The sequence below is a fragment of the Temnothorax americanus genome, unplaced genomic scaffold, assembly GCF_048541705.1.
Source record: "Temnothorax americanus isolate GAGA-0224 unplaced genomic scaffold, ASM4854170v1 Scaffold3, whole genome shotgun sequence".
In the NCBI taxonomy this organism is placed as follows: Eukaryota; Metazoa; Arthropoda; class Insecta; order Hymenoptera; family Formicidae; genus Temnothorax; species Temnothorax americanus.
Genome location: NW_027509442.1, coordinates 4,539,135 through 4,610,377, shown reverse-complemented (window position 1 = coordinate 4,610,377; position 71,243 = coordinate 4,539,135). Strand labels below are relative to the sequence as shown.

Below are 71,243 nucleotides of genomic sequence, written 5' to 3'. Positions count from 1 at the left end.
TAAATACCGATAATTATACCTCGAATAAAATAAAAACTTGCACACTTAGGAACTATGAGGAAGCAATGTGCAAGTTTCTACTTGCACAATTAAAAACTACGAGGAAACAATGTGCAAGTTTCTACTTGTTTCATCAAAGTTTGGCTTAGATAAAGTTAAAAAGTTTTTAGTTCTTTAACCAAAAAAATTGAAAAATTTATCTATGGATAAAAAAGAGAGTATAACGGTACCCGTGACAGCAATTTTGCTTCAATTTTGCTTGCAAGTTTATTTGACAGATATGATGCAGCTTGTGCACCAACCTAGTACGTGTGATCGTTAAAGTGCGAAGTCGAAAGTTGCAGAGTAGAATCAAAAGTTGGACATCAAGCCGAAGGTATCAGCTTGAATAAATAAAAAAAAAAGAACGTATAATATATTCCGTTCAGTTTTTGATGCGCAGAGGACGATTCGAAAATCATATCGGAATCGGACTTTTACACGAAAATCCGCCGTGTCCGACGTGCGAGAAAAACGGAGAGACGACTCGCGGCGCGACCCGGTGGAACGTCACGTCCATACGTGACGAGAACGATAGCCGCTCTCGAAACTGCTGCCGCGGCAGCGGTTCTCCGTGCTGGGATTCTCTCGCGGGATTAAAAAGTTCGATATCTGCGATCCCGCGGGGTTACCAATCCCTTTCCCGAATCGCCGGTGTTCCGCCGCTCCTGCATATGAACGTGAAATCGTGACGTTTCCGTGACGGTCCGCAATAGATAAACGGAACGGAAATCTTCTATTTTAATTAATTGCAGATTGAAAGCGAAGGCCATCAGAGGGTGAGAGTACCTAGGCTCGAGTGGTGCTCAGGATCGAATCGCGCGTGAACACTTGTGCGGTCAGGACGAGCGATCGTTTGGAATGTGTGCCTCGAATGATCCGTAGGATAACGAAGACGCGCAGCGTTATGGACGCTACTTAATTAATCGTCCGATTTTCCATCGATATCTTGATTGTCAAGAAGAGGCACCCCTCGGCGGAACCGAATAAATTCCCGCCTCCCCGGGAGGGGTGAATTTGTGCTATTTACGCTGGAGGAGCTCGAAGCGCTCGACCGCATCAGTTGAATGGGACGATAGGATAAAATGAGGTCGATTCTACTTCGAGCATAATGGAGGATTTAAAGTGGAGCATCAAGAAGTACATAAAGAAACTGGAATCCCGGAGGCGCGCACTCGCGCGCGGAACGACGGCGACGGGGCGGAAGCGAAGTGGCCGTTGCGTTGTGTGTGCTTAATTTGCATTTTAGCGTTTCGATTTATTTCGCGCTTTTGCCCGCCTCATTTTTCAACCACGGAGAACTACGACGCGCCGCGTTTCCGTTTTACGTGGACGACCAGCGATTCTACCGGTATATCCAATCCAATAAGGGTGCTCGTTGGTCAAAGCGGCTGGATGTTCGACGTAAACACGCGAAAGTTAAATTCCCCGTAAATATCGCAGAACCGAGAGACGCTCGGAATCGCAAAGGGTTCGCGAGCGCGTGGTGATAAAGCCTCGTTAAGGGAGAAAAAAAAAGGCGCCGAGGGCGAGAGAGAGGGAGAGGAGGTGGCGCGAGAGAATAGCACGAGAAAGGCGAGGGGAGGGACCGCACGTGTATTCGTGGCTGATCGAGAAATGGGGTGTGAGAGGTATATAAAGACACCTGGACGCCTGACAGCACCTAAGGGATAACTTAGATAAGGTCGACCAAGCGCTAATCAAACGCGCAGCCGAGCAACGCCTCGCTTTCATCGGAGGCGTGAGTAATTTGCTTAGCAATTTACTGAGTGGAACGAATAAGAGTTGCGACGAAGTATCCTCGCATGAATTAGCAAACGACGGCTACGAGAATAGGCCCGCAAGTTCAGCCGAGCGAGCCTTCGAGCGTCGTCTTCGCGCGCGCGGTTACTATTTTCCCCGTAAAAGCCCTCGCTTCTCTCTTTTCCCTTTTTCTCTTCGTCCTGCTCTGCCTCTCTCTCCTCCGGACCATCTCATTCTCTAAAAGGGGAAAGAGACGGCGGATTGGCTTATTAATTTATTGACATTTTACGGCTATCTGGTCGCGCCGTTTGCGTTTCCCATGAACAAGTCGGAGAACGTTACTTTTAATAGGTTGTACGCCACATTGCCAGCTCGCCTTGATTAGTTTCGTTCGGAATACTGATCATTTTTATGGATATTATTATTGGACCGTACGGCGCGCATCGCATGGGATGGATGGAAATATATACGTATAGGAAAAATTGCGTTTCCTTTCGCGCGAAGAAAGGATCGCGGGAGGAAATGTGATCTAGGCGTTTTCCGCGTTTGAAGTTTCACATAGTGCTCTCAGGTAGCGGCCGTTGTTATCGTAATCGCGATCACGAGGTCGTTCCGCGTCAAATCGATATGGCAATTGGGTCGAAGTAAACGATTCCGAAACGTCCCCCGACGCATTTCTGACAGCTGGCATAAAATCATAATTCCGCTTAAATAAATCTCACGTACCTTCCATTTAAAATTAATATATGTACCAATCACTCTCATGTATTATCGCGAGAACGTTCTTTTGCACAGCATCTTTAAAATTACAAATCAAATTAGATCTTGAAAATTTTGCGACTTAATATTTTCTTTAGTTGCGGTTGTCTTTCTTTTCCCGATCACTTAAATCACTTTGTTTTCAAGTACTTTTTGCTGACGAAGCGCGATAACAATTATCATATTACTGCTGCTAATATGTAGGTTAAGCGGGCTCTTGTAGCGGTTCCTAAGTGCACTGTCTTTATTAATGCAATCCGATGAGATAACTGCAACTCCTCCTAACCGATTAATCACGAATCTCACTACGCTGTATCTACACAGATACGGCGGGTTAATTGTTTATGTTAATGCTATCTCAATAAGCTACTTCGATCACCGAGTTAATAATTAATTCAGTTAGCGGTTAACAGATTCGTGTACGGCGAGTATCTGTGTGTGTGTGTGTGTGTGTGTGTGTGTGTGTGTGTGTGTGTGTGTGTGTGTGTGTGTGTGTGTGTGTGTGTGTGTGTGTGTGTGTGTGTGTGTGTGTGTGTGTGTGTGTGTGTGTGTGTGTGTGTGTGTGTGTGTGTGTGTGTGTGTGTGTGTGTGTGTGTGTGTGTGTGTGTGTGTGTGTGTGTGTGTAAATCGTCATAAATCACGATCCAATTAACTGTAAGTAAGTTAATTGACCTGATTCAATTATTCTTAATCTTACAATAAACTCAATTGTTATATAATACATTGCACATAACCATGATATATATTGTGCTTTAATTAATTAGCATATTTAGTAAATGGAACAAAATATATTTCTTTTCTATATACCAGAATGCTTTCTTCTATATTAAAATTTAATTAAACGCTATTTCTTTCAAACTATTTGAAATTGTAGTATTAAATATTTCATAAAAAAATTTTGTCAAAATAAACTATTTTCTTACATTCTTTTCTTTATCTCGTACTTTCCACTTGTATATATTATTAAAATTTCAATTATCTCCTTCTCGTAAAGAAAACGTCGTTCCTCGTTTAATTCTTCGGCCGCCGATTTATCGGAGATCTCGCTTCTCGGAAGGTGCACCCGCGACCCACAAACTGACATATGAACAAGTTCAGACGCAGCACGAGGAAAGTAAATACCTCTGTTCGCTTCTATTACCGCGCCTTTTCGATTCGCAGCGTGACCCCTTCGATTTCCCGAGGCGCTCCATTTGATTCGAAATCGGCTCGTGTCCGATAACTCCCGTCTCTTCCCGCGGATATAACGCACCGATAAATCGATTAAAAGGAAACCGATTTATCCGCACTTATAATCGCAATTGCGAATATTCACGAGACAATTGACGGGAGGGAGAACCGAATGCGCTCGTCAGCGGTATTCATCTAAACGTAAGCAGAATGAGATGGCATAATAGCTCTCGCAGTTTGCTACACCGCAAATACGCTGAGCAACAGAGAAGCGAATCGAGCATTATTTTGGTCTCTTTGCATTCCCTATTTTCTTCTGTGGAGACGGATACGTAAACAGCTTACTATTTCTTTATTGTCTTTACAGTTTGTAAATATCGCGAATACATGAAGCGATAAGGTAATCCGAATTACAAAAGTGAATGAAAGCTAAAAAAAAGTTAATTGTAAAATTATCGGTCTCCAGTTTACAAAATCAATATAATTAGATATGATTGCAGCAAATTGGGTTTTTATTGTATTTCTTTCTTTTTTTGAGAAGATAAATGATCCGATGATGTTAACCAAAATGCACACATATCGCCCTTTTTTTATTTCGGAAATACAAACACAAAAGTCTGTTTTTTTATTGGGAAATATTTCTTCTCTCGTACCTTTTATTTAATTTCAGCAATACAAAAATGAAACATTTTTAGCAAATAAAAATATTTTGAAATAATATCATTTCGTGTTCTCTCTGATATCGATCTAACAAAGCGTGATACGGAAGGTCCTAGTGTGAAATATAAATGAATTAAAAATATGAAGGGCAGCTTAATAAGCGCTGGCACGGACTGATTGGAACTGTGGCCGAGGGGCTGCTCGAAATAAATTTAACATTTTTTGTGGAGCATTAATTTAAGTTGCGGCGCAAAAGGGCCGAGCAAAATCTTACATGTTTCGAAAAGAGGAAGAAAGTGCTTATTCTAAGACGCTGATGAAAAATGGAAGAAAAAGATTCCGAGGATAGTACGATAGACGAATCGGACCGAAATAAGAGAAGAATCGGAAGGAAAAAGTACAATGAGAGAAAGGAAAAACGTGAGAGAAACCAAAAATATCGAAACTGAGAATGTACTCGCGACGACCGTCACGGGAAGTTGCACAATTGCGAGAAAACGCGGGAAGTAAAAAATTGTCTCACGTCAGCAGACGACTAACGAAAGAACGTAAAACGGAAAGTAAATGAGAGGTGTTGAAGGCGGACGGATAAGGAAATCCAAGGGGAAGCCGTATCCCCCACTGCCAATAAAGTCGTTTAATCAGCGGCGGTTACTTTACTGAATATATCGAAAGTCGTAATGCAGGGTTACGTTAGATGTAATCCTTACGACTGCTAATTTCGAGTCGGCGCGGCGAGGGGCGGAGAAAGGTGAGGAAAGGGAAATGAGAGCACACGGTGCGCGAAATCGCGCGGCACGAACCAAAACGAAGCAGTCGAGCACCCAAGTTTCCTCAGCACGAGGGTCGTGTTGAAAGAGGAAAGTTTTAACGGAATAACAGATGGAAAATCCAGGGAGAGTTGCGCTAAACAAAGGCAGAAATGCGCGAGAGTGCGAAGTACGATGCGCTTTCAGAGCGCGATCAGATGGATAGATGGATGGACGGATCGATTAACCACACGATACGATGTGAAAGTTTACTGTGTACAGAAGAGCAAAGCGTAAAAAACAAGAGGAAACAATGAAACAGCTCAAACAGCAAAAATACAAAGGAATAATCGCAAATTTAATTAATTCCTAGAGTATACTCTTGTATTATCTTTTCACACGTATCTAAAATTTGTACATATAATGATAATTGCGAGTAGACTCACAAATATAAATATTCAATGAAAAAAGCTCTTTTTATTAAATATCTTCAGACAATGAGAGAGAGAGAGAGAGAGATTAAAAATAATCTTGAAACGATCGGTTATACGAAAAAAACCGACATGTATGAAAGCAAAAGAAAATAATGTAGCAAGAAAATATGTTTTGTATTTTTGTTTTATGTAGTGATTTTTTAAATATATATGTATATCGAAATCTCGAGATAATGTATAGTCAGTCTTGATGTAACGTTTAAATTGAGTATATACAAAATAGAAAGAAAGTGGAAAAATAAAAGGTAGAAAGAAGTAGGAAAAAATATGCCGGTTTTTTTTAGAAAGAGAAACGAGGCCTCCTCTAGCGCGATCGTAAAAATACCTGGAAAATAATATCGATATTTGCATCGAAGGCATATGTTTGTTTCGCTCGGTCGAAGCTGAGCTGCGACGTAAAACGGTAAAGAGATAATTTTATCTTTAAAACGCGTCGCCCGTGTGCGCGCGCGGACGCGTCATAGGCTTTTTTACACAACGATGGGAGCAAAAAAAGGAAGGGTGTAAACAAGGGAGGCTCACGGAGAACTTGCCGACGTGGACGCGATCGAGCGTACGACCGATCGATCCGCGGGATGAAGCCTGGCGATTGAACTCGCCGGGCGTGAAACGCCTCTGTGAAGAGGCCTTTTTTACAGATCCTAGAGATCGCTGGTAACATTTTTTTTTATAGAATATTTTTCCCTCTAATATGAAAAAAGAGGGAAGAGGAAAAAAAAAACCCGCGATCCGCTGCTCCCTTTTGCCTCTATTTGCCCATCGGTAGCCTTTTATTATCGAGGCTCCGTCTCGAAAAGGGACTCATCCGGCCGTTCGTTGATCCGATTTGCCGCGCCCCGGATGGCGCGTGGCGCATTATTTATTTATTATTAGATAGAACGCACACCCCTACCGCCTACCGCGCTTGTAGGCGTCCATCGTCCATCGAGGCCACAGCCGACGACAGCGACGGGTCGCTATCTGCGATAGATCGAACGGGCAGGAAAAATGACCGCGTTCCTTGTAGCAGCCATGGAAATATGTATTAAATTGGCATTAATCCTGCGAGGCATTCGAGTCACGTGCCGGCCAACCTGCTTCCACAGGCTCCCTAATGAGCGTTCTCCCTTCGGGGGAACAAAGATCCAGCGCCGTACTTCTTACAATACCACTCTGTAATTTGTCGCAGATGTTCGATTCTCTCAGAACTTTTTGTTTCCCCGATGTTCCTCTTCGCGCGCACAGAAATTTGCCGAGAACTCTTTTATTCGGCACTTTTCCTAGTTCAAATATTATATGTACGGTAACCTATTATATTTCTTACAAAATTACATCAATTTTTGTAATTGTGATCTCGGGTCTCCTTTAAAAAAAAAAACCCTGAGTATTTCTTTTTACTCGGTATTAATTCATATAAACTATAAACATACATTTCAAGATTATTCTCAATCGTTATAGACGTACAAAATTTTGTTTTGTTGAATGTTACATTTTTCTTAAACGACAGACATATTATTAGTCTTGCAACGAAGAAAATATAAGAATATATATAATTTGTGGAATGTTCTGCAAGAAGAAATTAATTTGAAATTTTGCAAGACGTACTAATTCACGCCGCTTATTTGTTTTTAGATGGGAAGAATATGTGATGAGTTCTACGAAGCAACTTATAATACAACATGATCTGCAATAATACGATAAGTTAATCTCGAATGCTATATATAAAAAGTTCGAGCGTAGTAGGTACCTTAGAGTCACCGAGTTTCTTCACGACAAACTGAATTCAGTCGTGATTAATCAGAGAGGTGCAGAAAAGATTTTCAAGCTTTAACTTTTTGAATCTCTCTATAATAATATTGTTTAGAATGTTTAGATATGTGATTTATTTTGTTACCAAATACATTTATATTTAAATAGCGCTGGTCGTGTTTACGTTTTATAGTTTATGTGAAAAATTGTTTTTTTTACATAAAAAAGATATTTACTTTTATAAAATTTTATTGAGTTGATGCGAGAAAGAATATAATAATGTACATGTATCCTCGGAAAAATAAATTTTTTCATTGTTGAAAGTTTAAAGAAGCAAGCGTTTGATTCAATTCCACGCTCGGCATAACTCCTTAAAAGAAGTTTGGTGGCCGTGACATTGAAATGCGTAATCTCTATCGCGGTAATATGCTATTTGTCAGAATATTCGGGTAATTTAACTTAGCGGCGAGAGAGTTTGGAGACAAGCGGGAGTTTCGTAGATTTCGTTCGCCCGCCGCGGCGCCGGCTGGTCCTGATCTAGAGTCCGCCAGTTATTTCTATTTCTATTTTATTTGAGACAAGTGCACAGAAACGGGTCTCTCCGCTACGCGTAATAAATAGTCGAGGAGGAGTCCTCTCTTTAACACAACGAAAACGCTTAGAGGGATCTTTCCTCCGAATGGTCCCGAAATTCGACGACCTGAACTGACCCAGATAACGACGTCGGGTAAACACGTGTATTTACCCATGTAGTACACGTAGTCATGTACGGGATGTTTATAGAGTCCCTATTTATTTCGTTAGAAATCGGGACGTTTTGCTCCCGCAGGCCTGAGAAATCTTCTAAGTGATGTTAAACGTTAAATGTGTCACCGCGCGCGCTGTCGGACGCTATTGAATATCTCGCGGTGGATGGATTTCAAACGCGAATCCTATTAGGATCCGCACTATGATACGCAGAATACGCACTACGCACACGCGATGACACATATGCGAGAGAATCCTACTCAAACTCGCCGATGTTTACATTAGACACGCAGGACACGTACGATGGAGTCGTCAAATCGCCTTATATGCGCGCATGCATCTGTCAAGCTTCATTTGCCATCGCGCTATTAGTCATTATTAACTCATGAAGACACTTCGCTCCGGTGCTCCACATAAAGCATAAAGCATACACCATTGTACCGTACTGGGTGACAATCTGGAAGTGGCTGAAACGAAACAACTGTTATTTTGCAATAATTGGGTAGAACAAAATAAATCTTATTGGCAAAAAGAATATACACGTATAAAGGTATACAAGTATACAAAAGGACCAACAATTCGGCTGGCAATAATGACCATTTAAACTTGCGCAATAAGGAACTTTCGAAAACTATTGAATGCACTTTCTAACAGTATAATAACTAGCAATTGTGTGCCCAAAATTGCAAGTAAACTTCTTTTATGGAAATGACTGTCTATATCGAGATTTGAACGTACTTTAAACCCTTCCGCTACGGCGGCGTCGTTCGCTTTGGAGCAACGAGATGCTCAAGACTCGTTATTAAAGATATAATTTTCTAAGCATAAAAATAAAACGGGATTTACATAAAAACAATAATTATTTAAAATTATATTTTATCATTGTTTTAAGCTTCGTATTTAATACGCTACAAGCGGAGTTAGTACCAATAATACGACTATGCCGGCTATAGCCGGCGCTTAGGAGCGAAAGGGTTAACCGTGCTACCAGCAACTTTTTTGTTTTTATTTCTAACGTTTATTTTTACAAGTATTTTTATAAATATATATTTTTTTAGCATTATATGCTAATAAAAACGAATTGTTTTGCAGAGTAGTTATTTTATTCCGTTCATTAATTTACTTAATTCTGTTTATTTTTTATTACAAAATAAACTATTTAGTTTCAGCAACTTCGATTGTCACCCTGTATACAATTCTAATTTGTGGATCTCTCTCACCGTGATTAAACTCTCTTCCCTGACGTAAAAGTCGAGCTACCTCTGACATTTACAGGTGAATATCCTTCGTCCCGGCGACGAGAAGTAATGTTCATGTACACGAGACGTTGAAAATTTCCGATAAAATTGATGAAATTTACATGCGGAATCGTGAAAAATGAACTGTAGACGATAGCATTATTGAGCGCCAATGTGATGTCGATATATGTTTTATAAATTATAGGAGTCAGACTTACCGTGTATCTTCCTTCTGTATACCTTTCGAATTTATACTTGTTTATAATAAAAATAAATGACTTCTCTTTCGTGTCTTCCCTTTTTCGGATGGCTCTCATCAAGAGACACGGTAGTGTCTCGCGCCAAGTACACGCGGAGCGAGACCGACCGTGACTCTTTTACGCGACGCGACGGGTTGCGAGTACCCGAGATGTTGAGATCTCGATAACGAGTGAACGGATCAAGTTCTAAGTAGGCTTGATCGATAGCTTGGGGTCCAATTAGGGGGGGGTTTCTCTCATAATATTCCGCTACGTGCCTTACGAGCGGAGATATTGCGACGCAAAGTCCAAATGTGAAAATTTATTTTTAAGATACTTTCTTCTACGTCAACCGCTCGCATTCATTATAACATACATGTAACAAACAGAGAACGTCACTTTCACTTTTTCGCCGCTGGCGGCGCAGGTATCGCCAGTTTCGATATCGCGCGCGTATTTCAAAATTAGGTCGATAAACTTATCGGTCAGGAGGAAGATTTCTATTTAAGTAAAAATTAGGTATATATATAATAAATATTGAGTCAACGGAAAAGTAGGTTCTCTATGCTTGGCAGAAAGTGCCGCTAGGGAATTTTTAAGTCGATTCTTATGAATCAAGCTTGAATTTGATGTCTATGTATCCCAGGTTGCCGATGACAAGGTCCAGATAGTGCGCTTTATAGTTTTCGGTGTCCAGGTGTAATAATACGTTGAATTCGATGTCTACGTGTCCCAGGTTGCCGATGACGAGGTCCACATAGTGCGCTCCGTAGTTTTTGGTGTCTACGTGTATTAATATCTTGAATTCGATGTCCACGTGTCCCAGGTTGCCGATGACGAGGTCCACATAGTGCGCTCCGTAGTTTTCGGTGTCTACGTGTATTAATACCTTGAATTCGATGTCCACGTGTCCCAGGTTGCCGATGACGAGGTCCACACAGTGCGCTTCGTAGTTTTCGGTGTCCAGGTGTAATAATACGTTGAATTCGATGTCCACGTGTCCCAGGTTGCAGATGACGAGGTCCACACAGTGCGCTTCGTAGTTTTCGGTGTCCAGGTGTAATCGTACGTTGAATTCGATGTCTAGGTGTCCCAGGTTGCCGATGACGAGGTCCACATAGTGCGCTCCGTAGTTTTCGGTGTGTACGTGTATTAATACCTTGAATTCGATGTCCACGTGTCCCAGGTTGCCGATGACGAGGTCCACACAGTGCGCTTCGTAGTTTTCGGTGTCCAGGTGTAATAATACGTTGAATTCGATGTCCACGTGTCCCAGGTTGCCGATGACGAGGTCCACACAGTGCGCTTCGTAGTTTTCGGTGTCCAGGCTGTAATAATACGTTGAATTCGATGTCCACGTGTCCCAGGTTGCCGATGACGAGGTCCACACAGTGCGCTTCGTAGTTTTCGGTGTCCAGGTGTAATCGTACGTTGAATTTGATGTCTAGGTGTCCCAGGTTGCCGATGACGAGGTCCACATAGTGCGCTCCGTAGTTTTCGGTGTGTACGTGTATTAATACCTTGAATTCGATGTCCACGTGTCCCAGGTTGCCGATGACGAGGTCCACATAGTGCGCTCCGTAGTTTTCGGTGTCTACGTGTATTAATACCTTGAATTCGATGTCCACGTGTCCCAGGTTGCCGATGACGAGGTCCACACAGTGCGCTTCGTAGTTTTCGGTGTCCAGGTGTAATAATACGTTGAATTCGATGTCCACGTGTCCCAGGTTGCCGATGACGGAATCCAGATAATGCGCTTCATAGTTTTTGGTGTCCAGGTGTAATCGTACGTTGAATGCGATGTCTAGGTGTCCCAGGTTGCCGATGACAAGGCCCACATAGTGCGCTCCGTAGTTTTCGGTGTCTACGTGTATTAATACCTTGAATTCAATGTTCACGTGTCCCAGGTTGCCGATGACAAGATCCAGATAGTGCGCTTCATAGTTTTCGGTGTCCAGGTGTAATAATACCTCGAATTTGATGTTCACGTGTCCCAGGTTGCCGATGACGAGATCCAGATAATGCGCTTCATAGTTTTCGGTGTCCAGGTGTAATTGTACGTTGAATTCGATGTCTAGGTGTCCCAGGTTGCCGATGACAAAATCCACATAGTGCGCTCCGTAGTTTTCGGTGTCTACGTGTATTAATATTTTGAATTCGATGTCCACGTATCCCAGGTTGCCGATGACGGGATCCAGATAGTGCGCTTCATAGTTTCCGGTGTCCAGGTGTAATCGTACGTTGAATTTGATGTCTACGTGTCCCAGGTTGCCGATGACGAGGTCCACATAGTGCGCTCCGTAGTTTTCGGTGTCTACGTGTATTAATACCTTGAATTCGATGTCCACGTGTCCCAGGTTGCTGATGACGAAGTCCACACAGTGCGTTTCGTAGTTTTCGGTGTCCAGGTGTAATAATACGTTGAATTCGATGTCCACGTGTCCCAGGTTGCCGATGACGAGGTCCACACAGTGCGCTTCGTAGTTTTCGGTGTCCAGGTGTAATCATACGTTGAATTCGATGTCTAGGTGTCCCAGGTTGCCGATGACGAGGTCCACATAGTGCGCTCCGTAGTTTTCGGTGTGTACGTGTATTAATACCTTGAATTCGATGTCCACGTGTCCCAGGTTGCCGATGACGAGGTCCAGATAATGCGCTTCATAGTTTTCGGTGTCCAGGTGTAATTGTACGTTGAATTCGATGTCTAGGTGTCCCAGGTTGCCGATGACAAGATCCACATAGTGCGCTCCGTAGTTTTCGGTGTCTACGTGTATTAATATTTTGAATTCGATGTCCACGTATCCCAGGTTGCCGATGACGGGATCCAGATAGTGCGCTTCATAGTTTCCGGTGTCCAGGTGTAATCGTACGTTGAATTTGATGTCTACGTGTCCCAGGTTGCCGATGACGAGGTCCACATAGTGCGCTTCGTAGTTTTCGGTGTCCAGGTGTAATAATATGTTGAATTCAATGTTTAGGTGTCCCAGGTTGCCGATGACAAGGTCCACATATTGCGCTCCGTAGTTTTCGGTGTCTACGTGTATTAATACCTTGAAATTGATGTCTAGGTGTCCCAGGTTGCTGATGACGAGGTCCACATAATGCGCTTCATAGTTTTTGGTGTCTAGGTGTATTAATAACTTTAAATCTGAATGGGTGCGTTCAGCCGATACTCCGCTAGCCTAGCAATCGTGAGCAGTTGCTCGTTTTTGCTCGTTTCTTCTCTTTTTAATCCAGTAAGTCAAAAAAGAGGAAACGAGCGAAAACGAGCGACTGCTCACGATTGCTAGGCTAGCAAAGTATCGGCTGAACACACCCAATGTAGGACACGTAGATATCGAATTCGAGGTATTAATACATGTAGACACCGAAAACTACGAAGCGCACTATGTGGACCTCGTCATCGGCAACTTGGAACACGTGGCCATCAAGTTCAAGGTATTAATACACCTGGACACCGAAAACTATAGAGCGCGCTATGTGGACCTCGTCATCAGCAACCTGGGACACCTAAACATTGAATTCAAGCTTGATTCATAAAAATCGACTTAAAATTTCCCTAGCGGCAGAATTAAAATTATGTCATGACATAATAAAAATCGCTGAATTAAAATTATGTCTAGACATAATAAAAATTGGACAAAAATTATGTTTAGACATAATAAAAATTGGATGAATTAAAATTATGTCTGACGTAAAAATAATTATCAAAAATATCGATACCTGAAGATATCGGTACATATACAGTTGCGAACAACATTCAGTAAGACACGCAAATAAAAATAAATAAAGAATTTTACAGTTAACGACTTATTAACATTAATCATGCTTTATTGCGATTATGTTTTATGTTGAAATTGAAAAATATATACAAGGTGTACAATTAAAAGGGTTACAGATTATTATTTTTAAAAAACTGAGCAAAATATTAAATTGTTGTTTTCTTTAGAAATAATAGTCCGTAACACTTTTAGCTTCATACCTTGTATTATATACGGTTTATGAAATTTTAAGATATATTGTTTATAAGATTAAGTTGCGTAACACTACAAAAAGGCGTGATATCCGTACAAAATTACCTTTTTAAAAAAAAGGTAAAAAAAGGCGCCAAGTACACGTATAGTAGTGTATATGTTGTTACCTAAAAAAAAAAGAAAGTGGTAGTATTATACCTCGAAAAAACCTAAGTAACAAGTGGTAGATCTTTATATCTCGAAAAATCTCGAAAAAATCTAAGCAGTAGTATTTTTATTTCCGAAAAATTATAACCCAAGTGATACACGTCACAAAATTATGTTACCTTATCAAAAAGAAGAGTCGCGCTTCAAGTGATCTATTACAATTACAAAAAAGAAATGATATCTCTTTAAGTTAGAGCGCCAATTACAGAGAGAACATGTATATTGCCTCAAAAAATAATTGTTGCACTACATTGAAAAATCTTTACATTGTGTCAATTAGAAAAGAATGTATAATAACAATTTTAAAAGATTAAAAAATTTTATTTAAATTTAACAAGGGAATACAAGATATTTAAATACAAAGTTATTTACATGTGTATTTTTTAATGGCCACAAAGAATTACAGAAGTAACAGTACAAAATAAAAATATTTTATTAAAATACATAAATTTTTCTTGTAAAAAAACTTGGCGCTGCTAGACCTTTTAAATAAATAAAAACAACAATAAATAAAAATAATTCAGAGAAGAATACAATGGGAGTAATATTAAATGATTATCAGCGTGGATGTGGGAGTGAGTGATATGGGTGTGCGTGACTACGCGGACGGCGGATAATGCGGCTTATAATTAAGTATAGAATAAGTTTATTTATTTATTTAAAATTTCGAGGTCTAGCAGCGCCAAGTTTTTTTACAAGAAAAATTTATGTATTTTAATAAAATATTTTTATTTTGTACTGTTACTTCTGTAATTCTTTGTGGCCATTAAAAAATACACATGTAAATAACTTTGTATTTAAATATCTTGTATTCCCTTGTTAAATTTAAATAAAATTTTTTAATCTTTTAAAATTGTTATTATACATTCTTTTCTAATTGACACAATGTAAAGATTTTTCAATGTAGTGCAACAATTATTTTTTGAGGCAATATACATGTTCTCTCTGTAATTGGCGCTCTAACTTAAAGAGATATCATTTCTTTTTTGTAATTGTAATAGATCACTTGAAGCGCGACTCTTCTTTTTGATAAGGTAACATAATTTTGTGACGTGTATCACTTGGGTTATAATTTTTCGGAAATAAAAATACTACTGCTTAGATTTTTTCGAGATTTTTCGAGATATAAAGATCTACCACTTGTTACTTAGGTTTTTTCGAGGTATAATACTACCACTTTCTTTTTTTTTTTAGGGTAACAACATATACACTACTATACGTGTACTTGGCGCCTTTTTTTACCTTTTTTTTAAAAAGGTAATTTTGTACGGTTCAAAAGACATCACTCATCTTTCATATCGTTGTAGACATTGCGTTGCAATCAAATTCTTTGTATTCGTGTAATTATAATTTTGCATATATATTTGTAAAACCATGATTTAAAAAAGGAGACTGTTATCTGTGTGCTATTCACCATTGATTGTAATTGCAAAAAACATAATTTTCGCAGAAAAGCTGATGCATTTTAATTAGATACTTGAATACTGAAAGATAACATGCATACTTTGAAAAAGTATTTCAACGTAAAGAACCAACTTATGTATATATAAAATTGCTTTTCTGGTTAAAGTTTTCAGTTTTTTTAAATAAATGTTTACGAATTACTGTTTGGTACTGTTATGATCTCAACAACAATTGTAAGCTGTCGTGTTTGCTTTAAAGTTTTTATATTCTTTGTGCTTTACAACTCTGATGTTATTTTTCGTATTATTCTGCCGGTCGAGCTGTTCTACACTATGCTGTTTTACGATGTTTTGTTATAAAAATGGAATATTTCACAAATACTGCGTATCTCTCCAGAAGTTATATACATGACGTACCGTAATGCATAGTTTGTGCCATATCTTTGCAATCCCGAAATAAAAAAGTAAAAATTCACTACCTGCTTTTTGATAATTCTCGCATTTGAGAGGAATGGTGGGAAGTCGAGAAAAATCAATAAAATTAAGAATAGTGTTCGTTTTTATTTGTTAGGTCAGGAATGCGCATAAAAGTCGATATAACTAATATATGAATATGAACACATATATATATGACATATGAACACATGAAACTTAACGTTGCTATGCTAACAATAAGTAAAACATCGCATGATAGAAAAGATATGAAAACGACGATTCCAGACATATTGAAATATCAATGTCATTAGAAAAAAAATGAACCACGAAATTGATTTCGTCGCGAGTCATCGTGTATAAAAATAAGAATTGTACATACACAAGCCTTTTGTATTAGAAACAGCTCAAATTTTCTTTGTCAACAAAATTTTACGAACAATTGCATTTCGACGTATATGTATAGTTTTCACGTCATGATTAATTTTTCGTATGCGCGCATGTATATTCTGAAAAATTATAATGGGATAATGTCTGCGTGGATTTTCCGCCGAGCTTGATTGCGGAAAATTTATGTACGTGGATGTTAACGGTTAAGACAACGACACGATTTTTGATTAATTTTTTCACGACCTTACAACATTATGGCACTAATCGCGGCTCGCCGAGTGCAAACGATGTCGGATTAAAAAATAATAATAAAGCGCGGCGTTCGCGCCCAAACGAGCCACGTTATCTGTCACGTTTTTATCTACAAATTTTCAATATTGATTCGAATGCATTATCTACTAGAGCTGTGTGCGAAATAGTACTTGATTCTGAATTCGATACGCGAAGTCGGTCAACAATCGTTACACGTCGAAACAATGGATTTCAAAATTGGCTGTACCGTTGTATCAAGACGACGACGATTTCGAATGTAAAGTCGGGCGTGTGAAGTCTGGACGAACAATATTGCGCATTGAATACACTCTCCGACTTCGATATTGATTTGCCGACATTACGAAACCGAATAATAACACCTATTTCGGAGCTGCGATTGAACTTGAACCGATTTCACGTTTCGCCAAGGCGAATACTTGTCTCGCGTAGCTTTATTATCTATCACGATCGACATATTCAATGTTACATATGCGGTGACGTGTTTCTTTCTCTTTACATTACGGGAATATCATGACCTTCGTACATGCTACTATTTACAAATGTGCTATCTAGAGACTGACAACGGGCAATCACCGAGAGAATAAGTAATAATACATCTCGTATATTCATCGTTGAATTTGGGGCGGACAAAAATATTGATCGAGTCGAATCGCTTTAAGAAACGGTTGTACAAAGTGACAATCGAGAAGTTGCTGAACTAAAGCAGTTACTTTGTTGTTATTTTGTAATGTAATCAAAAGTGAATAAAATGAAATAAATTAAACACTACCTATAATACCGTAGAGGAAATCCATCATTTTCATTAGAATAAAAAACATGCGTATGTAAACTTGTAAAAATTAATATCAATCAATATCAAGAAAGGGCCAACAGTTCAGCTAGTTGCATGGCTCAGTAATATGTTTTCGAAATGATAACCTGAACTTGCACAATAATCGAGACGCTTTTAAAGACAATTAAGTACACTTTACAACATTAATAACTATAACTGTGCCTTCGAAGAATTCCAGATAGATTTCTTTTATATATAGAAATGGTCGACTATGCTGAAATTTTCTGAACCTGCATTAGCCATGCAATCCGCAAAAATTTCAGCCCTTTTATAATGTTTATTTTTATAAGTTTATGAAATGTGTATAGTTTTCGCATTATAATTTTGCATCTGCTAACAAATGATGTATTCTTCCGAATGATAGCATTTAATTAATTTCCTTTCATCCATTCATTACGAATTAGCAGCTATTTAGTTTCAGCAATTTCTAGATTATCATTTTACAATTTACGCACATCGAGGGTATAACATCGACGATATACTCGAGAAACATTTATTTATCACATATTTCGCCACGGATATATCTCGACGTCGAGCGTGCGTTATTCTCTCGCGCCCCTTTTGCTGCTTACATAAATATAATGTTTGGTACTTATATTCGGGTCTACACTGGCCGCTTCAATCGGTAGTTCGTCGTCGACGTACACACACCTCACATACGTCGTACAGCAGCACCAATCGTTACAGGCAGCACCAATCGTTAACAAACCTAACAATGCAATTAAGAACTTCTTACAGCCCAGACTTCGCTGTTCTGCCCCGTTTTTGATTGATGTCAAAAACGTGTATAAATTAACAGGAATATATCGAGTTGCGTATTTATACGAAAAGAAATCTGATTAAGTTCATATAATATAACATAACATAAATAATAAATTTTTAACTTAATACTATATAATGTGTGTCAGATTGTACAAATGCCTTTTCGCATGCAACTGATTGAAGTCGCGATTTAATTGATTTAAGTAACTTTCGCTGAAGCACATCAATCGGTATGAAAATTAATAATCGATAAAATATAATATCTCTGTCTAAAACAGTAAACATAACTTGGATACTGTAAAAGAAGAAACGGTTATCCACGATATTCAAGGTATGCACATCTTCTCGGTGTCAATTGGTATGGTCGACTTCGACTAATCGTTTAATTAGTTATTTACCTAAATATCTAATTATACTGCTTGTGCGCACTGTGAATAATTTATAATGTAGGAACCGTTCGAGATCGGTGGTTAAACTCTCCTCGAGGTGACTAAATTGTGATTTTACGTGTTTACATTTCGTGCGTTTCAAATATATATTTTGCGCTCCGCTTTCATGTTTTCTTTTTCGGTGCTTCTGTCTTTTCTCTGGACTAAATTCGTCCAAGGTTGAGCTACGTTTGAGCTAGACTAGTGTTCAAACCGGAAGTCGTTGTTTTCGAATTGACACTAGCCACGGAGTGAACATGATTATACGTCGTGCGACGATACGTGCTGTGTCCCGCACGAGCAATTGATTCAATTCAAAATCAATTCAGTTGAAAAAAAAAAACTATAATAGGAATTACTTCAAACAGGTACTTACTGTATGTAATACTATTATTATAAATTATATTCGAAAATACTTCACTGAGCTTCTTCTTGACTAGATTCTGCGAACTTCGACAAAACGACTTATTGAATAACAAAATTCGTGTGCACTCAAGGATAAGACTCTTAAATATTTTATAAACTCACGCGCGCTTATTACGTGAGCGATATTATTCGTACGCTCAATAAATACTACGTAGCTCAAAAATAAATGCGCTTTGATTCGCAAAATATACAAATACATGCATTCTTTCAATTCAAAAATATAAATGCAAGTAATTAAATATACAATGATTCACATGCTAATTAACAGTCTAATTACATTCAAGAACTCTATAAATTCTATTACAAATCCTGCATTCTGTCGATTTCACAAGTAAAAATACACAAATGTATGAGTTATTTACAGAAAATTATTATTGTATATAATTATTGTCGGAAAAGTAAAGTTTACTACAATTTTTACACGTAACCTAATCTGAATGCACATGAATTTTTTTCACTTACAACGTACAACGATAAGAGATCCCCTCGCAGAATTCGCAAGAAGGAACAATAATATTAAATACTGAACAGTAATCCTCACTCTACAAAAGGTAGCGGGCTTTTTCTTCCTCCTCGATGAAAGCTCGCAAATTGCTTTACAAAACAATACACGGTTTACACTCGATTTTAGACGCCACTATTCTTTTAAGTTACACGCAAATCTCGCAATTGCTAATTTTCTCTCTTTTATCAGATTGTAGTTATATTTATCTACCGGTTTAGATCTTCCTCCACCGATTGTCCTTCCAGCTACAGCTCTTGTGATAAATTTGCAAAACTTTGACTCGCGTTTTAGCAATGTTTATCGCATTTTTATTTATCATTGTAATTAGTTATCAACTTAATTACTGACATAGATAAACTTAATTTAAAATTTTTGTCAAGATAAAATCGATTGAGAAATGAGATTTTATTGAATTGATTCATAAATGTGCTTTTTGTTTTATTTAACAAACAGAATGCTTATATTTAAAAACCGTTATAATAGTATGAATACTGATTTGTAAATGATACACTCTTAATTATTCGCAGCAGATAAAATAATTAAATACCGTAAATAATATTGGTTTCTCGGAAGAAATAATTATTTTTTATGAATCATCTCAATACTATTTACATTAATCAAAGTATAAATTGTAAGAAATGCTCAATTTTCAATGTTAATTAACATCGTAATTTTTTATGTTAACGTTTTCTTTTCTTAAAACCACTATCTTTCGTAATTGGTCCTCTAGTACATGTAGTTGGAAGATTATCCGGTGATTCGGGGTCATCCCATATACCAACACATATACCAACCCATATATTCTCATCGCACATTTAATAGCAAATGTAATCCTAATTCTCCATCTAAAGTGTCTGTGATCGTGCGTATCTTTCTAAATTGCACAGATAAAGCTTAGGATCATAAGCGATACAATTCAGTACTAAATGCACAGCGAGAATCGAGTCTTCTGGACTAACGCATATCGCACTTTGTTTTCGTGATACGTATTGTATTATTTTACGGCGCCCTCCATCTCAAATTTTTATGAACATCGCAAAATTTTGTCCCCAAACGAATTCCGTCGTAGTATAAGTAAAATGACCTCTCAGGGGTCTGTCGTGGCTATTCTCATAAAATCACCTCTCGCCTGCCTCAATTCTTTGTTTATCATCCGAAAAAGGAGTGTATAGAAATGTTATTTTGGAAGATTTGACAATTAGGCACACAGATTGCCCTCCTTGAAAAAAATTCGCGCGCAATCCTTCTCGCAAACGAGCATTCTCATTTAGACCTTGAGACATTTCTTTGCCTTGCCGTTTATCCGCGTCCGCATCTCAATCGCCGAGTAAAAGTTACTTCGCTTGCGCAACACCGCGAAGCTTTGTTACGTCAAATCGTTGCTTTTCGATTACTCCTAAAAACAGCCGAATGATGAAAAGTCGCGTGACACTTTCGACGAGGGTCTTATTGATACCTTCTTCAAAGTGGCTCGAGTGCCCGCGAAACAAGGTCGTGCGAGGTCACGCGTCTTTTCGCGCCTCGTCAGGACCTCGTTTCAAAACTTTGCGATCGATCCAACGTCTTCGGGCGATCGTGATCCGCCTAGCAACCCGCTTATCGTTAGATGCAAAAGTACAATAAACGTTCTCTGAACCTTCCGGCCGCCTCTTAAACTCAGGCAATGTTCTGTTTTGGAAGAATCGGAATCGTTTGTAGAAATTGAGCAACGTGTCGTGGGCGGACGCACGCACGTACGCACGGAACTCCCCGTGGCCGCCGGAAGAGCCCTCTAAACGTATTCCCAGGGCAATTTCGTCTCCTCAGGTGTTCGGTGAACGCACGACGTTGTTTTCCCGCCACGAGCTGGTCGTGCACACGCCGTCCCCTCGCCACCACTCGTTCACGTCCTTGTAATATTTCGGCGGACGGTCATCGTGCAGCATAGCGCATACTCGACACCAAAAATACGTATTGATGAATTCGCCGGTGCCCTTCCAACGAAAGTATGAGTTGTACAGGTCGTCGTCGCGATCCAGCCGATGCAGATATTCGGCGAGCTCCTTCGGCGACTCGAACTCGTCCACGTGGATGTAGGAACGGTATGGCGCGCTGCGCGCGTAATCCGTCGGATGGGCGCCCATCACGATGGGCAGGACATTGTGCCTGCACACCCGGAAGGAAAACAGATTCGTGATGATAATAATAAGAAGTGGTAATTATAGTCGCGAGAGAAGGAAAGCGATTGTGTCACGAAAGGGTCCATATCATGTCGCATGTTTCACGCTTGGGAGTTAACGCGGGCGCATCCAGTTCGGGAGCTTAATTAATAGCCGCGCGAGCAGCACGCGTTTCTGTCCATTACGCGAGTGGAGAAGATTAGGTAACGCGAGTTGGCACGCAACCGCCTTATTCGAGATACCGTACAAGTTGGCAAAGGTTGCCGACCTCTGGGTAAAATGATCGAGCGTATTAAGTCGGTCGACTTACATTCGCTGCTCGTATCTGAAATACCGCGGCTCTCTGTATGGATTGTGTGCACCAACGTGAGAGCGAGAGTGAGAGGAAGACGGGGAGAGAAAGAGAGGGAAAGAGAGAGAGAGAAAGGAAGAGAGAAAGGAGGAGAGAGAGAAAGAGAGAGAGAGAGCAATAAATAATATAAATACCATTACAGTATCACACATACCCAAGTCCGTTAACGAAGAACTTCTCCGTGATGTAGTCTTTGCAGTTGGAGTTCTCGAACGCGAGATAGAACTTATAGTCCTCGTCGAGCATGTCGAAGCACGTTTGCGACTGCGACCGCGGACAGCGTAGGCTGCCGCACGCACCGTAAATGTCCACTTGGATGTATTTCGAGAGTTCCCTGGCATAATGCATGCGCTGATTTCGAGGATGGCAGTTGGAAACGAACCAGGCGACCTGATTAAACAGCGATGCAGAAGAAGGCGAATGTCATATGTGATGGTTTACTCTATGCTCAACAACAGCGAAAATAACGTACTTGAGAACAACGCTCTCGAAAAGTATAAGTATTTATAAAACTGTAACATATACATAGCAGAAAAAACTTTTAATAAGAAATTTTATTCTTATACTTTCCATTTTTATGTACTTTATTTTATTTTGATTTAATTTCGACTTAAAAATAATGTTTCTATTTCTTGCGGCAAAATAATTACAATAATAAATCATGATTAAAGAATAGATAAGTTTATTTTATTATCCAGTAAACATTATTTTTGTATATGTTTTTTAGATATTAATTAAAATTTAAAGTTTCATTTAACTTTATATAAAATTTATACTATTTAAAGTTAAAAAAATTTAATGTGGTATAATAAATTAAAGCCATTACTGGTAAATAACTTCGTTTAAGTTTATAACTAAATAATAAACTATATTAAGTGTCATTATCATTATGATAACAATTAAAAAAATGTGCTAATACATGGTTAAGTTAAATTTTTTGTGTCTTATAATATTTTTCGCATAAATTTAATAAATAAAAACCGTATATTTTATTAAAAAGTACTAAATAAATAAAAACTATTTCTATATTTCAAAAATATAATTACCTATTATTTTATTATTTTGACCACAGAAATAAATATAGTAAAGATTTGTTATTTACTAGTGCACTTATTTTATAAAGAATACAAATATATATCAGAAATTAATTTGATTTGCAGACAATTAAAATATTTACTAAAGCCTTAAGATCAATCTAATCGTCTTACCTTTTTCGTTTTGTTTGCCGCATAATTAAACGTTTGTGAGATCTGTGTGACACTGGAATCATAATATTGCCACCTCTCGTAAGGTGCCACTATATCACTGTCACGCCGATACGTGGCGGTCCAATTGATAAGGGCGTTCTTTACACTCTGCGTGTGATAAGGACATTCTAAAAAATACAGCATCCACACCTGCCGAAAATTGTAATATAATTCTTATTAGAAAAGCAATAAATCCTCTCTTACGTTATGCGTGATATGAGCGATCGCGAAGTTACGATGGGTCAATCGCAGAAATTAACGTTACTTATCGTTTCATTTGATTTACCTGATTGTAAGATCTTCGTCCCACGTGCGTGATGTAATCCTTAAATAGAATGAGATCGGCGTTGTCCGGATTGTCGCGGACGATCGTGCAAGTGTTCACCGGGCAGCGTTGCTGAAAGAAAATGTCAGGACCGACTTTGGCCTCGGTCATCCCGTGAGGAATCATTATCTTCTTTAATGGATGCTCACCACCTGTTCTGTTGTAATCGGGTGGCACGAACATTAGCTGCAAAATTATAGTCACAATATTAGTATATGTCTATGCACAATTGCTTAAACAAGTGCGCTATCGATTAAATTACAAAACGATCCAGCTTATGCTAATAAAATGTATTTAGTTATGTATAACGTTAAATAGTCAACGAGTACTAAAATCAATCTTGTAATTATATTTTTAATTCTTAAAATTCCAGTGTAAAATTTGTAATAAATTTTATTCGACATCACTACAAAAACTAAAATCGACGAAATTCCTATATTCGTTTGTAAATGTATGATGTGTAAATGCTTTGAGTTTATTTTTTATAAAGAGTTTTTTACATTGTTGTGTCGATTATAAGAGTGGTGAAAACGTGAAAATTCGAGTTTTCCCAATATTTTGCTGAGAAATAAAGAATTTTACGATGTAATTCAATAATATAATAACACATCGTCATTCAATAAAATAAAATAAAATAAAAAAATAATTTAACACAATAACATTTTCCCTGGCGTTTAATTCTCTTCGATATTTTTGTTAAGAAAAATTAAGTTTAAATCGATCAATCTATTAAATCTTTAAGTATGTAATTCCGCACACACAAATTCTTGTGCAATTAAATTACCTGATTAGTCACTCGATCATCGTAAGCATCTTCCTCCGGCCACAATTGAGCCAATCTTCTGCCAGTATTGCGAGTTCTTATCGCTGGATAAGGTCTTCTGGTTCCTCCTTTCATGTACCAAGGTCTTCGCGTTGGATCCAAGTCTATCGAGTTTTCGCTCAAGCTCGCGGTTCCATTTATATTCAATCCCTTCAAATGAAAAAGGCTTATATAAATAAGCAAAAAAATAATCTTTATATAATATTGTCATTCTCTGCGCGCTGCAACTAAAAAGACAATACTGCGATCTATTGTTCTTACACTAGAAATTTATTAATAATGTCGCATTCAACAAATTTTATATTAAATGTATTGATAGTATTGATGACATTTGCGATAATAAATCGATCAACATACATTATTTTTCCGCTATTTATATAATACTTAAATAATCATAATAATTCGTTAATTTAAGTTTTTCTTAATACATGTCACTTAATCACTTTTTAAATTGGTTCTATCAGCAAATATAAAAATTCATGCAATTAGTTAAGTAACAACTTTTAAAATTTCTAAGCATAATATTGTGCATGGACGAACACAAAAGCTTTTTTTCTCTGACATTTTTACTTATAGACAATATATGATCCAAAGAATGACAAAAAAATGTTGAAACAAAACTTTCTCGTCTCACATATGGATAATTAGAAAAAAAATAACTCAATATATATACTGCTACAGGCAATGACATCAAGGCTGAACTATTAAGCCAATCTAACGCATACCACGATATAAAGAATTTCCATTTCATATGATCTGAAGCATTAATTATCTGTACAGTTTTCCTATCAAGTATTTAACAAAATAAACATTAATTTTACCATATTTATATCTAATAATTACGTCTAAAGTAAACAGACATTTAAAACGATGTTTCTTTCACTTAAAATTTATTTGCAATCGCTGAATCTCATAAAAATTATTATTCACATTTTGTGTTTGAAACATTATAATCTTCTTCATTATATACATTTGGCCATAAATTATACGATGTATTAGCACTATGCTAAGCTCAGTCGAAAAAGAGGAAGCCACTAAGTTCGAAAAGCAATCATATACGCACCGTACTCTTTTAAAGCGCAAAAGAACAAGCAAGACGACACACGGAAAAAGTAACGATATCAAACAGGATTTCGTGGGAATAATCGCGATAACAATGTGTTTATGGTATGTACATCTATATATTATAATATGTACATCTATGTATTATACATATACTTTCATCATTGGAATTTCTGGAATTAACACGTATCTAAGAATGCGCAAGACTTGCAAGGTTTCGTTGTATTTTTGGAATGTTTTTCCGTGTACATGTCGTTTTGGGATTAATCGACGCTACAATTGACCGTACCTCGGACGAGAGTCTTTTCCTCACTCGCTCCCGAGTGCGTAATACTCGCATCGTCGGCTTCTTCGATTTCAAAGGCCAATCGGGTTTCATCTGCGAGTGAAATTCGTTTTTATTCCTTTAGCCGTGATTCATTTTCCTGCCATTATCGCTTACATTTCGCCCACTTCCTTCTCTCTCTCTTCCTCTCCCTTTCTTCCATTTTATCAAAAAATGCGGCAGCAATATATTTAGCGTAGCAACAACCGCAGTAGATTATAATAATCTTAAAAAAACTCTATTAGCGCTTATATGATTACAAATATTACGATAAGCGAGAAATATACACTGAGCTAGTGCATCTTTATCAAGTTTTCCGATCGATATGTCAAACGCGATTAGATAGACCACGATCAATAAAACTATATTGCATCCGTACATATCAAGGTGACTCACTCTTGTGCCGTTTTATTCCAAAACAATATCGATTTGCAATTACAATCGGTACTGCAGAAATAACTATAGCTATAAATAAATGAACTATGAACTATACAGCGGGGTATTTCATATCCCTCGCAGAAAAAAAAACTGTATAGCAAAAATTGTAATAAAAACTTTTATGAAATACATCGACGTAATGAGAACAAATTATTATCTATATTATATTTTTATAAAATCACAGAATATTTTTGTTTTAAAATGTTATGTACGTTTCATATTTTTCGAAAAGAACTATTATTGTAATTATAATTCAAAAATTCACAAGTATACGATTTAAGACAGAGATTAAATTCCATTAAAATGAGAAAGCGATCAGTAAAATCTGAACACAGTTGCCTTTAGCATACTGTATGATTTACTGTAATGAAACACTTCCTTCTCTCTCTTTTTCTCTCTTTTTCTCTCTTTTTCTCTCTTTCTCCCCTTTTATCAAAAGATGCGGGAGCAATATATTTAGCGTAGCAACCGCAGTAGATTACAATAAGCTTAAAAAAACTCTATATGCTTATATAATTTTATTATAATAAAAATTACAATATCAGCATAGTAATTTTTAGGCAAAAACTGACTATATAAATGTTGTAATAGTATTCAAATTTTTACACACGTCCATAACAGTTTAAAACATTTACAAATTAAAATTGTTTTAAAAATGTATTGTTCGATTGTCTTTGAAATAAACAAAGACTGGTAATAAATGTTCATTATTACAATTTTTATTAATGTGATTAATAAAAATGTAATTAATATTGCAATATCGTTATTTTGTATTCTAGATTTATAAAATAGGTTGTTGTAAAAATAAATATATACTTTGTACGTAATTTACTACAGTATTTTCCCCATGTATGATCAGATGATGACTTTCCCGTCGACTAATCTAATTGTAAGACAATTAATAATTTTTCATGTACCTTTGGCCCATCGCCGGTAACTCGAACGGACTGCGGCTGGCCGGGATGTGGCCGCATACTGTGCCATTTCTCGTCCTGCAGGAGATTCAGCACGATGAGCAACGTGCCCGTCAGACATAGCACGTAGAAAAAGTATCTCTTCAGGGAGAAACGCGGCAAACCCATACCGCCCGGTTCCCTAAGTCGGGCGAGACCCTTATCTAGCCTGCATACGCCACTTCGCTCCACGACACATTCGGCTACGCTGCAACGAAAGTCAATAAAAAATGAAAGGGATATCGATCGATCCTTGCCAACAATAAAAAAAAAATGCACGCGATAATACAAACTGAATAATGCAAATGATAATATAGGTTGACAGTGACATTAATCCATTAAGTCCTAAAAGGTCCCTACACGCTTTTCTGTTTTAAATCTTTTTAACTCGGGTCTTAATCGAAATATTTAGACCGCAATTAGTATTTATAGTAATAAAAAGAGTTGCTCTTTCCAAAAATCTAATCGGCGATGGAATGGGATATCTGAAAGAAGAAATATAAAACGGTTGAAAGTGGAGGTAAAAAAGTAAGTGACTTTTTTACTGACAAATATACATATAAAATTCACATATAACTAATAAATAATTTCGTCTAGCTTCTTGAGTAGAATAATTTGATATTAGTATTTATCGATGTAATTGTATATCAATATAATAACTTTTATAAATAATTTATCTACTCTTTGAGAATTTTTGTAGATTTTATAGATCACACAAATATAATAATTATATCGATTTATTCTACTAAAAAGATAAACGAAATCATTTATTATAATTAAATATTTGTGAATAAAAAGGTCACTTACTTTTATCTCCTGCACTTTTAACTTTTATATCGGTTTTTTTTCCAGATATCTTACTTCATCGTCAATTAAATTAGAAAGAGCAATTGTTTTGATCCCTAAATATCATTTGCAGTTAAAAAATTTTGATTAGAACTCGAGTTATACAAAGATTTTAAACAGAAAAGCAATAGAGACCTTAATAGAACTCAATGAATTAAGAAATCTCTCAAGTTAATAATTGAGAGATTTCTTAATGTCCTCTTAATTGTCCCTCGTGTTAATGTCCTTTTCTTCTTCCAAAAATACTCGAAAGCTCTCTTGTAATAAAGAACAACATCGATTAAACGTGATAAAAAATATAGGTCATTTAAAGATGTAATTGCATTTTGCATGCGAGCATATAAATCTACAATAAAATATCATATACATATATAATAAAATGTAGAACAATTGTACAGGAAGATTCAGCATTTTATTTTATAATGTGTTGTACGTATACTCGTTTTCCGGGATATGATACGTTCCATTTCCGTGTACGAACCGCATATATATAAGATAAATAGTACAGATTCTGAATTACTTCCTTATCTTATGTGATAGTTTTTTTTATACATGGCACACGATTTAACTTAAAAAATAATTGATTTAAGCAGAGCACTCCAAAAAATTAAATGCAATTCTTTTTACAGATATTATAATAAATATGGTAAAAATTTATTGTAATATGTGTTGTGAGAGTGATTATGTATAAGAAAAGTTTATTATATAATTCAAAAAATTACGATTAACAATTATGATCATAGATATTGCTTGATGATAATTATCGAACAAATCAGAGGAAAAAAAGATAAATTTTGAATTGATATAATCGAATCAATAATTCTTTATAATAACAATATAAATTGTTCTTATATATGGTTCACAAGTCTATATAATTTTTGTAGCTAAACTAGTGATCTATACTATCCGTATTTAAAACGAAATAGGTATATGTTTGTAACAAAAGCTATAGAAGAGAAGTTCTACCGCAATCCAGAGTGCAGCAATAAAAAATAAATAAACCTCATACATACAACACGCGCACAGATACGTTTGCACGCACGATATGTTATCCAAGAACACTGGCAAAATTCGATAAGATTGTCTAACCTTGTTAATTTCCGCAACACTAATACTGTTTTGCAATTACGTAATGTAATCGTCGCTCTCAAGGGCCTTTATCACTGCACGGGATGATTCATTACTGTTGCCATTCTCGCGTAAGCTTTCTAAGGGATGAAACATTACAACTTCCTGAAGATCAAACGCCTCGAAAGTCGAAATACGATCGTCGGCTATTCGCGATGTTAAACAGATTTCCCGTCCTAAATTAACGTAAATTGATGTTTTTCGCCGTAGAAGATATAGCGATTTGATAAATTTAATTGGACGCTTCCGAAGGACGGAAAAGCACGTAGCCGTGAATTTCACATGAGGCGTTGACGTTGTTGCGATAACTCACTCATCTCTTCATTCGTTAATTCCGAAGAGCGCCGCGGCCGGCTTGAAACTCGATGTCTGTGAATTTCACACGACGTACGAAGTGTTCTCGCGATTTATCGATAACTCGCTCACCCCTTCATTCGTTAGTTTCCGAAGAGCTCCGGCTTGAAACGCGATGTCATTAAATTAATTTCATCGCGAGATAGCGTCCGCTATCTCGCTACATCGTTGCACGCCCCCGTATATTAATCGATACGACAAGGAAGCATTGATTCTCTCTCGTGTATACGAATATAAACAACGAATATTGTGAATCCTTAATTATTATTATGTATTTTATTTGCGTGTATACATACTTGTGCATGTGTTCGTCTGTGATGCATGCATTTATTATGCGCGTTTCCATTTTCTTTCACATCATATATGCTCTTATTCTGATGGGCTTTATAACAATAACAGCCTTGTTGGTCACTGCAGTCTCCGCATTTTCGTGTACTTCTATACTTTGTCCCTTCTGTCTATGTTTAATCTCTTGTTTTCTTTGTTGTGCATTGCAATAAATTTATTATTTATTATTATTATTATTATAAACAATATGTCCGTCGGTCTTTCCCTTTCCTGCGATCGGAAGAACTTTCTTCTATATGCGTCCGAATTCACGGAGAACAACGTCCGTTCGTGGTTTCGCGAATGTTAAACGCCGCGGCAATTGTATATATGTATATCGCGAGTAACCTGAAGTCCTGTTACTCACTCGCAAACACACACGATACGTGTCGAATACAAAGTGACACATCTAATTCGCACGCTCGTGCGAAAGAGACACGAAATGTTTTGGAATAACGAATGAAAAACGAAAAGCATCCCAGTTCCCAGAACGACACTCTTTGAGGATTCTCGACCGAAGCGCTTACAATCGCTCGACTGTTAAACGAATCATCCTGCCGGTTCGTGAAAAGGTGAACGACGGATTCACCGCGTTGCAACACGCTTTCGTGATTCTACCTTTGAACCATAATAAAGTTCACGTTCACTAGACCAGCGAGCGTCTAAACCCGAAGTGAGATGAGCGAAGTTTTAGTTTACCGCTCTGCTGATGCAGCATATATGTATATTGACGCGCGCGCGCGCGTTCACGTATCCAACACGTCTCTTCACAAATACCGATCTGATAAAGAACTTATCGCAGAGTGACTCAAACAAAAAAAAAGCAATTTTTGTGCTCATAAACAATATCGAAAAATTTTATTTATAAAGTTTTAAAATTTATTAGCTATATATATATATATATATATATATATATATATATAGAATTATTAGATATAATATTATTTATTAGATATAATGAAAGAAAAGCTTTGATGATATCCGTATAAGAAAAATATATAGATATAATATATATAATTTACGTGCTTTTTTTAAATTAAAATTCCAAATTTATATACGTTCGTTATTTTTTTCCCTTGCAATTTCTCTCATTTGTAAAATATAAAGAATAAAGAATACAATAAAAATTTAATTGATTTTATAATATTGGCATTTTATGACAGTACAAATAACAGTAATACTGGTATTTGTTCAATGCGATATAATTAAAGATCTTTCATTTTACGATTACATGAAAATAAAGATATACATGATATTGGTATGCAACTTCGAAATTATTTCCTACTATTCTCTAATAAATCTACAATAAACATTGTATACTTTTTAGTATTTTATATAAGATGCACGTATATCTATACGAGGGAATCGTTGGATGTTCTCCGATTCTTGAGAGGATCTCAAATGCACGGGTGAATTGAAAGCTTAAATAATACAGACTTTTATACACACTCTTCTTCTTCGCCATATTTTACTGCTTAAGGCTACGTTTCCATCGACGTAATATACCTACTCACGTAGCTTTTAAATATTAACATCGCGCTCTAGTCCGTCAGAGTCGATTGATATACGTATAATCGACAAACACACATTTTGACAATTCTCACGTATACAGTTCACGTACAGAAGTAATAGAGTTCACGTACCGAATTCTGTCTTTTTCTCTCTTTTGGGATTCACCTATAAAACACTTGTCCATGTGGCAACATTTTCCACGAACAGTAAAAATTCTATTAAGTAATCAAACGTTGACCCTTCTTCGCGAAGATATAAGATCTTTCCCCAATTGGTGTGAACCTTCAACTTCGAGTTAACAAAGAACGGCACATGGATTACTCAATGAAGTGGAATGCCATCTTTTCGGGAACATGAAACATCCCGCATCCGGGTTCTTCCGGTTTCGCGTTCACTTGTGCGCGCGCGCGCGCGCGCGCCGACGGTTGTCGCAAACCTGTTCACAGGCGGACCGTTCGAGTATCACTGTCCATTAGCGGGCTGCCGAGCGTGTTGCAACGCTATCTTATCGCTCGCCTTTGTAAGTAAAGATTTACCCACATATCGAAAATATGGACTACTTCTAATACATTACTGATGCGCTCACATTTCCAGAATTGAGAACCGCACCTCTCACTCGCGATTAAACCACAAAACTGAAAACTGACGAACTAGGTATACCATCCAATAGTACTGATGCTACTTTGACTATCTTATCGTCGCCTGCTAAATAGTAACATTTTGCGTGTCCCTGTTTCTTTTATGGTCTCCTCAAGGTTGACACAGCCAATATCGCAACTTTGCGCAATGTACGTAAGCATAAATCTTTAGACGTTGCGCATTTGTCAATATAATTAACGTTTTACTAATTTTCACATTTGACATGATATATTTTTCAGGTTTTTCACCGTTGCTAATAATAACTTTATTGCAAACATAAAATTGCCAACGTTTGACAATTTACAAGATTAAACAAGAGTAAAAAAAAATACGTGCAAAAAAAAAGAAGAAGCAATACCGTTGCTATATCTGACCACGTAATAAAGCAATATAAAAGAAATTTAAAGAAAATAACAAAATATAAAAATAATAGAAGTATATTTAATATAATTTATAAAGGAAACAGGCTAAATTATTAACAATAAGAATAAGTATTAACAATAGAATATAATGAATCAAACGGAAGCTGATCGAAATAAAAAAAAGTAAAGAGGAAGATCTAACATTTGGAGGCAATAAATTAGAATTTTTAACCGCAGTATAGGAAAAATAGAAATTTTATGGAATGATAGATGGCGCAGTAGATCTTAATAACACATGTCTGGAATAAAATTCAGAAATTAAGTGAAGAAGATAACAGATAAAATAAAGATAGAAAGAAGCATGAAGAACGCAAAATTTTATGTACAAAACGACAGAAATGTAGCATGGAACAAAGTGAAAAATTCAAGGGACAATAAACGTGAAAACTAAAATATCAATAACATAAAATAAAATATGATTTATTATCAATTAAACAAGATTGGTAGAACGTTTCAAACTTCACTAAGATCTTCTTCAGCCGATACAAAAGTAAATATGAAAGGGATTATGTCATAATTAATATACGAGTAAAGATTACTAAATATACAAATTAAAAAAAAATGCCGTATGAAAAACTAAAACTAAAACCGAGCTACAAATAGTCTATATACCAAGAGGTCACGTCTAACAATAAGTTGAAAGCACAAGTAAATAAATAAGAATATAAAATAAAAATAAAAGAATTGGTGAATTTTTAACTAACTGGAACGTTGGTAAAGAGAATGTGATCGCACTTGCAAATGCCATAGGAAAAACGGAGGCAGGAATTTTGAATGCGTTGGATTATAGTAATCATTGACTCAATACCGAAACATACACAACGTTTATAAATGAAGGAAAAATAAGAAGTTGAAAAGAGTTTTTATGGAAAAGAAGTACATGAATAAATGCAATAATAAATGCAACACTAATTGCCCATTCAAAATGTACATTATACCAAACATATCATATATGTTTCAGTAAATAGATGGATGACAATCTTTGCAAATTTAATCGCGGTAATTGCATCAAACTCAAAATCTTAACGTGACTACAATAACAATAGCCCGCTAATCGAGTCATGTGACAATTTGTTAATTTTCAATCTCGTATAATGTCGGTAAGTAGCCGTGCGATAAACTTGTAACCACACACACGACTTGAAAAAGTCGTGAAGATATTTTACTTAACAATTTTTCGAAATTTCTCATCTCACTCGAGTCGATATGATCGAGATTAAACGACCGTTTTTTGCTCTTCGTTTTGCATTTAGCCCTCAATTTGCCCGAGTTATTTCCGTCAACGCAAAACTCGACGAAAGAATTTAATCGGCGCATGCAGTATGAAATGCAATCAATCGAATCTATAGCATATAGCGGATAGCGGATAAATGTACCTTATAATTTGATTTTATATTAGGATTTACTGACTTACTACTTAAACAATAACGTCCATTCGATTGACAGCATATATTGCTGGCAAAGCGACAATAATGGCGTTAACTAAATTTACATCGATAACCATAATCATGTCTATGAATTTAATCGCCAGCTTAATCTCATGACAGAATATTGCATACAAATTTTTCCGTACTTATTCGCAGTACAGTGACAGAGCTCTAATAAGAAAAATTCATGAAATAAAATTTTTTTTCTTTCTCGACATCGCTGTACAGCTCAATATTGAACTTCGGCATATTCTCGGTGGCAATAAGAATTTTTTCGACTTTAACATCTAATAAAACGTGAGCGCTTTAGCGCTCTCATTAATTCTCTCAGCTTGAAATAATATTGATTCGATATAATAAGAATTGAGCGTTATCAAGCGTTATTTCATGGATTTTCTGCGTCCAGTGTCACGATTACTTCTGCAAGGAAAACTCTGCAAAGGAATTGTATCAACAAATAGTGCGATTGATCGATACTTCACGTGTATTTAGTTCTTTAATTCTGTTACATAAACGACGTCGATTCCCAGGATTCACTTTATTCGAATTGTGCCGAGATAAGCGAATAAAGTTTCGGTGAATTTAATAAATAAATATTATGTATTTTTTTTCTTTCCGCATGTCATTTAAAAACGTTCACTATATATAAAATTAAATTTACCGTAATCATTGCTGTGTAACTTTTATTAAACGAGCACCTTGTATTATAGAGTACCTTTGTATTATAGAATAATTTATGTGTTTATTGGAAACATATATTGTACCGTTATAGAATGATATTTATAGATAATATGATATCGTCATTTGCGTCATTTTACACTGTCATCCTTATATATTTACATCCCGCTATATTTACATCAATTATTCGCATCATTGATTCTTCCTCTTTTAACAACATATACAATTTTCTATTGTCCCATGTAATATGACTGTCACGTTCCTGACTGACATTAATGAATAAAAGATAACGGTTCACGTACCTATATGCATGTAGATATTAAGTGGTAAATATAACATCGTGTTCGTAGAAGCATATCGTTCTCGTTTTGCGATGTAACACTCCTCTTTTGCAAATCTGCCCAGTCGTTATCTTCCACGGAACATTCTCGCTTGTGAGCATATCTCACTGAACTCACAACATCGTTCCGAGACACGTCACTGTTTTTTTTATCTCATTTGCGCCTTTCGCGATATCGGTATAACAGAAATAACTCTACTTATATATCTGTACTAACCCATCAACATAGTCTTCGTTACGTTTGTGCACGCACGCATACACGTGCGCGTAGGTCGAGGACATATCTAGCATCAGCGATGGGCGATTTATCTAAAAGTATCGTCGAAAGTGCCTTAAAATGCGAACGTGTCGCCGGTGCGGGTCGATAACGTTAACGGCCGTGAAATCGGTTCGATATACGCGTTCGCGTTTGAAATTTTACTATTTTATCAATTTATACTTCAGGGCCATCAAGTCTAGTCTGACGAAAACTAAAAAGCAACGCTGATAGTAATAAATCTAATCGATGCACGACTGAATTCTCGTAGAAAAATTGATAGAAAAATTTGATCTGTTAATATATTAATATAAACGAACTATATATGAAAGTCTGTGTGAGATAACGATTTAAAAACGAGTAGTAAAAGAGGTAAAACTTGAAAATTCACTGAGAACGTCTACGTGACGTGGACGTGAAACGGGCATAAAATTTTATTCTGCAAAACCCTGTCAGAGTTAATTGTTATGGTACTACAAGAAGCAGGATACTGAGGAAGGAAAAAGGCAGGAGCTCTGGAAGGAGAAAGAGGTAATAAAGAAAAGAAGAGTAAGACAGGGATAGGAATAAGTTTAGTCTTAGAGGAATGAATGAGAGTGTGGAAGGTATAAATGTGGTAAGATAAAATTGTAAATCAAGTCCACTTCTTGGCAAAAAGCAGAAGTTAAATATATTATTATTATTAATTACGGTTACTAATATGCACGGGGAAAACAAAAATTGAATCGTACAATAGGTAACTGTCTCAAAAATTATTAATAAAAGCATTTGCTGTAGATAAACTACATTACGTTTTCTTGAAGTTAACGAGAAAAGAAGTTAACAAACTGAAGCTTAAAAAAGAAGAAGCAATAAGCAATAGTCAGTTAGTCTGCAGAATAATCAGATAATCAAAATAAAATCAGATAAATAAGCAATAAGCGTTAATCACTTACTATACATGAAAGATTAGTGATACGAAGTTATTACAATAATTGCCCCTATTGCTTATATTAGCTAATTCAGATAAAACTTGAAAAAAATCCATAATAAAAACATATAAAGAAAAGAAACAACAAAGGAAATAAACTTATATCAATAAAAAAAAAGTAGTATCAAGTAAAGACATAACTGTAATTTACGCGTCCATTACGATCGCGTGATTGTACGTCGATTATCATCAACTATATAGTTGACGATGAAGCGATCTCGGAAATTATTACGTGTTTACACAGCCAGATAACACGATCGGTGAATGCAGTCGTCGAGTTGTCGAATAATAATGCCAACGTGCGTGTGGGCGTTCACGCATCGTCTCGTAATCGTCAATTGTGGATACGAGACGTCAGACGTCGTTCCGAAGAGACCCGCCGCAATAAAGAGAGGCACGGAACAAATAATTTCTCGCGCTCTCGTAACGCGTTCGTAAAAGAAAAAAGAAAACGAAGATAGGCGGAATCGACGGGTGTAACGTTGTGTGCAGCCGCTGATAAATTCTGCATTGTTATAGATAAATATTGTCGTTGCTGTTCCGGCCGGTAGTTTAGTGACACGCTAAATTACATTTCGGGCCCGTCACGGCACGCGCGTGCATTGTCACTCGCATAGTCACTCCGACGAGAAACACGGGCATAATAAACGTGCCAAGTTCGGTATGCAAGCGCATAATTATCGGCACCGCGCCGCGAACAAGCGCGGCTAGAACCTATATACGAGTTATAAATTGATAACGCGACGAACAGGCGAGAAGGAAGAGAGCTCGTTGTTTCCCGTTTGTTCATCGCGCTCCTTTTTCCGTCTCCGCGGCCGAGTGTTGTATCGATGTGGTAATTGACAGAAACCAATAAATCCGAAACAATAACTCTCGCCGACTTCGAACTTGTCGTCTCATCCCGTATATATACATATAACGCATGCGGGTAATAAATCTACGACACGCAACGCACGACGGCTGTCAGCGGACGGGTGCCGACACTGCTGACATACAATTATTTAAATCACCTCAGAACGCATATGGTCTCGTCACGTTCATTAACGGCGACACGGAGAAGTCCATGGCAGCAGGTCGCGGTGTCGTAAATCTTGCGATTTAAATTCCGCCGGTCTTTCGTTGTGCTATTATCTTTCCGTGTGTATCATCCGTGCATTATATCGCGCATTATACTGATTTATTATCTCTTATTATATATCGTGTTGTGTCTGGCGCGTAATCCGGTAAAGATATGTCGCGCGTAAATTACTTAAACAATGAACGCGTCCACCACTATTCTCTCTTTCGTGCGTAATCGCATGCAAGTGTTATTTCGGGTAGCGCGATTTTTATTCCGCCGAATAGCGGAACCGCGGAACCATGTTCCGAACAATTCAACCGTGATCCAGGTCATTGTGGACATCCGTAATATAATTATCGCGATCGCGAGATAACCCAGATTGACGACCACATATAGAATTCAGTTACATATTATTCCCGGGTCGTCACACACAAAGAGATTCGGCGCTCAGGTAAAGGAAGTTGACGCATGTTTTTTTTTAGCTTAGTGATTTGATTGATCTGCCGCGGCTTTAATATGCCGACTCTTTAATTCTCATTATCAAAGAGAGAAAAGTGTATACTTTTCGCGTTTTTTTTTTCCCAATCGATAACACGCAATTCCTCGCACGACTGGCACATGAAATGGCAATGGATTGGCAAACTATACAAGTATTAAAAAATCGTAAAAAAAAGATAAAAAGAGAAAAAAGAAATAATTCACATATATTTAGACGATATCGGAGTAAAATAAATAAAAAATAAAGTTCCTACGCGAGAATTGATTATCATTGAGCACGTTAACATTAAAACATCTGTAAGCATTTATTTTAAAAAAGTAATAAGGTTTAAATAATTTTATAAAATTGCAAGTACTTGCCGTCAATTCTGTTATCATATTCTGTGTATTTTCTTAATAATTAAAATATCGTTAAAATGGTTAAAATTCAAAATTTTTTGTTCATAGGTATTATTTGTTCTATTTTGACCTATTGAAATTATTTTTAAGATATTACTATATTACTCTTCCGAATAAGACATGCATATTTACAATTAAATGAGTTTTGTTGTCTTCTACTTATATATACATTTAGATTTAGCCGTTCGAAATATGAATCAGTGATCGTACACGTGCGTTTGGGGATGCGCGGTTTATATCTAATCTAATGTATAATTGACGTTCTAGAAACCACAAACTATTCCCAGACTATACTCCGAAGAAGCGAATTAGGAGAGAGGGAGAGAAACCATGCCAAGCTACAGCGTATGAGCAGATTAGTATACCAACTCCGATGCCTATTGCCCAAATCTTACCGGCCCGGCCGTGCAAAAACCACTGACCGGCAAATCGAGTCTTTTAATTCGAATAATCAATCATGATTGATTAACATTTATATGGCTTACGATGATAACAATTCGACATTTGCTTAATTAACACAAAGAAATATCTATATAGGCTTTTTTACGCATAACCGCGTAGTGGTTGAATACATAAATCTTCTTTTACGTAAAATAAAAAATAAATGACATGACGTACTCCCTAAATCTAAAAAACATTTATTTGCTTACCAAGAAAAATAAAATGTATGAGGTAATGAATCACTTGATGATAAAAGAATCAATTAGAAAAGAGTCAAAAGATTGTTATTTTATATCCGATATTCTTGAATGTATCTTTATTTAGGAATTGTATAGAGAGCAACTATAATATCGATTAAATGATTGCATAATAAGGTCATTGGAGTCCAATTGAAATACCGAGCTATTTATCGCTACGGACTCTGTCAAATAATTCTTTGTTATTTTATGAGATTGGTGGATTACATACTTTGATAATATTTTACCCATTTTGCTCCGGCTATGTAAATACAATACACATTATTTAAATAATAAAAGAATTTATATTTACGTGTACAAACCCAGAATAATAATAGTGCAAACAAAAAAACAGAATTAAATATCAAATCTTACAACTAAATAAATGTAGTCTTCAGGTTTTGATATAAAATGCGACGAGACGCATATTAACCAAATAAATTATCGAAGAAATGATGAGATTATTTATTTATTTTTTTTTACTGTATTTTGAAAAAATACACAAAAATAAATGTATAAAAATAAATAAATTGAGAAGCGACAATTTTTTCCAATTTTGTTTTGATATTTAAATGAAGATACACATTGAAAAAATTTTTAAAACGTCAAAACTCAACAAAGCAAACCCAAAGTATTTTCCTTTTAATATGACAAAAGTTAAAGTGAATTCTGCATATAACATATACCAGACATTGATATAAACTGATCGACCCGTTACGCGAAAATTGACGCAAATTTAATTTAGGATACTTATCGGAAATATTTGGGATATTTGGTAAGCGGTACTATTATTGCCGATTGATCGCGAGCACTTTACTGTTTACGGTACAATTTGGTAGGATACTCCGGTTGTCTAATTGGTCTTCAATTTCCGCTCCAGCAAATTAACCTTTGACCATACCGTCTGATGATTTAAGCGAGTTTTGCGTGCCATCCACGTTTGCAAATTGCTCGCCGGTGCGGTTCATGCGGCGGTGTTCGTTGCCAAACGTTAACCTAACACGAACTTCATAGAATTTAAATAGAGCACACAGCAATGTTATTTTACTTACGATTTACTGTATAATTTTTATTTTATACCACATGAGTCGAAACGAAAGCGCACTCGTGTAAATCTTTTACAAAAATTTATTTTAACGCGCAAACTATATTTGCCATTTTCTGGAGAGGATTTAGTTAACAAAATAGGGAAACAAATAAGGTCAATATATCACGCTTACCTAATAAAACTACGAAACTGTTTTCCAGAAGTATTTTCGAAGAAGCACCGGATTTACGTGAGAAAATATAGTCCCGCGAAACACACCGCACGCAATGTTCCGCATCGGACAAGTTGGTTTTGCGCTTCCCCTTTTCCCAAGAGGAGAAATTGTTTTTCGCAATCGTCGACAATTCGCTTAAAAATCCGGAATAAATTCGGCTGTTACGCACGAGGCTGTGCTGCTATCGCCTTTATCGAGGTACAATCGCGAAGAGAGCTATATATACCGTTGTACCCCGAGCGTGAATCAACCTTCACGCTCGCACACCTCCGCGGAGCCTCCCCTGTGTCGTGCCCCATCGCGTGGCAGCCACACGCGAGCGCGCAACCCTACCGTATTCTATATCCAAACCCCACGACAAGTGCGCTAAAGTAATCGCGAGTCAGGCCGGCATGTTGTACCATGCCTCCAGTGTATATGCAGTATGTATTCAATATATATTTGATATGTATATGTGTATACATACGTATGTACATGTTCGGCCTACGACACGCGATCGTAAGCATTGAACTTCTCGCACGAAACATCAATGTTTCTTCTGGCAACGTTGGAATATATTAATATTTTTTTCGTCGTTACTTGCCACGGTGCATCTAAACTCCCGAAAATTGATGAAAAAATTACGTGGAACCCGCAGTTGCGGTTGTTAGCGGCGCGAAAAATTTATTTTCTGCTTATTTCCTACGCTCTAAATTACTAATCTAATAACTATGTAAATTAGAAATTGGCGTTTAACTCCGATTTAGATTCATCGTTTTTAGATTCTCTTAAGAGTTTTTTTTATTCGTACTTTTCATTACTTTACGTATTTTCTTTCATACCTTGTAAGCAATTGAATTTGTTATACTTCTTTTTAGTACATATATAATTTTCTTTCTATAATCTCATAATCTCAATATCCTTAAATCCTTTTGATTAACCAATCGATACAACTGAAATTCTCTTCCTCATTGATTTACGTTTTCAACCTATGTCCAATTTACCTTATATATTAAGCTTGCGTTCGTTTATTCACAAAGGGAGCTATTGAGAAAATAAAATCTATGATACAAGTTATTATATACATATATCAACGAACGCAGGCCATATGTTACCTTCGAATCCAATAAAAATGCAGTGGTTTGCAGTGGAATACTCTAGTAACGTTGTTTGCAATTCTATACAAATGGAGTTCGATACGTGTCGAGAAAGTATACGCGACGTTATAGTTTCGCGCGAGAGTTGCAATCCTTGACGGCGCGTCGAGTTGAAAAATAAAGAAAAGAGGATATAAGCAAAGATATCGGGAAGTACAGCCGTGCATGCTGAGACATCACGACAGACAGTAAAGCTGCGAAATAAGCGAAACTATTTCCCTAACTATGCGACGAGACCATTGATGAAGAGACAAACTCGCGACGTGCTTGAAACTTCCGCGATGTATACCATCTCCGTTATGCGCCAATCCGCGGAAAAACATTGTCTTTTGAATAAGAAAACTGGAATAGAAAATGTGTTATAAAATTCTGTGAAGTTGATGAACTTTTTAATCGATTGAAATAATTAACCGCGAAGGTTCATAGTCGGTGACGATTTATTGCTTTGTTTAAATATATATATACATTAAGGAATCTTGATATATTATCTCAATGATAACATATCTTAATTGATTTTTTTGGTATAAATTAAATTCAATTTAATTTAACTAATGATCGATAGCAAGGTCACATGCACATTATATTCGCGCGCGGTATTACGATAAAAGAATTCCTTCAGTGGCTTATTTATTATATATATACAGAGATTAAATTTATCTGATCAATGCGTGTGTCAGCGCTGTTTTCATAACATATTATTCTGATGAGAAATTGCAATTTTATCGGTATAAAATTCTCGTATATATAATTAATTAAAACAAAATCGCTTGTTCCTTAACACTTTGCCATAGAAATATTTAAAAAGATTTTTACTTATTTAAAAAATATTCATAAAATTTTCATTATAGTCTACATAAACGTTCAAACTTTTAATATGTGATAGCACATTTTAAATTATTTTCAATCTTCGAAATATTTTGATTTTCGAACACGTTTATGCACTCGCGCACGTACGCCCGTACGCATATATATATATATATATATATATATATATATATATATATATATATATGTAGGTCCAGGGGTATGTTCCGGGACTGTTTACGTTTTTTGAAATGTACAGTCCTGGAATATAACGCATATATATGTAATCAGATTCAAAAAACTGTCCCGAAAAATGCCGTAGGACATCAATTTTTTCCAGGACAGTCCTGGAAACTGCCAAATGTCCCGGAATATACCGATATCAAAAATAAAAGTCCCGGAACATACTTCCAGACCTACATATATATATATATGCGTACTATATATATATATTCCATATATATATATATATATATATATATATATATATATAGAGAGAGAGAGAGAGAGAGAGAGAAAGAGAGAGAGACAATAAATTATGCTAATATATAAAATTAATTTAAAGATAATTTAAAGATAAGGCTTTATTTTCTTAACATTCTTTATATTATTCCTCTATATATTTTCTATAAAGCACTATTGATTAGTTCTTTTCTCAATAATCTCTAATTTTGTACTCAAAATGTGTTTTTAATTTTTTCGAGAAGAAAACCTCGCAAAAGAATAAAAAATGCTTCGATTATCGTTAAATTTTGAAAGCAAACATACTACACATCACATTTTGTAAAAAGCCGGATTTTTTCGTAGTTAGATGCACAACTGAATAAAATATTTTACTAAGATAACTAATGAATCTTTTGATCGCCTCTCCCGCTCTCCCCTTCGCACTCCGAGATCCACGAGAACCACCACACCGTTCACCTTAATGTTTGGTTTCGCGAAACCACCATTAGAAAATCCACCCCTCCCTTTTCATCGATATACGGGGGATTCCTTTGGGAGACGACAAAAGGAGCAAGGAGAGGAGCAACTCACCAAGATCGTCACGTGGTTGGCCACGGAAATCCTCGCCTCGCACAGGAACCTGCTCTGCCCGACGGACGGACGGACGGTGGGACGCACCCCGGGACGATGCACACTCCGGCCCGGTCACATGTCAGAGCCCTTTCGTTGGGTCGTACACATTGGAATATGCGCGGACTCGTTCATCCCCGCGTCATCGGGCAGGTCACGCGTTGTAGGTTGTAGACGGCCGGCCCAACCCGTCGCTTCTGTCGTTTCGGTGGTGGTCCCCCGCCCCCGCCCCCATCCCCTTCTCCTCTTCCTCCTCCTCTTCCTCTTTCTCCTTCTCCTCCTTCTCTTTCTCCTCTTCCACCACCTTCTCCTCCCTCCACGGCCGGTGCGCGCATCGCTCCTTCTCCCTTTCACGAGCGCGGGCCGCGCGAACACAATCACCCTCTCGCCCTCTCCTTCCCCCCTCACCCTATCGGCTCTCGTCGGGCCGCCAGCAGGACCTTACCCGACGGCCCCGACGCCCGTCGCCCCCGACGCGAGGGTGTAAAATCCATAAGACGCGCGTCTGCGCCCTCGTACTGGCGATATAAGCGCCCTTCAACCGAGACGCACCGAACTACCCTCTGCGCATGGTGCCATTGGTGCCTCCAATGGTGTATGTACATATGTATACCGGAAAAAGTTGTAAAAAAGTAGGCACAGTCTCTCTCTCTCTCTCTCTTTATTTTTCTCTGCGTTAAGGCCCGGACGCATAGAAAAACTTAAGCAGTAAAACTCAAGCGGTAAGCAAATCAGCCAATCACGGTCAAGAACTTAAGGCACGGCCCTAAGCGGTAGCGAATCCATACCGTTGTTTTCTTACTGCTTAAGTTTAACTGCATAAAAAAAACTTTTTTTTTATGTGCCAAGGCCCTTAAGGCCTTCACACATAAAATGCCGTAAGAACGTAAAACGTAAGCATAAGAAAATTGATCAATCCCAATCAAGTATTTTCCCCTACTGTGGTTACGGACAGCACAATACTTGATTGGGATTGGTCGATTTTCTTACGCTTACGTTTTACGTTCTTACGCGTTTTTATGTGTGAAGGCCTTTTTTTTACAATTGGTTAGGAGTTTACGATATATGAAACGGGGATTGATGCAAGGAATTCACCGAATTATTACACGCGATATACAAGAAAGAGGTCATCATTCGCTTAGAATTAATATTTTGTTAAATATATATTATAACAAACAAAAATGCAAAACATTTTTAAGAGTTGCACAACTGTAAATTATAAAGGTTTGTGTGCACGTTGAAATTAATACATGAGAGATAATATTGGGATAAATTGCTAATGTGAAATATTAATAATTGTAATAAAAAGAACAAATATTTTGAAGAAATTGGGCCTTTTCTATTGAAAAAAATTATTCCTGTATATATTTATTATGAGATTAAAAAAAGAATTAAACAGATTAATTTTCACAGTCTATGACGTGACAATTCTAACCTACGCACTTAAATACATATAAAATTGTTGCACACAACAATCCAATAAAAAACAATAGATTCTAATTTTAATTTTATAATCCGTTTTATATTGCAAATCCTTACTTCAAAAGAAATAATAATTGATCCGGACGGATAGAACAATTTTTCTTTTATAGGAAACAGTATTTGTAATATACATTATATATATTAGTTAAAATCTAGTTTTGAATTTGATTGGAGAACGTAGAATTATATCCTTTTTATAAAAATCCATGAAAAATTCCCGATAGAAGATTTATAATTTTGCACAAAAATCAAATATCTATAATACTGCGATTGGTTATTACTGTTGGATCTAGCGAATTAGCATCAGGTACACAAGGCGATAAATGACATTAACATTTTGTTCTACTAAACATATGTACACTACGTTTACGCGAGCGTTACTTCTGTAGTAACTTACGATACGTCCTTCGCGTAAACGGGATTTTGTAGTAACTTACGATAATCTACTCCGCGTAAACGGGAGAATTATCGTAAGTTACTATCAGAAGTAACGCTCGCGCAAACGTAGTAATATATTTATTGGTTAAATAGGAACTTATCAAGCTCAAACTTATCCGAGGCAATTTTTGTAATTTTTATTGTAATATTATTTGGCATGCTGTTTCTCGATTTTAATTAATTATTAATTAAACTAATCTAACAAATGGACGTGAATGGACGCGTTCAGCAGACCAAGCCGTTGAGTAGCAGTCGAACGTGATTGGCTCCTTACTTTTAGAACCAATCAATCAACGCAGAGTGTTGATAAGACGAACTCAACAGTTGTGTCTGCTGAACGCGGCCGATAACAATTCCCACAAGTTACAGCTCGATGTTTTTAAGAACGCAGTAGTTCGAAGAATCGTTAACGCACTCCGCAGTTGCTCTCTTTGTACTTCCTACTTCCTATCTTCTCTTCGTTTCTCTCCAACGCTCGATCATGACGATCATACATCTATCTTTTTTCTAATAGTGCTAATAGCGTATTAGGGTCGCGACAAAAAGCTAGGCCTGTAGATTCATTTATATTTCATGGTATCCGTTCGATACCAGGGAGTGCGAAGCAAGATTAGCAAGAAGTGTGCAAGAACGTTGCGAGCGAAAGCGGTAGGCGAAGATCGCGGTGGATGCGTCTCGTTTGATGCGCGTTTTCAAACGCGGAGCTCACGAACGGTAAGAATTAAGAATTGCCTCTCGTAAACAACCGAACAGTCGAAGACGTGTGGGTATTCCTAATCTAAGCTGTTGTTAACGTTGCTGCACGTTGCTGCCTGCACGACCAATTATTCCATGATTTCTCTTGCCAGTCACCGTATTACGTCATACGGTCGTGTAATTGTTGATATCGCAGCATTCGCAGCTCGGAAGACGATAAAGCCTTTTGCCCGCAAGTGGCATTCGGCCGACCTCGTGTTTCCGCACGAATTGGAGCCATGGACGATTCCTCGTTAACGGGTAAATGTCTCTGTACGCTGTCGCGAAAGCTGATTGCGAGATATATAAAACCGACTTGAAACGGAATATTCATGAAATGCTTATTTATTGGCATAACCACATACATATGAGTATAATCATTTTTTTGGTACTTATATGCAATTTGACATGTGTTTTATAGAAGATACCGGGATAGTTATAAACAAAGAAGAGCACTTCGAGGTAATTGATGAATGCATGGAAGTAGAGACACCTGAAACGACGAAAGATTTGAAGGCAGAGGCCGCGGAGGTTGCAACTTGTCCAAAGTTTGATGATACAGCGCAACAAGATTCCAAGGCTGACGCTGGTAAGATACAGAAGATTATTCTGGAGTTTTGTAGAACGTACTTTCGTAGAACATGGTCTGTGATGAAATATTTTACTGAAAATATATTAAAATTTTACTGAAATTCTATCTTAATCGACCCCATTTTATTGTTATTTCATCAATATTTTAGTAAAAATTTTGTTTTTGCAATTAAATTCAGCAAATTTCATGATATTTAACATGGAAGAAATTTTGTTATTACTTTTCAATAATTTTACTTTCCTTATATATTTCACAGTACTACATTACATTTCATAAGGAAAATTATTACTTATTTTGAAATATATTTAGTAAAATTGTTCAATAACTTTTATTTTACTTTTCATCAATTTCCTAGTATTTTAAGCAAAATATTTCATCAGAGGTATCCGCTGAAAATACTATGAAATCGATGAAAAGTGAAATAAAAGTTATTGAACAATTATTGAATATACTTCAAAATGAATAGTGATTTTTCTTATGAAATGTAACGTGATATTGTGAAATATAAGGAAAGTTAAATTATACTATTGAAAAGTAATAACAAAATTTCTTTTAGGTTAGGTATCGTGAAACTTATGGAGTAATAATGAAATAAGGTTAATTGAGAGATTATTTCAGTAAAATATTTTTATCAGGGTTTACAGCTAATAACTAATTCTATTAAATATATTATTCTAATCTATAATTATAGCTTGAGTATTATAAAAACTGAGAAATAGATAATAATTTTGCTTATATTTTAAGATCAAGAAAAGTATCGATAACCATGTCAAATCTTGCAGCGCCGAAAACATGAATTTATATGTGTGACATTTCTTATGCAATATAAAATGTTTATTAAGTTGCAGGTGGCATAAAATCTCACGATAACAACATGGATAAATTGGTTCAGATGGATTGTGATGAGGAATCGAACAATGATACTACTGATTTCACTGCTGATATTAACTTAGATCAGTTTGATGGACAAAAGGAAGTAACGGATGAAGATGTAATGCATCATTTAGACGTGATAGAAAATATTGAGTTGGATCCTGAAACCTTTGGTGTAGACGAGTGTATGAGGGAAAATGATCAATCCGAATTGTTTACCAAAGAAAGAGAACAACAGGAGGAAGAGAAAGAAGTGACAGTGATCGAGGAAGAATTCGCAGAGCACAAGTGGTATGAGATGAAGGTATATTAAATCTTATATTTTTGTAACTAAATGTATTAAAATTTGTAAAACTGTAAACAAAAACTGTCCTATTGTACACGAAAATTATTTTTTTTCCAGCTTGTAGAGAAAGATGCTCTTTTAAGGGAAAGACTGTCAAAGTTAGCTCGAGTGTTAACAGTTTCTTATCCTTCTTATGAGAAATGGTTAGAAAGAACAGAAAGGATGGAAGGATCACCTATATGTAAGATAGATCCGATCCGACGTTGTTCATTAAAGAAACCAAATACCAATCGATGGAAATTTCAGTGTAAGTACAAAAATAATATCTTGAAATTTTTTATATTATACTTTGTTTGAAGCAAGCACACATTTCAAAAATTTGGTAAGTTTATACGTTTGATAATTTTTTAAATTAATTTAAGGATTTATAATTTACATATTTAACATTATTAATAACATTATTCATACCTATCAGAATATTATTCTAATAAGAGAATTTCTGCAAGAAATTACATATAAATACATAATAAATTTATTTTGAGCTGATATGTAAATAAGAACTTCATTTTGTTTCTTTATATATTTACATTACAATATTCTGTATTGATTTCTTATATAAAGGAATAAGATATATTGCACAAATATAAATAATTATATAAATAAAATGATCTTTATTAATATACAGTAGAATATTACTATGTTTACGCGAGCGTTACTTCTGTAGTAACTTACGATAATTCACTCCGCGTAAACGAGGGTTTCCACGTTTACGCAGAGTGAATTATCGTAAATTATTGCAGAAATAACGCTCGCGTAAACGTAATATATGTCTAATATGGTATGTATATATGTGTAGGCAGAAAAAAGGAGTCAATAATAAAACAAGAGATCGATTCAGATATTTCTAGCAATAATTTCAAAACAGTCTGGTACCTTGAACAAATTGGAATAGGGGGTATCGATAATGCAAGTGAATTACCATCTTTTGTATTAAAGGCGATCAAGGTAAATTTATTACAATAAGTTTATTCGTTTTTTTTCTTTATATAATTTTTATATAAAATAAAGAACGAACAAAAACTTGATTAATTTCTATTTTTTATATGAATGCAATTTATACATTTATTCACAAAATATTAACAAAATCTTCAGCTTTTAAAACATATACGCATGCAGACGTGTGTGAACATCTATCCTGTAAAAACTAAACGAAATTTGAATAATTATGAACGATAATGTCAAATACATAAAACAAATATATAGAATGAAATAGAGTGAAATGAAAAAAAGATAGAGTAACTCTTCTCTCTTTTAAATCTATTTAATATATTGTAAAAAAAACACTGTAAAAGAAAGATATTTACTTATGTTCAAAATACTTTATCCCATTTTATTAATAATCATCTATAAAACCTACATTATAACAGAACACATTTCGAAGGTGATACATTGAATTGTTATATGTATTATAAAAGTATATAACATTAATAGTCATACATATATATATAAATAAAAAAAGAAAGCCTTTGGAAATCTAATTGCATTGCAATTGATAATAGAGCAATAATAGCAATTAATAAAGAAATATGCATATGATTAATTGTATTGTATATATAATATATGTACATATATATATGCATAAAATAAGAACAGAGGAAAAGAGAAAGAGGACATGTATAAAAATTCAATTTGCATATTGCTATAAATGCAATGCAAACGTACCTGGTGGGAATTTCCATCATATAAGATACACAAATGTTCTTTTATTGAACAAACTATATAAAATACATAAAATCTAAAAAATATAAATATTTATAAAAATATAAAAAATACAAATATAAAAAATGTACAATATATTTATCCTTATACCAAAAATATACTAAAAATACCTTCTTGATACTTGCATCAAATAGATAAGAATTTATTTGGGAAAAAAAGATAAAAATATGACTATTGATACATATATATATGACATGCGTTGATAATCAGAGTTATTTTTACTATAACGCAAATGAAGATGTAGTCAGTTATATAGATGATCAAAAAGAATATACATATAATTTGGAAAATATTATGATTTAAATAATGCTATAATATGATATAAATAATAAACATAAAATAATATATGCTTAATTATGCAAAACAATAGAATTATCTAATATGTTATCTAATTTATCATGTGCTATTAACATCTACCATATAGATCATATATTTGATTAAAAGCTGGATCCATATATAGACAGATGTGCAAGTTTATCTATTTGTAAAATAAACTTTTGTAAGAGATAAATTAGTAACAAATGATAATAATTTATGATACAACAAACAAATAATATGATATATTTTTATAGTTTAATAATTACAAACATATACACATATGTATAGGTATGTATATATGTCATGTATGCGTATGTGTGTATGTATGTATGTATATGTATATCGCTCATTTGCTACAACAATGACATAACAGAAAACAAAATTTTCCAAAAAATAAGTTTGAATATTTTGAATCATTAGGTTTGTTTGTTTGTTTGTTTTCGCTGCACTTCCAAACTAGTGCAATAAGTTAGAATGAAAGAAAATATATTTGTTTCATTCTAACTTATTGCACTAGTTCAGAAGTGCAGCGAAAACGTACAAGCCTATTATTTTTAATATTATACTTTTAAATGCGATTTTGGTGCAATAACTGATTGTAGAAGAACAAAAATATCTAGCTATAATTAGCTCTTCATTCAGTGTATTGAATTTTCACCCTTCTTTTGCAAACAGTTCAAAGATGACAATTTTTGAGTTATGTCATTGTCGTAGCAAATGAGCAATATATATATGTATATATATGTATATATATAATGTAATTTAAATATACGTATACATATATGTGTATATAATATATATATGTATACTCCGTCCAACGAGAGATCATGGTTGATCAAACATAAATAATGATAGGGCACAGAGCCGCAACAAGGTGTTCGCATTAAATTATATTTATTTTTAATAGATATTGTCCAACACTATTATATAGATATATATACTTTTTATTACTAAAAAGGCATAACTTATTAGATAACCTATATTAAATACAAGGATTATATAAGAGTTATAATATCGATGATTATATTGGTACATAGATATTTGAAGATTTTCTTCAAACAACTAGAACTTTGACTGAAGACACAGTTTCTGAGAATTCATCCGATAACATATCTATGGATGTTGACATGAAAAAAAATGTAGATCAAGATAACAGACTACTATGGTTGTATTTGTTAGTACGTTGCAATAGCAAGGATGAACTCATGCTCTTTGCAACCGGAAAGAATATTGGTCCTAGCATTATGGATCGTTTAAAGCAGACATATGAGTCTGGTCCTGGAAAGAATTGTAATGTCAAATCTCTCTATTGCAAATCGTTGAACAAGTAAGAGCCTAGATAAAAAAAAAAACAAGATAAACTACGCTCTAAATAGCAGAAATTTGCATATCTCACCACATTCGTTTCAGACGCGACAATAAAGTCGTTACAACATTCTTAGTGGGAGCAGAAGCTCTAGACGAAATGGTGGGTAATCTAAAAGTGCAGCTTGCGCCAAAGACAAACTTTTGGTGTAACGCTGCCGGTGCATGGAATGTAGCTAAAGCAGTTTCGGACATGCTTCAACCCACGCCAAAAGTTACAGTACTTGAAATCGGTTGTGGAATTGGCGTAATTGGACTTACAATAGCATCTGTAAGTACTTGCGTAACTTACATAAAATATGTATGTAAGCGCATTATTAAACAACTCAAATGAGGCATATTGACGTATTACTCTTAACATCATGCGTTATGTATATACATAAACGCAATGTTAAGCAAATTAATGGAACGAGTAATGTACTATCATTGCATTATAACAGAAATGTCGAGAAGTGATAGGAGTTGATTCACCTTCGGAAATAGAAGAAGCTGAAATGACGTGTGAATTGAACAACATATACAATGCATCGTTCATAATGGGATCTCCACCTGAAGTTGTAGAAAAACTAGATTCTGCGCGTGATTTACACAATAAAAATCGTATGACTTATTGTATAGTCAATGCAGGCACCAATATGGGTAAAGGTACGCAAAATCGATTTTTGTTGGTTTTTAATATTATTAGTTTTATTGGCGATTAAACAATAACATTTAGCATTCCGGTTACAACTTACGAATAATAAAACTCTAAATTATGATATCTTTTAGCTATTGAAGTAATGACATGCTTAAGAAAAATCAGTTCTCTTCGTCGTATTGTAATGGTCACTACATTGACAAAACAATCAGTTCGAGCAATATTAGAACTTGCACGGCCTATGGGAAATGGGCTCGGTCATCCATTCATGCCAATTCGAGCATGTGTCGTCGATACGTTGCCTACTGGACCTCATTTCGAGGTGGTTATTCTAATGGAACGTAGACTCATGCATAGGCTTACGCAGCCGTGGTTTATCAAGATACTAGAAGAAGAAAATAAGTCGTTGGCTAACACTAAGGCTTTAGAGAAAATAATCAATAATGACAAAACTGAAAATGTTGATGTACAATTAAGAAAGAATCCATTAGCGAAACCCGAACTTGTGGAAAAAACCAAAGCGTTACTCGCAAAAAAGACAATCAAAGCAGTGAAAAGCGGTTCAGGTTCACCAAAAGGTAAAATAAAATTGAAGCGAGACCATTCGCCCGAAATAATAGAAATAAAAAAAGTATCTAAGAAAATCGAAAATCCTGGATTTAAATTGGGGCAACAGGGTAAGTTTGGTGGTATAAAACTAATAGACATATAAAGTTATTGTATACTTACATCTAATCAATTTTTTTTTATTAATCAGATGTTACAGTTAAGAAAAAGAATTGGCTTCATGAAAACTCAACACTTCGCATCAATCCATTATTCGAGAAAAAAACAAGGGAGAAAGAACAAGTTGATTTAAGAGAAAAATTATTGAGTAACCGAATTGACACAGATCTAATACAGAAGGTGAATGAAAGTCGAGATATTCTTGAAGCAGCCAAAGAAAAGTTGAGCGGTCCATCTCCCATGGTTGACCCAACGACCGCTAAGGAATTAAAAAATGTATTAAGTTTGGTTCTCGATCAAACCAATAAACTTCAAACTCAATTGCCGCGTTCAGTGTGGGATCGCATTGCACCACCTGAGCCGGAACCAAAGTCTCAAGCCAAAAAAGATCTTGATGACGATCCTCTTTTGAAAGGTCGATTTGTACAAGAAACCCGTGCTCAGGCTATTGTTATCACGACAGCGAACAAAGAATATTTAGAAACCGAGGTTCCCAAGCCAAAATTTAAAAAATATCATAACCTAGCGCCACTAGAGCCAAATATGGTGATGCCAAAAGCAAAAAAATTTAATAAACCTAATAACAACAAATTTAACTTTTCTCAAAAATTTGACTACAAAAATAGACAACAAAATCAAGATAATTCTTGGAATAGAAATAAGAGTTTTGACAAAAATCGCTGGAACGATACAGGATCTGTGAGAAAACCTTTTTCTCCAATGAAAAAGCAGAATTTATCGTTTAGACAACGAGCACCACCATCAGATAGATATTCACCGAAGCGTCCATTACTATCACCACCGAGACGCCCGAGCTCGCCACCTAGAAGACATCTTTCCCCAGATAGGCCGTATCAACCACATGACTCTCCGCCGCATCGAGAATATTCGCAGAGACGGCCAATGTCGCCAGTAAGGGTAATGATGTCTCCATCTGAGGATAGACATCAAATGTCGCCACCTAGACGTTCGTTCTCACCAATTATTGTTAATCGAACGATATCTCCACCAAGGCGACCAATGACAGTTTCAGGCCGGTCAATGTCACCTATGAGACGGCACATGTCGCCACCAAGGCCACAATTGTCTCCACCGGGACGACATATATCTCCGATGAGGTATGAGTTATCCGCGAGACAGCCGTCTCCGGAAAGAAGACCTATGTCGCCTGTTGGCAGAATTATGTCTCCATCAAGACCATCAAGAGATATGATTCCACCGCGGCATCAGTCGCCTCCCATGAGACGTTTTTCGCCCCATCGAGTATCACATGTACGTAATGCCTCGCCTCCAAGACGGCAGCAATCGCCTCCAAGACGTCAGCTATCTCCTCCAAGGCGCCAAAACTCGCCACCAAACAGATTTGCGGATGAGTGGGACATACCAAGTCGAGGCGCTATTGAACAGAGCAGCACTTGGCAACGGTCCGTTAACGAAAGACCGGAAAACGTTTGGCATAATGAGAGACAACCTACAACGAGCGGAAATTGGCAGCCTTCGTCTGATAATGATAGATATCGCAAGCCAGCAAACCAAGACAAGTCCTGGGATATCAGAGATTCCTCATCTCATGGAAACTCGTGGAATGCGAAGCAGTCGCTTCCAAAACCCAGTATGAAAGAATCATGGCAGACTTCGGATAATAGATGGTCCGGTCCATCTAGATCGGGAACCAGTGGTGAAAATTGGAATCGGGGCAAGGAAAGTTTAGGTGGCCGCAACAAGGAGCCGTGGATGAATACAAACAAGCCGCGATGGGAACAACAGCAATCTAACGATTGGAATCAAGGTGACAAAGATGATTGGAACGACCTTCCGGAAGACGCGAGGGATCCCTGGGGCGATGAAAGCAATCTTGGGTCGAAGGAAAGGTGGAACGATACGAATCAGGCTACATCGTCGACCAATTGGTTTAGAGAAGCTGACAAGGGGGATTCTTGGGCTAAATCTAAAGATAATTGGCAAAACAAGTCGCAAACATTTCCAGCGAAATCGTTATGCCAAAACAGTAATAATCCGAGCATAAACGACACGCGCTGGTTACCTCTAAACGATACGAATAAGAAGGCACCATCATCTAATTGGCAAGGAGGCTCTAACGTTGGAACCAACGTTGGACCCAACGTTGGAACCAACGTTGGATGGCAATCAAACTATGGTTTTCAGTCGCAGCGATCCTTTGTGCCCAATTTGTTTAAGGATCGACGTTAGATAAGATATTTTTATGTTACACTCAAAGTAATAATTGTTAGCATCGCTTTTCAACATTTCAATTTCAACGTTTTAGTTTATGGAGCAAAACACATGGGTCTCTTTTTTGGATAGGTATTAAAAATACAAAAAAAAAATAAATATGTGACGTCGAATAAAGTTATGTATTGCAGAATATGTTAAAATATCCATCTTTATTATGATTTACATTGTGATTTTCATGAAACAGTACAGTGCTTTTCTGTTTCCCTTATTGTTTCAAGTGATATTCACGTAATGTTACAATTTTATTTTGAAACAAATTACATTCATTGTAATGTCAATGTGTACTTCAATTAAGTAAAAAAAAAAGCTACTTATCCCTTCCATGCGAGTGTTATTAATTAGTTACATTATTTTTGCAATGAGAGAAATAAAATTAGATTATATGCATGAGGCGTATTGTATATACATAACTTTACATTAATTAAGTTGATAGATATTGATATGTATGTATGTAATAAGCTGACTGTATCTCTCATTGAAGCATTTTCAAAAATAAATTACATTCAAGCTAAAACTTATCTTATATATTTTATAACTAAAAATTTTAAAATTATGTGTGTTATATTTAAAAATTTATATGGAAATGTTTATTTTTTTTAAATGAAAATTGTAACAATTTGAGACAAATTGAATAAAATTCTTCAGCAGATATTGTTCATTATAAACTAAATATATGATAAAAATGTGCTATACATATAGTATCTGTTTTGTATTAAATTAAATATTTTATATAATCTTTGAAGATATAAAGAACTTATATCTTCAGATTTTTGTGAATATAAACACACATATGTAAATATATTAAATGTTTTTCTCTTCTTAATTTATAAATGAGTTTAGTTTTATATACACATTATTAGCTGTATATATTTTTTACTTTAACCCGACATAATCAATCATGCTATTCTGTGATTAAACAAATCAGATTAGTAAATGTTTAATTATTAAAATTGTTAAAACAAGTATTAAAGCTTTCCTTGTAGTTTCAATTAGTTTTTTATATATCAAATAAATGTTAATATTGCGATATTTGGACATTAAGCAGATTCTGCTCAGTCTCGCAACGTTTTGCGGAAATAGAATTTTATTTTATTGCTGCTTGTAATATAAACATTATATCTACACGGTGATCGATTACATATTACATACACAACTGTTGTACAATTCTAGTTGCAGTTGTATCGGCACATTGAGTTGTGTATTTATCTGTGTTCAGCAGAACAACAACAGTTACGCAATTGTCGAGCAACAAGCGAACGTGATTGGTTACTTCTAACCGCTGGATCCAGCTCATCCAGCAAATTAGTTTCAGTTACAGCTGATAGAAAGCGGCAACTCGTGTATTCCGTTCTGCCAAACGTATCCAGTGAATGGATATGTTTACGTTGAATACGAAAATAATAAATTCATAAAATTTCTGGAGACCGTCTCGCAATTTAGAGCTCCATTCGCCGATAACCACGGAGAAAATGTTCCTGTCCAAGGTATATCTTCATAAAAGCTAACACGAGGTTAATGAAAGTCACGATTGAGGTTAAGTATAACCGTGTCACGTTTTGTTAGATACCGCTTCTTCTCAGAAATGCTACTGCTGGTGTCGTGCAACGTGAATCAAGATATCCTAATGTTCTCGTGCGAAAATATCTACGAAACAACATACCCTCCGTGACATTTTCCATGTCGACACTACTGCAAGAGCAGAACGAGCAGCAGCAGCAACAGGATTCAACGAGGGAACAGTCCTCACTTTCGATAAACACGGTAAATTCTGCGAAGAGTTATTGCTGTTTTTTCTGTTAATTTATTAAAATGTATTCGTATTTATAAATAGATTGCTCATTTTTTTAGGGCATGCCAGATAAGTTGTATAAAAAAATTGAGGTTGAAGTTAGGGGAAATGATCCAGCGGTATTAAAAAGCTATGGAGAATTTGTGATGATGGCCGCAGGTCATTTGAATATCAACATAGGTAGAAAGTAAGTTCTATAGTCATTTAACGTTGGTTAACACTGCCGATTGAGTGATATGTTAAGATGTATTTTCACGCTTTTAGCATAGCACCTCGTAAAGCTATCCACGAACGATGGACGGTGCTGAAGTCCGCGCATGTTCATAAAAAGCACCGTGTTCAGTATGAAATCAGGACTTACTATCGCTATCTGGACTTTTTGAAATTGACCGGATCGACAGCAGATACTTTTCTAGAATATCTACAAAGAAATTTGCCAGAAGGAGTGGCAATGAAAGTGACCAAGGTCAGAGGTCTCACAATATAAGAAAAATTCAAAATCATTTACACCTGCTTTATCTGGGATTTTTTTGCTTGTAGATTGAAATGGAGAAGTTGCCCGTGAGTATAGCTGAAATGTGTAACACGTAGCTATAATGTGTAACTAGGAATAATTATTCCTATAATTCATATTGTAGATAATTTATCGATATAAACTGTAAGACACACACACACAAATATGTTCGAAGTTTATTTATTTAACATAAAACTTATCTTATATATATATATAGTTGTCGCACATTTAATTATATGATAAAAACGATCTTATTTTTTAAGAGGCCGCAGTTATCAAAAGTAATATTCGATAATAATACTCGTAGAAAGACAAGATCGATAAATTATTCTTTAAAAAATCATACATATGCTTAGATGATGTGCATAGTTTCTTCAGTGTTATAAATAATTGTACATTACACAATTATGCCAATTTGCAATAAAATCAGAATCTGCGGCAGAGTAAATTGAATGTCATTGGAAAAATGTTAAGCGACAGACTTGATAATTATTACATGCGGCGACGAATCGATCTTTCTGCCTGTCATATTGCGCGCAAGTTCCGGTAACGGATTCTTCTTCTTGAAGGCCGATGGTCTATCTTGTGGTACGTCGATGTTCACGGTTTTGAGGGGTGTATCTACCAAGTGTAAGCCTGTGATTCGACGTGCGTGCCCATTGCCGCGTCTCCTCATATGAGTCATACGTCGGTAAACACTGCTCGAAATTTGCTTAGAAGTCTCAGGTTGAGTAGCATCAATCGGAGAACCTTTTTGTTGCGTTTGCGATTGTGCCGAATCTTCGGCTTTACGTGAGCTGACTGCAGTGACCTCCTCATTCCTGTGCCTTCTAATCAATTCCGCAGTAGCTGTACATCTATGCAGTATATATTCGTTACCTGAAATAAAATTTTCATATAAATGTGTATAATGCTTAATTATCTAATTCTTACATAATTGTATGTAAAGTTTATTTTACTAACGGCACGTATCGGCAATATACGTTCTCAATCAAGTTTTTCAATTATTCAACTGCGTGCATTGTGAGATGGAAAAATTGATATGCCGTAGATAATGGCAAAACTGTTTATATTTAAAACGTTTAAACATGTATTTTCAATGACATCTTTGCTAAATATGTATTCTTGTTGAAGCTTGCGTACAATAGAGGTAATAAATCGATGTCACACGTACACACACTAGCTAAGCAACATATCTGAAAGACGTCGTAAAGAGGATTCGAAATATATTTTGATCATTCGTTCTTTATGAAATGTCCTTCAGAATTGATTTAATTTAGATGTTTTTTAGATTTTCGCATTTTTGATACGTGATTATTCTGACTCCATTGATTTAGGATGTATTTAAAAATTTATATAGTCTGGGGGGGGGGCGGGTAATTGTTATCTCATTTATATCTCGTAGACTCAAGATTATAATATAACATGTCATAAAAATTATGTTATAAAATCACTTACTCGATCGCCTCGAACGATGATGATAATCCGCCAGAGAGTCAGTGGCCGAAACGAGGACGATTAAAATAACAATCACTTTTTCCAGTGTCATTATCTGTCACGAGGTCTTTGCAAGTGACTACTGACTTACTGAGTTAAGTTGAGAAAAAGTACTAAGTTAACGCACATTTAGCAAACTTTATCTCGCGAGTTAGAACAGTTTGAATTGACTGCCAACCGTGGGAGAGAGGAAATCGTGGTAGCTACCGTGGGAGCTATCGATCGACTGTCCGCGAGGAAAAAGTTTCGCCGCGTAGAAGAGGCCGCAAAAACGAAACCGGACAAGACGTGCCGAAGCCGAACTGAGGTCGTTCGACTTTTGTTGAGATTTTATGCCACGGTAGAACAACACGTGCGCACCGTAGACGTTAAATTAATCGGATCCGGCCGGAGCATCAGTCGCGATACCACGAAGCAGACGGAAGAAACCGCACGATGACCTTTTTTTCTTATTTCCAATGTTAACCGAGGTAAACCGGTTTGAATGATGGGCCAGGTCGAAAGTCGGCATTGTGCTTTACTTATCATTTACTTTTTTTTATCTAGTTTCCTCCTACGTTGTTTAAGAAAGTGTTTTTGTCAGATAGATCTCTGCTATGCGATCTTGGAAACAAATTTTTTTTTGTTTTTTTTTTAACGAACTTTTGAAGCTCCATAACATAAAGAAAACGAAACCGTCGAGTAAAGTCTAGTCTGGGGGATGGCCTTGACAGTCATCACACACTTGCCATAATGTATCAAAATCTGACACGGTATTTTTAGCTACGAGCTATGCCGCATTCCATGTAATGATGCAATATTTCTTTGGAATATAATAAACACCTGAGGCGGTTATTCTTTTATTATATTATACAATCTTATATCTATTTGATTACAACGCAGAAAATACGAGAATAGAGAAATGAGCTATCACATTAGGAAAAAGAAAAGCGTAGAGCGTACAAAAAAATTTAGGTAAAGCGAATGCGATTAATGGTATCACCTGTTGCCTTTTCTATAAAAAATGTATGCCCTTGGTAAACTTCGCGCTGGTTCAAGAAATTTTTATGTTCATGAAATGATCGGCAGGAGTATTATCACAGGGTGATCGTCCGAGCAACTAATGGAAGCATCATTAAAGGTAAAACCAGCTCCGGGCGACCCTGAATTTCTTTCCGATTTCGCGGGAGCATCGTTCACCCTTTTATAGAAACAGAAGCGGTCCAATTACAGGATTCTAATTGCGTTACGCGGGTAAAAAGGACTTTATGCGTCTTCGTGGAGATTCCAAGTGCAATAACATTGCGGGCAACGTTGTAATCTTGTATCATTATTGAATTAGAAGGTAACCGATTTACTGATTTTTGTTGACGACTTATTTCTTCATGTTCACATCAGCAACATGTTAAATGCATATGTGTACGACGTAATTGTCACGCGAAAAAGAATCGATCTATTACTACAAATAATACAAATGATAAAAAAGAAAATGGACATGATAAAAAGTGAAGAATTATACATGTATGCCGTTCATTCAAAGAGTCCACACTTTGACATAATCTATTACAAAAGCAGTACTATCGCCATTGTTTCGTCTCCAGCTTGGTAGCCATTTGTTCCGAGAATTCCAGAATTTTAGCATTGCCTACAAATCAAGAGAACAGATAAGAATATGAATTAAATTAAATAATATTAAAAGAAATGTTAAATTAAATTAAATAATATTAAAGTGTGTGTCCATACTTTAACGTTCACATTTCTCCATGGTTTTCGTATTCCAGAACTGAGCGTATCATCCGGAAATACACGTATTCCACCCACACCAACACCAAGTGTGACAAAGAACTATTACAAAAAATTTTATAACTATTTTCAAGAAATGATATATACAAGAAATTAACTAATTAACTAATTTATATTATATAAGGTAAACAAATGCGACATAAATAAAGTGTTCCGGTAGAATTGTGAAAGAGTAAAACAACGTTTGCTTGCTGTAAGGAATTACATAAATACCATTTTATAGCGATAACAGAAATAGGACACTCTAAAATGTTACCTCTTGATCGAACGGGGCAGCTTTTCTGTCTGTGTGAGGACCATTTAGCCATCCCTCTTCATCAGGGCTTATTCGGCCAACTTCCTCATTGTCGAATAAAAACGTGAAACCATCGCTAGTCCAGATGGTCGTGTACACGTGGAAACCCTGCGTCCATCGTGGCCCGAACTCGCTTACTTTCGTAACGAGTATTTCCCGGATCTCGTTAGGGGATGCGCCTACTCTCACGCCGAAATCCAATCTTCTAGCGTCAAAGATCTTCGAAACGTCTGTGGCATTCACCAGGTTCTCATTGCCGCGCGTTAAACCCAGAAGAACGCGGCCACTAGCATAGTTCGCACCGTAGGTAGAATACCGTGGCTCAAGCCACATTTCTGATAAAATCATATGGGACAATATATAAGAAGGACATTCACCTGTTTTTAATATACTGTTATTAATAAACTAGATTTTATTTTAAACTAACATCCTTATTTTGTGCTCGTAATTTGGCCATTGACCTTCTTACATAGATTAGTTTTTAATGAGCGGTTGACCTCTCTTTATTAGGACAACATACATTTTCAATTTCTGTTTTACATAATTTGTTTTTACTAAATATTTAAATAAAAAACGGGATATTTTTAGCAGCGTGTAAGTATACGATTAAGTATACTATTAATATTCATTGCATGCAAGTATGGCTATATTTCCTTGAGAATTTTTTGATAATTTTCATCGGCCTATATATTTCTAGAGAAAAGTATATTATAGACCGTGACAAGTCAATAACCATTCAACTCGCAATAAATCAAGTCTAAATAATATTTTATATTGTTAGAAAATTTATGTTAGAGAAGCTAGTCCGTAAAAAAATAAGAATGCAATCAAATGCAAAAGATGTGCTGCAATAACAGGTTAGTGTAATTAAAAATAGAGTTACTAACTTATATATTTAGTACAATTAATAAGACATTATTATGGCAAGTATCTCGCAGTTATTTGCGAACAAAGGGTATGTAAATTCCCTTATGTATCGTGTCTTAATTCGGATTAATTTATACGGTACTCTATACATCCAATGGATTTTATTGCATAATACGGTTTAGATTAATGATTATGGGTGCGATCCAGTAGACGCTATTTAAACGCTTCAGAGCATCATTTTGTCCTTGTTTAACATTTCATAAACAACAAAGATGAAATGTTTCCAAGAGCGTTTGGAGTACCAAGTGAATCGCACTCTATATGTTTTATTTGAAATAAAAAAATTGCATCCAATTACCCGGATACAGCCAATCGCCCTGGGGAAACTTGGCGCGTATTTCTATCTTTCCATATCGCAGGGTGAAACTTTCTTTCGTGGTAAAACGCGCGGATATGACGGGTGGCAGAATGTTGTAGGCTAATGCCTGTCGCGTACATTCGAAGTCAACCATACTGGTACATCTATAAAGATAGATTACAATTAGTAAAAGAAAATGTAGAAATTTTATTTATTTATATTTACATTTATATTATACCCATTAAGCTGCAATCTTCCGAACGCGGTTGCGTTCTCGCCGTAATGATCTTCCAGTACAATTGGCTTTATGGATAATTGACCATTTCGAACTTGCACGAGTTGTTTGTGATTCTGATTGTGATATACGCAGAATTCGTAGTCCTAATTTGGAACACAATCAACTTTGTTGAATAAAAAACGAAATGTATAATAAATGTTTATGTTCTATTGCGCACATGACATATATATGTATTTATATGGGGGCATAGATATTTTATTACTTAAATTTAGAGGGATTATTAATCTATTTTTAACAATTCTGTAATGAATAATAGACTTCGAATACCCACCGGATCTAATGGCATCTTTATCTCGCGTTTCCAAAGTGACTCGTTAAAAGAATCGAAATTGTCCTCGAGCAATAATCGGCCTTCGGCCGGAGTTTCGTATCTTGAAGAATTCTGTGTAGTTTCTTGACTGTCAACTGCTTGGTTTTCCATCGCTGTTGCTAATTGGAAGTATTATATACATTTTAATACACCGTTATTTTTATCGATAAATCAGAGAAAAATTGCGTGTTTATGCAAATAATCTTACGGGAATATGTCCATCTTTGGTCGTTCTTCCTGTAACTAGCCCCATCCGCTTGTGCATAAATCCAGTAACGAAGTACATCTCCATTTCTTATAGTCACGTCCGGATCCTCGAAAGTCCAGTAGCGGCCATCTGTTGCTAAATAGACGTCACCGGCAATCTGACCGTATTCATTAGTGCGAATTGCTTTATTGATGTTGGCGTGGAATCCAAATATTCTTAAACCCGGTGCATCTGTTAATCGCATATCATCGTTAAATATGAAACTAATTCTTCTTTTCTGATATTTTAATCTCATTATTTACGATAATATATTCACCATACGTCAAATTTTTATTTTTATTTTTTAAGTGTTTTTAATTTTTTAGACAATATAATGTATATATAATTTGTATTATTCATGTTATTACTGTATTATATTTATATCAATAACCTATGTTATTATTTGTTTTCTTAGAAATTTAATTATGTTAAAACTTGAAATATTACGAGGCACAACATGTTGAAAGAGCTTAAAATTTCTTGTGATTTAAATTTTTCTCCGGACACATAATCATTAAGGTCACATAATTATTAATCTTTCTGCAATGATAAAAGCATGGTAAAAACATGTTTAGCGTTAATGAGACAGTGTTCCAAGAAAAGTCGTAAGTGTCGGAATATTCTTTAATATTTTGTTTATGTTTCGGGGAATCCCAAAAGTAGTTATTGAAACGAGAATTACTTGACTAGATAATATTTCGATCTTTGCTTTTAGCAACACGCGCTAATGATCAGCATGTAAACATTTTGCAGAATTTTTGAAATGTTCTTTTTTTCGTATATTTTTATTTATCTATGACGAATGTAAGAAATATGATAATAAATATGATATTTTTTTATTATATAATATGTAAAATGTATTACGCAACAGTAATCATCATTTCTTTAACAGAATCCAATCAGGCCTTTTTTTATTTGTTGCGTAGCTTAAAAGATCATATTTTTACGGTAATTTTTTGATTTTTTTTTTTTGAGACTTCAATCTTTATAAGAAAAAACTTTGGGACTGTTATATATACAATCCTTTCTAAAAAGAAGGGCACTGTAAATCACGATGTTAAACCTTACCTGGTATAGAGACACGAAGACCTCGCGGTTTTAACACTTCGAAAGTTGGATTTGGCAGCACATAGAGAAACACCGGTCTCACGACGAGTATGCCTGTTAGTGCGAAAATTAGTCGGACTATCGCACGGTCGACTCCGCGAGAGAGCATGTTCGCGATTACCGATTCTTGACGTTACAGACGCAATATTTGTCGAGCACCGAGGTCGTATGGTATTAAAAAAAAAGATGACTGACATATACATGCATATATGTATCGCGCTTTCGATGATCTACTATAATATTTCCTCCACATCACTTTCCTTGCCCCTTCCTTTACGCTTTCCTTGTACGTCACGGTCATTCAGATTGCGTCTCATCGTTGTCTTTGGGATTCCCTTGTCGGACACCAGCGGACCATCGATGCTGAATCATCTGAAATACCCGAAATGAAGATACATCCGATCATTACCCAGATTTCCAGATATTGATTGGCAATTGCAAAAAAAAAGAAACAATATGTGAAAGCAATATATTTTATACAAATATATTTATATGATAATATAAATTACACATAATATACTTGCGTAGAGAAGTTATTTTAAGAAATTATCATTTTTTTCATAAATAGGTTTAAATATTACCTAATTTGTTTAATGATTGGTATAGATTGTATTAAAAGCGAATTTGACAAAATAATAGGCTCTATATATCGGTAAGAAAATAATAAAGACTTAATAAAAATGCAATTAATGTTAATTTAATATAAAATATATTGATCAAAATAATTTATGGAAGATAAAATAATATAGCAATAACTTTCCAGAGCACTGGCACTAACACTCATTTCTCAAAAACATTCCAACGGCATTTCAAAGGTTTCAAGACTACCTGGAAAGATAGATCAAAGAGAGATATAAGGTATATATAATTATAGTATATATTATATAATTAAACATATGATTAAATAATATATATAAGTATCACTAATCTGTGATAAGTATATATAATTTAAAAAAGGGAGAAGCTGAATTGAGTACAAAAAGTTCAGCTATAAAAGAATAAATCTTTTTGTTGTCGTCATTTATTCCAATTTGCCACAATTGATAACGGTTTTATCTTTTGCAACTGATTCTTTTGTACTTTTCATCTGTCCTCTCTCTTTAAATACCAATTATACATATAAGTATATCTATAAAAATATACTTTAGCTACGTTATCTCGCAGTGTCTCGCACGTGACGATACTGACGATACCGACGCAGCGGTGTAAACACTGATGTAAACTTACGTCAAAAGGAGTATCGCTGTACTAACCGGAGAACTTGTTTAATCGATAAAACTGCTTAAGAGAAGCTATTTATCATGTCAACCGTCGTGACGAGATCAGGCATAATCTCGAGGCTGTCTCGCAGTTTATTCCTCCGTAGAATTTCGGTGAAGAAACGAGCCGTTTTCCAACCGAGCAAGCCCGGCAGTTACGTTGCAGGTTATGTCACCCACAGTACAACACGTTTTTCAAAGAGAGATCCACGAACGTTACTGCAATTGTCTATAAAAAATCTCAGTACAGATACTGAAATTACGACGTGAGTATCATTACGTTATTCGTGACGCGTCAAATCAATAATGTGTAACAATCTGCACGTGTGATTAATGTGAAGAAAAAACTTATTATTTGCGTGATTTTTAGCGAACTTAGCTCCGTGCAATACGAGAAAATTTGTAATGAAACTTTGGACTCATTAACCGAGTGCTTTGAGGAATTGGTTGAAGAAGCGGTGCATTTGTCAGATGCCGATGTATCTTACGGAGTATGATGTGTATATTAATTGAAAAATCCATAGTTCTTATTTTTGTACGTTTGTGATGATATATATTTTGAAATTTTTGCCGCAGGACGGTGTGTTGACCGTGAAATTTGGCGAGCCGCATGGTACTTACGTTATAAACCGTCAAACGCCGAACAAGCAAATTTGGCTCTCTTCTCCGAAATCTGGACCGAAACGTTACGATTTTGTAAATGGCCAATGGATATACAAGCACGATGGCAAAACCTTACATGAGCTACTCAATAATGAGATACCAGCAATTGTGAGAAGCGAGGCGTGCTTTGACAAGTGTTCCTTTAGCGGTAGAGAGAATCAAGCTGATAGATAGTTTTTCTTCTAAGAAATAACATTAATAAAGGTTTAATTACGATTGTGCGAATCTATAATTCACTTGATATAATTATGCAATGACTATTAGATGTTACTGAAGATCTGATTTACGAAAGTTGTACATAAAACTAATATAAAAAGCTGAAAGAAGAAATTGGCTATATTAGCAACTACATTAAACTTCATGTGAGTAACTTTAATGTCAAGTCATAATATTGCATATTAGCGCTGTAATGGCAATGAATTTCTGTAACGGCACCTGCATATCGTTATTTATTTATTATTATACGTTATGTTTTTTACGACATATACGAGATATTGTGAAAATGTGAGTTAAAGAAAGCATGCTGTTTTATATGTTGAAATATATATTTGACACGCTAATATATATTATTTATAGCAGTTTTTAATCTTTAAGAATTACAGAGTTTTATATGCATTATAATGCCTTCTTTAAGACAACTGATACATTATTCACAATTAAATTGATAGTTTTATATACATTTTTTTAAATAATGTAAATAGCTTTTTATAATAAAACGCAGCCTAAAATACACGCATTGCTATATATTTTATGAGAGTGACTCCAACTAAGTGGTGCTTGGTTTCAACTTAAGATTGTTCATTGAATTTGAGATTTGTGTTTAGTGACACTTGTTTATTGAGATAGATAAATCTTGACATGTATTTTTTAAGCGAATTCTTCTTATCTCTAGTTCGAGAGTCAGATCTTATTTACTTTAATTTGTCTAACTTTGGTTTTTTTGTTGAATTGTTGGGCAATTGTTTCATCGAAACAATTTTACTAAGATGAGATCAGCATTTGTTGAAGAGTTGTTTTAAAACGTAAATGATCGAGACAAGTCTATGTCACATCAAGAGATCCCTTCGATTTCAGTTTTGTTTAACGCACGTAGAATTTGCTTGCGCAAATGCAAAATTATGCATAACGAGCCGATTAAATCAGATCGTCCAAGCATAATTGCTTTTGTGTTATTCGACAGACGGAGAGCAAAAATGGAGATTATGGAAGATGGGAATTTGGTCGATCGCGTAAGAATTTTGTTGCAACGGGATATGCAATATTACCAGGTAAAAATTAGCTGGTATCAATCATTTATCGTTAATACAATTTCTATGTTGCGCAGCCCCGTGAGTAATTTAATAGAATTTGTCACGTCGATTTTCGCGATAGGTTGATACCTTCGGGGCTTTTAGCGTACAAAACGCGTAGATTATTACATTCGTGGTTTCCGGGCGGCCGCGTAACGTATCGGAAGCGTGCCGTTTCGAAATTATTCCGTTTGCCGCGTATAAGCACGACGTGATTTAATTACGAAGAAGGATTGATTTATCGACCATAATTTCGAATTTCGTAAATAGAAACTCGCGGCGCGTAAATACATCTGCAAATCGAATAATTCAATTATTTGTCATTACGTATCGCGACAGTGACGTGCGAAATTTGTTTTAAATCGAAATGTATATCAAGTTCAACGGGGATACTTTAGTCAAATCGAGTCAATTCGCGCGCGATGCTATTTTCGAAAGGGGAATTTTATGCTCGTGTCGCCCATATATGTCGCGATTTTCGATGCAGGAGATGCAAACCGTTCTAAGGGAACCCCTCTGCATACGCATCAGCGGCGGGAGGCTCGATTTTCCGCGGCACGCCTCGTTCGCCGCGATTAAAATCGTCACGTGGTGGGAAGCGGACTTCGTGGCCGCTTTTAAGCGCACTTCCGGTTTGAGCTCCATCTGGAACGGAAGCGCGTCCAGCGTCGACGATGAAGAGGGTGTCATTAAACGGATCCAGCCGTCCGATTTTATCCTGCTCGTTGTCGACACTGCCGAGCAGCTGCTAGGTACACTTCATCTCGATGATAAGAAATAAAAATGGACGTTGGACGTGTAACGTTCGAAATAGTAGTTGCAAAGAAAAACTGAGAAAAGCCGCTCATAAAGAAAAAGATGCAATTAATTATAAATTTGATATTTTTTCTTATTTAGTTACTTTTAATTATATACATTTGATTAAGCGTAGATTTTTGTGTGTTTGCTCTTTTATCAACAGTTGAATAGCCTGGTCTTAACATTATTAATTCGAAGCGTACTTTATATATTTAACTCAATTAATAAGACTAAAGTAAGCAAGTGCGCGAAGAAGTCAGGCAGATATGCACGGGAGAGAAAAAACCTCGGTTAGAAAACTGTAAAAAAAACGGTATTAAAATTTAATTAAATATAAGTAAATATTATATTCTTGTAATTACTAGTGGCTTACGTTATATATGTATATGACGATAATCTAATTCTTTAAGTACTTTTCGTATTATACGATACATAAAATGAGTATGTACATTGATAGGTAGAATATATTGCTCTAGAAGGTATTAAATTAAGAATACATCCTTGTGCAGACATTAAACTATCTTTTTTAAGGAAAAACTTGATATTTAAAATTTTTAATATTTGTATTGTACCAATATTTTAATAATTAAAGTATCAAATAACAAAAAAATTATTTTTAAAGATTGTAAAATACAAAGAATGTGACGTTATATTCTGGAGGTTTAATTTTCTAAAAGACCTCCGAAATCAGTGTGGAATTACTCCACAATTCGACGTTGAATTAAATTTTTGCGGAAAAAATTCCAAGTTAATTAAATAATTCGTTACTGAGACCTCTGCTTTTTTAAGTCTGCTCTATATGTTCACCTCTGCAAGGAAGCTGTGTTATTATATAAAAAATTATATAATAATTTTTTTAAACTCACAAATTTAAAAATATTCGAAGAGAAATGGGATAATATCCTGAAACTTCTATCTTTTAGAACATCTACACATGTTAATCCAGGAATCTTTGGATCACGCCGATCTCACCGTGCTCACTGCCACTTTGGGCGCGGCGGCATTGATACGTAACTGCTTGTGGTGTTACAATCAGCACGCAAAAGGAATAATTTCTTCTCAATCAAGGTGCTTTACACAGAAACTATATATATTCGTCGTCTCTTATTTTGTAGTCTCTCATCCTTACACAAGTTAAAACTTTTCTTTCCCAAGGACAGAAAATACCCACATAAAATAGATTTTAAATAATTTACACTCCAATCACTGTAACATAAAATTCTTAACAATATGATGTTTCTGTATCGTCCGGCAAGTTTCATAAATATGTATAAATATCTCGCATATAAATCTCGCATATAAAAAGTAAAATATTGATTTTATGATACTATAAATGGATATGTGTACAGCAATACATAAAAACTGAAAATATTTATTTCATCCGAAAGTTATAGTATTACAAAAAACAATAAAATAAAAAAAAATTAATTTAATTCTTTGGTTTATACTTAGAATTAATGTGTATTTTTTATTTATAATTGTAAGAGTATTGTTAGTCTAAAAATTTGTTGGATATCACACTTTCTCTTTCATAATCTTGCTGTGCTTAAAATTTGACGTGGACCTAAATTTAATTTATTATTTTTCAATTTATTACTTTCTATCATTTTTATTAGTCCTTGTATTTAAGATCGAGTAACTTGTACTTTATGTACACGCATGTTCGACCTTTATCATCGTTTTCTCTTCTAAATAGCGAAAAGATTAATCAATCTCACAAAGCATTCCACGAAATGGCCGAAGCTGTGGCGGAGAGACTGCTCGATCTACACTGTCGATTAATTTCCTTATATATTCTTAATGAGGCGGACTCTCTCAGCTGGCACAGCGACAAACCATTCTTCGAAAGGGAGCGATGCTCCTATGTCATACAGATGTGGTGGTTGTACATGCAAGGTAAAGAACTAACGCTCGGCTCATTTTTCTCGATTTCTGCAGACTAATATTCCGTGGAGGTAGATTTACGACGCTACGCGATGCAACGTCTCGCAAAAACGATATGCTAATATTTCCAGGTACTAAGGCGGATTTATGGAACACGGTCTCGCCTAAGATGGCACAGCGCGTATTTTCAGAGATGCTAAATGAGTCCCTGTCTATCATAACTACGCGATTCATTCACGTAAGGCCAGGAGAGATATCTCTCGCGACTAATTTTCTAATTTATTTCGCGTTTTTTTTTATCTCCATCGAATGTTTTATCGTTGCCGCGAGTCGCAAACGCGGATTTTACATTCCGACGAACGTGAAATCAGTTTTTCTACTTTTTTGTTCTTTTTGCACGTTTTTGCATACATTACGCATTCATCTGCGATTTATTGAAGCGCGTTGTTTTACTTCTGCGTGAATAATTGGGACAGAAATTAAAGACAAAAATATGAAATTGTGACAGGGACGACCGACACTGGTACGATCCGAACAATTTTGGTCGGACGCCTTTAATGTGCTCTGCTGCACAGGCTACCTCGCTTTAGGCGCGTGTGTCGGTAGCGACGGGATGATTGGTGCACGTCCGAGCAACTTGCCGACAGCAATAAGAGATATACACGCAAAATGTAACGAGCTGTTAATCTGCTTGCTACTTAGAGGCACTCCTCTCAAGGAATTGTACCAGGTACTTTCGAGTGTCGGATACTCAGACCTATAAAGAAAAATACGCTATTTTTATTTTTAATAAGTTAATTGAATACATTTATAATTGAATTAACGTGTACTGATTATATAAAATTAAGATACAAGAACACTAAGATTGTATCAAATTGTGTATGAAGAGATAAAAACGGGTTTATTCATTGGAACTTGATAAAATTCGATTTGTATATTTAAACGTGACACGGAAAGTATTTTTATGTTTATAAGAACGAGTAATTGTTATTCAGATCTTTCGACATGGATTGGAAAATCTGGCAATATTGCGGCCCCGGCGTGGTCCTGCTCCTTGGCTAATGATATGCGCTCCAAATTTATTAGGATTAGGTACGATTGATTCTCCAGCTGATATCGTAACGTTATCCGAAGAAAAAGCTGTCATTCTTGAGTTGAATGTTTTGAGACATCAGCCTCAGCCTAACTGGCCCCAGTTAATGAAGGTGATTATTGACACGATCCCACTAACGAAGCTATTCATCAAGAGACACGGTATATAGTGTCTCTCGCGCCAAGTGTACGCAGCGAGATATAGAGCCTGTGTATTACAGACCATGCTTTAGAATTTTAGATTTACAGGAATCTCCCTGCTCGCAGGTGATATCGATGAGCAATTACGTTGTGGCAAGGATGTTGCTGAAGACCTTAATACGTCAAAACGTGGGCGTCATGTGCATGGACGACAATGACGCAGCTAACAGATCGAAGAGTGACGAAAGAAGTTGCGACGGTTTTCTATGCTGCGAGTCGGCGTGTGACAAAACGCTAAAAATAACTTCGACTCTGGCATTATACAGCTTATTCCACGTATTGGTGGTAACCGTCAACGAGCCGGAGCACGTAATTATACCGGCGCTGAAGCAGGATCCGAACTGGTCCAATTATTTGGACAGACAACAGGTCGTGTGGTTTTACGAAATGTCATTTGAAAAGTTCATTGCGCGTAAATTTATATCAATTCTCATTAAAATACAGTTTGCGTAATATATATATGGATGGGTTTAATATGACGATAATTTAGACTTTTATTTTATAATGAACACAAGAAGAGAAAAAAGTTATTATATTATATATATATATATATATATATAGATTATATATAGAAGATAAAATATATAAGAACTGCAAATATCGAAATATTTTAAGAGTGAGCTACATTTCGAAAATATTTATTTATAAAAAAAGAAAAATAAAAACTTCTTTCTCGAGTTTCTTATATACAACATAATTAATTAAAAAAAAACATTTACAATTTTTAAAATATTAGTCTCCATATAGATGCTTTTTTGACATAAAAATCATTTTATAATATCATACTTATCTATCTACCCTTCGTCAAATTGTTA

General features: G+C 35.7%; 7 protein-coding genes and 1 long non-coding RNA gene across 19 annotated transcripts in view; 5 read left to right on the top strand and 3 right to left on the bottom strand.

Moving 5' to 3' along the window:
• Nucleotides 1–15,691: 15,691 nt before the first annotated feature.
• On the bottom strand, nt 15,692–42,911 carry Fucta (glycoprotein 3-alpha-L-fucosyltransferase A). Of its 8 annotated transcripts, none has more exons than XM_077411048.1 (8): nt 42,653–42,911; nt 26,847–27,090; nt 25,456–25,545; nt 24,066–24,254; nt 23,243–23,467; nt 22,918–23,106; nt 21,864–22,099; nt 15,692–21,343 (listed from the first exon to the last, which is right to left on the bottom strand). In XM_077411048.1, the coding sequence occupies exons 2-8, from the start codon at nt 27,009–27,011 to the stop codon at nt 21,001–21,003; spliced, it is 1,437 nt and encodes a 478-aa protein (XP_077267174.1). In that variant the 5' UTR covers nt 27,012–27,090; nt 42,653–42,911; the 3' UTR covers nt 15,692–21,000. The 8 variants fall into 8 exon arrangements, with proteins under 8 accessions (XP_077267174.1, XP_077267176.1, XP_077267177.1 ...); XM_077411050.1 differs by having other exon boundaries at nt 26,847–27,085; XM_077411051.1 differs by lacking the exon at nt 42,653–42,911 and adding an exon at nt 39,636–39,656.
• Nucleotides 31,762–34,293, top strand: LOC143900088 (uncharacterized). The gene is made up of 2 exons (XR_013257712.1): nt 31,762–31,837; nt 31,928–34,293. It is a non-coding gene; the product is annotated as an uncharacterized LOC143900088 (long non-coding RNA).
• Nucleotides 42,912–45,063: 2,152 nt separating the features above from the next.
• Nucleotides 45,064–54,692, top strand: LOC143900280 (uncharacterized). Of its 4 annotated transcripts, none has more exons than XM_077411442.1 (11): nt 45,064–45,325; nt 45,504–45,607; nt 45,768–45,935; nt 46,787–47,115; nt 47,215–47,404; nt 47,954–48,102; nt 50,232–50,521; nt 50,605–50,830; nt 51,000–51,204; nt 51,328–51,873; nt 51,954–54,692. In XM_077411442.1, exons 1-11 carry the CDS (start codon nt 45,294–45,296, stop codon nt 54,131–54,133), a joined length of 4,419 nt encoding a protein of 1,472 aa, XP_077267568.1. In that variant the 5' UTR covers nt 45,064–45,293; the 3' UTR covers nt 54,134–54,692. The 4 variants fall into 4 exon arrangements, with proteins under 4 accessions (XP_077267568.1, XP_077267567.1, XP_077267569.1 ...); XM_077411441.1 differs by having other exon boundaries at nt 46,781–47,115; XM_077411443.1 differs by having other exon boundaries at nt 45,460–45,607; nt 46,781–47,115.
• Nucleotides 54,693–55,510: 818 nt separating this feature from the next.
• On the top strand, nt 55,511–56,633 carry Mrps10 (mitochondrial ribosomal protein S10). The gene is made up of 5 exons (XM_077411459.1): nt 55,511–55,662; nt 55,742–55,939; nt 56,027–56,154; nt 56,232–56,433; nt 56,508–56,633. The coding sequence occupies exons 1-5, from the start codon at nt 55,648–55,650 to the stop codon at nt 56,556–56,558; spliced, it is 594 nt and encodes a 197-aa protein (XP_077267585.1). The 5' UTR covers nt 55,511–55,647; the 3' UTR covers nt 56,559–56,633.
• A 117-nt stretch (nt 56,634–56,750) lies between these two features.
• LOC143900291 (uncharacterized) lies at nt 56,751–58,498 on the bottom strand. Its single transcript, XM_077411460.1, has 2 exons — nt 57,940–58,498; nt 56,751–57,360 (listed from the first exon to the last, which is right to left on the bottom strand). The coding sequence occupies exons 1-2, from the start codon at nt 58,028–58,030 to the stop codon at nt 56,951–56,953; spliced, it is 501 nt and encodes a 166-aa protein (XP_077267586.1). The 5' UTR covers nt 58,031–58,498; the 3' UTR covers nt 56,751–56,950.
• An 88-nt stretch (nt 58,499–58,586) lies between these two features.
• On the bottom strand, nt 58,587–63,417 carry LOC143900283 (beta-1,3-glucan-binding protein). The gene is made up of 8 exons (XM_077411451.1): nt 63,204–63,417; nt 62,097–62,327; nt 61,850–62,007; nt 61,519–61,661; nt 61,281–61,444; nt 60,017–60,390; nt 59,701–59,802; nt 58,587–59,602 (listed from the first exon to the last, which is right to left on the bottom strand). Exons 1-8 carry the CDS (start codon nt 63,349–63,351, stop codon nt 59,492–59,494), a joined length of 1,431 nt encoding a protein of 476 aa, XP_077267577.1. The 5' UTR covers nt 63,352–63,417; the 3' UTR covers nt 58,587–59,491.
• Nucleotides 63,418–63,986: 569 nt separating this feature from the next.
• On the top strand, nt 63,987–65,993 carry Fh (frataxin). Its single transcript, XM_077411458.1, has 4 exons — nt 63,987–64,100; nt 64,407–64,767; nt 64,872–64,992; nt 65,078–65,993. Exons 2-4 carry the CDS (start codon nt 64,544–64,546, stop codon nt 65,336–65,338), a joined length of 606 nt encoding a protein of 201 aa, XP_077267584.1. The 5' UTR covers nt 63,987–64,100; nt 64,407–64,543; the 3' UTR covers nt 65,339–65,993.
• The window catches only part of LOC143900281 (uncharacterized), an 8,344-nt gene continuing 2,485 nt past the window's right edge, over nt 65,385–71,243 (top strand). For both annotated transcript variants that reach the window (XM_077411445.1, XM_077411446.1), the window contains exons 1-9: nt 65,385–65,526; nt 66,345–66,432; nt 66,941–67,205; nt 68,175–68,319; nt 68,948–69,147; nt 69,267–69,373; nt 69,644–69,865; nt 70,131–70,340; nt 70,495–70,797. In XM_077411445.1, the coding sequence (XP_077267571.1) occupies nt 66,358–66,432; nt 66,941–67,205; nt 68,175–68,319; nt 68,948–69,147; nt 69,267–69,373; nt 69,644–69,865; nt 70,131–70,340; nt 70,495–70,797 (1,527 nt within the window). In that variant the 5' untranslated portion in view covers nt 65,385–65,526; nt 66,345–66,357. The remainder of the gene's footprint in view (nt 65,527–66,344; nt 66,433–66,940; nt 67,206–68,174; nt 68,320–68,947; nt 69,148–69,266; nt 69,374–69,643; nt 69,866–70,130; nt 70,341–70,494; nt 70,798–71,243) is intronic.

What these genes read in the sequence shown, in the direction of transcription:
- LOC143900291 (XM_077411460.1), bottom strand. Translation starts at nt 58,030, where the DNA reads ATGACACTGGAAAAAGTGATTGTTATTTTAATCGTCCTCGTTTCGGCC. An exon ending in TCATCGTTCGAGGCGATCGA is followed by an intron (nt 57,361 to 57,939) that starts GTAAGTGATTTT and finishes ATTTTATTTCAG; the next exon opens with GTAACGAATATATACTGCAT.
- LOC143900283 (XM_077411451.1), bottom strand. Translation starts at nt 63,351, where the DNA reads ATGCTCTCTCGCGGAGTCGACCGTGCGATAGTCCGACTAATTTTCGCA. An exon ending in TCTTCGTGTCTCTATACCAG is followed by an intron (nt 62,328 to 63,203) that starts GTAAGGTTTAAC and finishes TGCGATTAACAG; the next exon opens with ATGCACCGGGTTTAAGAATA. An exon ending in CTGCCCCGTTCGATCAAGAG is followed by an intron (nt 59,803 to 60,016) that starts GTAACATTTTAG and finishes TTTTTGTAATAG; the next exon opens with TTCTTTGTCACACTTGGTGT.
- Mrps10 (XM_077411459.1), top strand. An exon ending in CCTCACTTTCGATAAACACG is followed by an intron (nt 55,940 to 56,026) that starts GTAAATTCTGCG and finishes TCATTTTTTTAG; the next exon opens with GGCATGCCAGATAAGTTGTA. An exon ending in AATATCAACATAGGTAGAAA is followed by an intron (nt 56,155 to 56,231) that starts GTAAGTTCTATA and finishes TCACGCTTTTAG; the next exon opens with CATAGCACCTCGTAAAGCTA.
- Fh (XM_077411458.1), top strand. Translation starts at nt 64,544, where the DNA reads ATGTCAACCGTCGTGACGAGATCAGGCATAATCTCGAGGCTGTCTCGC. An exon ending in ACAGATACTGAAATTACGAC is followed by an intron (nt 64,768 to 64,871) that starts GTGAGTATCATT and finishes CGTGATTTTTAG; the next exon opens with CGAACTTAGCTCCGTGCAAT. An exon ending in ATGCCGATGTATCTTACGGA is followed by an intron (nt 64,993 to 65,077) that starts GTATGATGTGTA and finishes TTTTTGCCGCAG; the next exon opens with GACGGTGTGTTGACCGTGAA.
- Fucta (XM_077411044.1), bottom strand. Translation starts at nt 31,233, where the DNA reads ATGGACAAGTGTTTTATAGGTGAATCCCAAAAGAGAGAAAAAGACAGA. An exon ending in AGAGAAAAAGACAGAATTCG is followed by an intron (nt 27,091 to 31,180) that starts GTACGTGAACTC and finishes CTTTCGTTGCAG; the next exon opens with CGTAGCCGAATGTGTCGTGG. An exon ending in TTACCGGCGATGGGCCAAAG is followed by an intron (nt 25,546 to 26,846) that starts GTACATGAAAAA and finishes TTTCACTCGCAG; the next exon opens with ATGAAACCCGATTGGCCTTT.
- LOC143900280 (XM_077411441.1), top strand. Translation starts at nt 45,294, where the DNA reads ATGCGCGTTTTCAAACGCGGAGCTCACGAACG. An exon ending in AGATTCCAAGGCTGACGCTG is followed by an intron (nt 45,936 to 46,780) that starts GTAAGATACAGA and finishes ATGTTTATTAAG; the next exon opens with TTGCAGGTGGCATAAAATCT. An exon ending in TTGGACTTACAATAGCATCT is followed by an intron (nt 50,831 to 50,999) that starts GTAAGTACTTGC and finishes GCATTATAACAG; the next exon opens with AAATGTCGAGAAGTGATAGG.